This window comes from Budorcas taxicolor, chromosome 22, assembly GCF_023091745.1.
Source record: "Budorcas taxicolor isolate Tak-1 chromosome 22, Takin1.1, whole genome shotgun sequence".
NCBI lineage: Eukaryota > Metazoa > Chordata > Mammalia > Artiodactyla > Bovidae > Budorcas > Budorcas taxicolor.
In genome coordinates, this window is record NC_068931.1 from 1,014,037 (window position 1) to 1,083,977 (window position 69,941).

General features: G+C 56.2%; 1 protein-coding gene across 3 annotated transcripts; it reads right to left on the minus strand.

Moving 5' to 3' along the window:
• Nucleotides 1-11,235: 11,235 nt before the first annotated feature.
• CTDP1 (CTD phosphatase subunit 1) lies at nucleotides 11,236-36,582 on the minus strand. 3 transcript variants are annotated; one of them, XM_052660280.1, is made up of 13 exons: nucleotides 36,472-36,582; nucleotides 31,238-31,321; nucleotides 30,665-30,758; nucleotides 29,346-29,474; nucleotides 27,812-27,962; nucleotides 26,834-26,924; nucleotides 25,151-25,317; nucleotides 23,415-24,392; nucleotides 22,955-23,096; nucleotides 22,191-22,391; nucleotides 17,727-17,889; nucleotides 16,389-16,555; nucleotides 11,236-12,022 (listed from the first exon to the last, which is right to left on the minus strand). In XM_052660280.1, the coding sequence occupies exons 2-13, from the start codon at nucleotides 31,276-31,278 to the stop codon at nucleotides 11,881-11,883; spliced, it is 2,466 nt and encodes an 821-aa protein (XP_052516240.1). In that variant the 5' UTR covers nucleotides 31,279-31,321; nucleotides 36,472-36,582; the 3' UTR covers nucleotides 11,236-11,880. The 3 variants fall into 3 exon arrangements, with proteins under 3 accessions (XP_052516240.1, XP_052516239.1, XP_052516241.1); XM_052660279.1 differs by having other exon boundaries at nucleotides 36,230-36,549; XM_052660281.1 differs by lacking the exon at nucleotides 36,472-36,582 and adding an exon at nucleotides 31,784-31,812.
• Between the last annotated feature and the right edge of the window lie 33,359 nt (nucleotides 36,583-69,941).

Sequence of the window (69,941 nt, forward strand, 5' to 3'; positions counted from 1 at the left end):
ACCAAGAAAGAAAATTGCTTTCAGGGCCGGAATGGGCTGTGAGTTGCTTGGATTTCATCTCAGAGCTTGTCTGGTCCCGTTTCATTCACAGGAAAGGAAAGGTTACCGAAGTCTCATACAGCTTAGAGCAGGAGAAGCCGCAAAGTTTGGTTTGTTTTCCTAGTTTCAGGGCTGACTGAGAGGAACGAAGATGGACACGGGAGAAAACAGGGAAGGATGCGTCACCACGTCAGGGGCTGCCCTGGGAGCCTGCCCAGCTGCCCACGGCCCGCAGCGGTCCTCCAAAGCCCCGAACCTCAAGAACAGGAACTGCAGAAGCTAAAAATAGGTGTGCTCTGGGTGACAAAGGCAGCCGTCTTCTTCCTTCTCCAACTTGAATATTTCCAGCTCTGTTAAGATCTTTCCTAAGCTGTAGCTGCCAGCACTATACCCTTCTGTGTGTCTGCACATGAATCGCCCCGAGCCCCCGCTCTCACGCCCTGTGGGGTCCAGGGCTGAGACAGCATGTGAAGTAGGGACCGTCAGCTTGAGGCCTGGGACGCACAGGGAACCTACCACATCCAGGAGCTACAACTGGGCCTCTTGGGGGAAACTCGCCACCAGGCAGTGTCTTGGGGGACCTATAGATAGATGTGATGTGCAGGTTGAGAGGTGTGACATTGCAGGCAGACAGGGGTGGCTGTGTGAGTAGACAGGTGTGAGTGTGCAGGCAGACAGGTGTGTGACTGTGCAGGTAGACGGGGGTGACTGTGTGAGTAGACAGGTGTGGCTGTGTGAGCAGACAGGGGTGGCTGTGCAGGCAATCAGGTTACTGGCACACACTTCCTTGGTCACACATGTCTCCTCCAAGGTGGGGAAAGCCAGCCGCTGCCCCCGACCCCTGGTGAGCCGGCGCCTGGCCAGGCCACAAGCCACTGCAGGAAGGCAGGAGGGCTGCGGAAGCAGGGCCGGCTTCCCTTTCGCTGGGTGGGGGCAGGGGTGAGAGGCCGAGGCCCCCGCAAGCCTCCTCCACCTGCCCGCAGGCCACCCTCGCCCTGGCTTTGCTGAATCGCTCTGGCCTACTTTCCGCACGCACCTCGCTCTACACGTCCGCATCGCTCCAAGGCTCCCTGATGCCTCCTGATGGCCCTGTGCTCCTGCCAAGGTCCGCGGCCTCCCCTAGCCTCTGCCCCAGTTACAAGGCAACAGCTCCCTGAGGAGCAAGACCGGTGAGGGAGGCTTCTCTGTGTCCAGGGGGACGGGAAGTTCAGGGTCGCTGTCCTTCAAACACTCCTTGGACGCAGCTGGGCCTCGGGTGGGACTGGGTGGCCTGGCCTTGCCCCACTGCCCCTGTGTTTCCAGGGCTCTGACGAGGCTGGCAGTGGGCGTGAGGCCTCTGCCTTCCGGCCACTGAGCGCAGCCGTCCCACCGGTCCCCAGGCCGCCCGAGGGGCCACACTTCCTGCGGGTCCCCTGACCTAGGGTCCTTTTCCCTCAAGGGCCCAGGAGAAGCCCCGGTGACCTGTGACCCTGGTCTGCAACTGCAAGCTTGGTGAAGACAGCAGAAAGGCTGCACTGTGACACCCTCCTTAGCAGGCTGTGTCCAGTCTGCTCAGCGGTGGAGCAAATGCTCAGATTCCTGCAGGACTGGGGCCCGACCCGGCCTGCCGTCTCAGAGGAGCAATTGTGGTCCGGAAACACACAGCCCATGGAAAACCAAACCAAAGCACAGTGAGCATGTCCTCAGCTGGCCGTGGACACACTGGACCCGGGCCCACTGGTGCTGGGCTGCAGGGGGACACCACCGGGCGTGATGCTCACGGCCAGGGTGCTGGGGTGCAGTGGAGGCCCTGCCCCAGTCTGGGCTGGCCGCTCCGCTGGTGGGCAGTCAGTGCATCCACAGAAAAGAACCCAGCCTGAGAGGAGTGCCCAGTGCCCGAGCCACAAGTGAGTGTGGGCGCCGGCTCGGGGCACATCCCGGGACACGCCCTGTGTGGCTGCCCCTCCGAGGGCTTGGGACCACGGAGTCCCTGAGGTTGGGGCACCGGTTCTGCCACGGGCTCCCCTGGCCACCATCTGTGTCTTTTTTCTGGGACAAAGCACAGCCCTGAGAGGGACAGCTTCCTGTGTGTTCACGTCCAGCCTGAGGGGGGGTCCTTCTGTGGATGCACCCTTCTCCCTGAGCACCCAGCTGGGACCAGTCGGATGCAGAGAGAGTTCTCTGATGGGCTGGTGTGCCAGCCGCAGACCCCGGGACGTGTCATCGCCCCAGCCCCTCCTGCGGGGACATCTACAGGGCAGACCCAGGGGCAGGCTCCGCATTTGAACGAAAGGGGAGAAGAGTCATTTCTCAATGAAACAGGCCAGAGTGGTGGGCCCTGGGCACCTGGGGTGCCATGTCCAGGGGGAGGCCGTGACTGCAAGACAGAGAGGTGGGGTGACTCTGGGATCCTCTTGGGAACAGGACCTGGTGACTCAGACGCTGAGGCCACGTCTCCCCCTGAGGGAGGCTGGACTGGGGTCTCAGGAGCAGGTAATGGGCCCCGTCCTGTGGGACGCCCTTCAGTGATGTCGTCGCAAGTGTGACGCCATCACCCGCGTGACGTCACGGGGAAGCAGGCGCACAGTGAAAGGCAATGCTGACGGGGTGAGGGGATGCTCCTCAGGCTGGTTCAGGTGTTTCTGCTGTCCTTCAGATTGCTCCCGCCCCATGTGCCCCTTCCCCTGCCCACGGTGCAAACTTCCCCACTTAGTATCAGAAGTGGGAAACACAGTTACCAGGTGAGGAACTGTGAGTAAAAGTCTTTCTTGGAAACAGGCAAGGGTGCTGATTCCAAGTCTGCTCTGGGTATAAAGCTTTACTCTTTGACAGCAAGGTAACAAGTGTTGACAGGAAGTCACTTTTTGGAAAGACCTACGTGAAGAACGTTGGAAGGTCCTCTAAGCGCTCCCACCAAGTCTCAGCTGGATACCCCTGCCGCCCCCACCTCCCCAGCCAGCTACGAACCAAGCGGTGGGCCCTAACTTGATGGCAGGCGAGCGACCCTCTGGAGACGCCTCTCGTCCTGCACAGGTGTGTGCATCCCTGCAGGTGACCTGGGCGGGGGTCTGCTGGGACCCCAGCCCTGGGCTCAGCCTGCAGTTGCCGGTGCCTGGTTGGAGCCCTGAACCCCTGCCCACCCCCACCTCCCAAGCACCGTGGAGTGAGGCTCCCACAGCGACCTCAGGGCAGGAACTGGGGGCAGCGCCACAGGGGCAGAGGCCAGGGCTGAGAGGACGGGGGCCAGCCCCTCCCAGCCCACAGCCGCACCACCCACCAGTGGCGCTAAACCCAGCCGTCCAACATGTGCTGCCTTTGAAACTGCCCAGGACTTGTCACTTTGTTCAGGTTACCTGTGGACACTCATGTGTTCCTGCAAGTGGTTTTCAGGGGCCCATCCTGGCCAGGCCGGGCCCTCATGGGGACAGGCCTGGTGCTGAGACAGACGCCCTTGAGGGTCAGTGGCCCCGGGGCGTCCACGGCCAACCTGCCCTTGGTGGACACCAACATGTCTCGGGAACATTATGGCATCACCGAGGCTCCAAAGGCAGGACCCAGCATTTGAAGGGGTGCCCCGCTCGCTTATTTTCCTGTATTTGCTGTGGAGTGACTGGAAAATTCCCCATCCGTCAACACCTACGAACCAGAGATTACCAGAACCAAAAATAAAAGACGCCTCACAGCTTTCCAAGGAGGCGCCGTGCAGTGATTGAAGGCTCCCAGCCCTCCTCCAACGGCCCAGCAAGGCCTCCAAGACAGCCAAGCAATTAGAGAAACAGTTCAGCAGGGAGGAAAAATACCCAGCGCTGCTAGCGTTAGACTCCTCTCATTTGTCAGGTTGGACACTGGCCACGTTAGAAAGCTGAGCATGTAGATTTGAGAAGGAACTGCAGCGGCCCACTGGTTCAAGAGTAAGAGCAGGTCCTAGAAGGCAAATGCTATAAAGCACACAGAAAGAGCCCTCATGGTGTGCTGCGCCTTGCACGCCTTCCAAATATAGCCAAAGCGTAACTGAAAGCTCCCGAGCCTCCACCTTCAGCACAGGAGCAGACGGGCAGGTGGGCACACCCCAATGAGACAGGGGCTTTGCAGGGCGTCCTCAGGCCCAAAGGCCTCCATGGGCCTCCCTGGAGGTGGACCCTGCTCTCACCCCCAGCCGCTGTCCCGCCCCTGTTCCCAAGGAGATGGGGGGGAGGGCGTGGGGTCCCCGCTTGCCCAGCAGATGCCCCTGCTCTGCCCTGGACAGGGTGCGGCTGGAGGGCAGCGAGGGCAGTGGCTGCAGAGCCCAGGGGGAGCAGCCCCGTCCCTTATGGAGCGTCAGCGTGCACCCAGGGGGCTGCCCACGGGGAGATGCACAGGACAGTTCTTAGGACAGTTCTCAGGGGAGGCCCCGGGTGCCCAGCCCTGGGCCGGGATGGATCAGTAGGTGGGGGAGGCAGAGCCCAGAACATGGCTGCAAACCGAGCCCAGAGCATGCGTGTGGTGTGTTCAGCCAGGGCGCAGTGTGTGCCTGCGTGTGTGTATGTCTGTGTGTGTGTGTGTCTGTGTGTCTGTGTCTGTGTCTCTGAGTGTGTGTGTGCGTCTGTGTGTGTCTCTCTGTGTGTCTGTGTGTCTGTGTGTGTGTGTGTGTCTGTGTGTCTGTGTCTCTGAGTGTGTGTGTGCGTCCGTGTGTGTGCGTCTGTGTGTGTGCGTCTGTGTGTCTGTGTCTCTGAGTGTGTGTGTGTGTGTCTGTGTGGGTCTGTGTGTGTCTGTGTGTGTCTCTGAGTGTGCGTGTGTCTGTGTGTGTCTGTGTGTCTGTGTCCGTTGTGTCTCTGTATGCGTGTCTGTGTCTGTGTGTCTGTGTCTCTGAGTGTGTGTGTGTGTGTCTGTGTATGTGTGTGTCTGTGTGTCTGTCTGTGTCTGTGTGTCTATGTCTCTGAGTGTGTCTGTGTGTGTCTCTGAGTGTGCATGTGTCTGTGTGTGTGTCTGTGTGTCTGTGTCCGTTGTGTCTCTGTCTGTATGCGTGTCTGTGTCTGTGTGTCTGTGTCTCTGAGCGTGTGTCTGAGTGTGTGTCTGTGTGTCTGTGTGTGTGTGTGTCTGTGTGTCTGTGTCTGTGTCTCTGAGTGTGTGTGCGTCTGTGTGTCTGTGTCTGTGTGTCTGTGTCTGTGTCTCTGAGTGTGTGTGCGTCTGTGTGTCTGTGTCTGTGTGTCTGTGTCTGTGTCTCTGAGTGTGTGTGCGTCTGTGTGTCTGTGTCTGTGTGTCTGTGTCTGTGTCTCTGAGTGTGTGTGCGTCTGTGTGTCTGTGTCTGTGTGTCTGTGTCTGTGTCTCTGAGTGTGTGTGCGTCTGTGTGTCTGTGTCTGTGTGTGTCTCTCTGTGTGTCTGTGTGTGTGTCTGTGTCTGTGTGTCTGTGTCTCTGAGTGTGTGTGTGCGTCTGTGTGTGTGTCTCTGAGTGTGTGTGTGTCTTTGTGTCTGTGTCCGTGTGTGTCTGTGTGTGTCTGTGTCTGTGTGTCTGTGTCTCTGAGTGTGTGTGTGTGTCTTTGTGTCTGTGTCCGTGTGTGTCTGTGTGTATGTGTCTGTGTGTGTCTGTCTGTGTGTCTGTGTCTCTGAGTGTGTGTGTGTGTGTGTGTCTGTGTCCGTGTGTGTCTGTGTGTGTCTGTCTGTATGTCTGTGTCTCTGAGTGTGTGTGTGTGTGCGTCTGTGTGTGTGCGTCTGTGTGTGTCTGTGTGTCTGTGTCTGTGTCTCTGAGTGTGTGTGTGTCTGTGTGTCTGTGTGTGTGTCTGTGTGTCTGTGTCTGTGTCTCTGAGTGTGTGTCTGTGTCTGTGTGTGTCTCTCTGTGTGTCTGTGTGTCTGTGTGTGTGTCTGTGTCTGTGTGTCTGTGTCTCTGAGTGTGTGTGTGCGTCTGTGTGTGTGTCTCTGAGTGTGTGTGTGTCTTTGTGTCTGTGTCCGTGTGTGTCTGTGTGGATGTGTCTGTGTGTGTCTGTCTGTGTGTCTGTGTCTCTGAGTGTGTGTGTCTGTGTGTGTCTGTGTCTGTGTGTCTGTGTCTCTGAGTGTGTGTGTGTGTCTTTGTGTCTGTGTCCGTGTGTGTCTGTGTGTATGTGTCTGTGTGTGTCTGTCTGTGTGTCTGTGTCTCTGAGTGTGTGTGTGTGTGTGTGTCTGTGTCCGTGTGTGTCTGTGTGTGTCTGTCTGTATGTCTGTGTCTCTGAGTGTGTGTGTGTGTGCGTCTGTGTGTGTCTGTGTGTCTGTGTCTGTGTCTCTGAGTGTGTGTCTGTTTCTGTGTGTGTCTCTCTGTGTGTGTGTGTCTCTCTGTGTGTCTGTGTCTCTGAGTGTGTGTGTGTGTCTTTGTGTCTGTGTCCGTGTGTGTCTGTGTGTATGTGTCTGTGTGTGTCTGTCTGTGTGTCTGTGTCTCTGAGTGTGTGTGTGTGTGTGTCTGTGTCTGTGTGTGTCTCTGAGTGTGCGTGTGTCTGTGTGTGTGTCTGTGTGTCTGTGTCTGTGTGTCTATGTCTCTGAGCGTGTGTCTGAGTGTGTGTCTGTGTGTGTGGTGGGGGTTCACTTGGCTCCAGAGTCTGGACGTTTGCTGTCTGATGAACCGCAGGCCGGTTCTCGCGTAGAGACTGTGGGGAAGGTCTAGGGAGGCCAGCGTGATTCAAGCCTGACGGTGGTCATTCCCACGTGTCCTGGTGCTCAGCAGCACCTGTTTCCCCAGGTCACTGTCAGGAGCGAGACCCAGGAGAGTGAGAGTCTGCAGTCGGGGCCGGGGTCACCCCTCCGTGTGGGCTGCGGATCTCACCCTGTGACCACATTACAGAGGGGTTTCCCTTCATTCCTGAAGTCTGCTCAGTCTGTGTAGAAGTGTAAGTGAGCGCATTTAAAGCAACTGAAAATCAGAGCAAAGGCGGCGTTGGTTTGTCTGGCGTCAGGGTTGACCCGGGTGAGCGGGCTGCTGCTGGTCTGCAGGGGGCGGCTGTACCCGGAGCCTGCGGGACCGGTCTCTGGCGCCGCCCTGGCCTGGGCTCATCGTACCAGCTCCCAGACGACTCATCCGCGTGCAGCCAGGTTCCAGAGGCTGGGCCTCCCGTCTCTGCACCCAGGCAGCTCTGTGTTGATTTGATTCTATGAAACGAAGGAAGACGCTGAAGAGGTCATAAAGGGACCAGCAGCGCCGAGGTCTCTCCCCAAACAGGCCGCAGAGCGTCACTGATGACGGGCCTTGGCAGGTTAACGTCTGCACAGGGACGTGCAGGCGGCCTGCACGGCCGTGCTGTTATTAAAATGAATGTTCTGAACCAACCGTGAAGCAGTGTATCACAGGAGATGCTTCGGTTCCTAACTGCTGTCCTGGAGGTTGGTCATCCCGGCCGCCTGGGTCAGTGCCCCAGTCCAGCAGGGTCAGGCCCCTTGGCGGAAGGGGCTGCCCCGTACCGTCACCCCATCACTGGCTCAGCCTCGCCAGCTCACACACTTTCTAACACAGGTGTCGAAGGGTGTGCTGTTGGCGTGAGCTGCCGGCATCCAGGGATGCTCCTTGGGCTGGTATAGCCAACACATGGGAGGAATTTCAGGCACGAGCTCAACGCCAAGCTGTTTCCAGGGTCCACTCGTCTGCTTTTCCACTCGGCACCGGCGGAGTGACTCAGCAGCGGAGAGGAGCGCTTGTGGACCTGCACGGAGGGTCAGGGCCCCCACTGACCCGGCCCGTCCCCGCCCCGGCCCTGGCTCTGCGTGTGGCTGGGTCCAGGGACTGTTCTCCTCTTGACACACGTGTGTGTTTACAGTGCAGCAAATGCAAACAGTTAAGTTCATACGCGTGTGGGTTTCATGTGTATACTTTTTTTGATACAGAAATGAAACTACTGCTAAATACGTTAGATGTATATATATGTATAAATATATATATGTCCTGACTGCGAGTCCCAGGGGCTCCCCTCCCCGCAGCACACGCAGGAAACCAGGCTGTCCCTGACTTCAAATCTGGCCCTGCTTCTCTGGAACGTGGGCGTCTCAGGGGAGCCGCAAGGGCCAAGAGGCTGCTGCCCAGAAAGTGCTCTGGAGCTCGGTCTGGCCTCTCAGGTGGCGTGTCACCCGGTGACCTTGTCAGCCCGCGTTGTTGTGCGGAGCTCAGACTCCAAGGCCGGATCCTTAGGGGCCTTCGTCTGCACTCAGGCGGTCCTGTTGGTGCCAGGCCGTGGCGGGCGCTCAGCTGTTAGAGGTCGGAGCCTGAGGAAGCCATCTCCTGTGAATACGGTGCTAGCCCACATGGGCCGTGGCATGTGCGTGCATGTGTCTAGATGGGGTCCATAAGGTCTCAAGGACAAGGCGTGCACTGAGGTGTGTCCAGCATGGGCCACAGACACTGATGACCTCAGGCTCAGGGGCCCCACGGGAGGCAGACAGCAGGGAGATGGCTGCCTGCCAGTGGGTCTGCAGCTGAGGGTACAGGGACCCCAGAATCGTCCGTCTACCTCAAAGCAACTGGCCTTGTTCTGTGCACCTTTAAGACTCAGACTGAGCGACTTTGTTCACAGTGTTGTCACTTGTTATCACAGAACATTCCAAACACACGCCAAGTAGGCAGGACTTGAGGTTTTCCTGGAAATAGCGCTGACCTCGCATCCCTTCCAAGCCTCAGCTCTCCCGCTGTGCCCCGTGCTGTCCAACGCAGACCTCAGCATCATGCCATTTATCGTAAGCATTTCAGGACTTTCTCTTTAAGGGGGCTCTGGAAAGAGGCGCACTTCGCGTGAGTGAACAGTATTCATCTGTGTCGCACATCTGCTCACGTTTAAAGTTTCTGTTGTCGTGCTGTGTGTTTGTGCATGCTCAGTGTGTGTGAATTAGGATCCAAACAAGCCCACGCACCGGGATTGGCGGGCACGCTTGTCTTCAAACTGCGCCGAGCACGCTCTGTTCCATCTCTGGCTTTTCCTGAGAACTACCTTTCGAAGGAAACAGGGTGTCTCTCCAAGTCTCTGGCAGCCCGCCTTCGTTGGTTATTGGTGAAGAGACATGGAGGAGACATAGGTGCACGCCACTAAGTGAAAGAAGGCAACCTGAAAAGGCTGCCCTGTGTGTCCAACGTCCAACCACAGGACTTTCTGGAAAAAATATGGACACAGTGAGAAGGTCAGTGGTCTAGGGACCAGGGAGGGAGGGATGAACAGGGGGGCATAGAGGATTTTTAGGGCCGTGAAAGCCTCTGAATGAACCCATCGTGATGGATACACGTCATTACACATCTGTCCAAACCCACTGAGCACACGATGTCCAGAGGGAATTTTAACGTGAGCTGTGGACTTGGGTGATGATGTACCGATGTAGGTCCATCAGTTGTACAAATGTCCTGTCTGGTGGGGAAGTAGACAGCGGGGGAGGCTGTGTGCAGGGAAGATGCACAGGAAAGCTCTGAACCTTCCCCTCAGCTGTCCTCTAGGTTTAAAACTGCTCTAAAAATTGATTCTATAAAAACAGCATGTTTAAGAAACTAAAAAAAAAACCGCTTTGAAATGTTTATGTGGGTGGACTTGGTGGACTGAAGCCATTTTCCTTCTCCATCTTTGATGGTCGATGTTGTTGTCATTCAGGGGCCAAGGCATGTCTGACTCTTTGTGACCCCCTGGCGTCCCAGACCCTCACTATCTCCCAGTCTGTCCAAGTTCATGTCCACTGTACTGGTGACACCATCCAACCATCTCATCCTCGGTCGCCCTCTCCTCCTTCTGCCCTCAGTGTCTATGTTATAAGGTCACAATCAGATTTATCTTAAAAGGCCAGGCACATGACCACAGGAAAGCACCATAAGTGCTGGCTGTGACTGTTACCCTGGGTGCCTTTTTCCTTTTCTTACTTAAAAACTTTTCTCCCTGGGCAGCATTTTAGGACAGGATGTTTAGTATTTAGTTACTGTTGGCTGTGCTAGGTCTTCGTTGCTGTTAGCGGGCTTCTCGTTGTGACGGCTTCATTGTTGCGGAGCACAGGCTCCTGAACGCACCGGCTCAGGAGTTCTGGCGCATGGAATTAGTTGCCCCGAGGCACGCGGGATCATCCCAGACCAGGGACAGAAGTCGCTGTCCACTGCACTGGCGGGCGGACTCTCAACCACTGGACCACCAGGGAAGTCCTGGGCAGCAGTTTCAAAATGGAAAAGCTTTATTTAGAGTCAGGCTGTGCCTCTGAATGTGCCTGCACACACATGACCCTCGTGAGGACGGAAGGCGGGGAGGGAGTCAGGATCCAGGAGAGAGGACGAACTGCGGGGAGGGAGTCAGGATCCAGGAGAGAGGACGAACCATGGCGGGGCAGTCAGATCATCTGGTGGACTTTTGGACCAGCTGTACCTGAAGCTACACCTCACTTCTTAGACCAGTCAGTCAACAGAAGGAGACAAGCTCACTGGAGCTGCGACTGTTCCTTGCAACTGTTGCACGTGAGGATACAGCCACAGCCAACCCTCACCTTTGACCGGTGATCACCCCAGAAGAGAAAGGCTTGCTCTGCTGCTGACCTCGAGTTGAAGCAGGCCTGCTTTCTACGCCTGGTGGCTCAGCGGTGCTGTCTCTCATCCACGCCTCAGACTGGCGCCGCTGACGCCCCAGGCCCCAGCAGGTTTCTTATGCCTTCCTGGGCTCTGTGCCTCCACCTGCAGGCCAACCTGGGGTCACCAGGAAGGGCCAGAGGGCCGTCCTAGGGGAGGCATGACGGTGAAATCGCCCTGGTACTGCCTTGTGCGTGGAGGCCGGAGGCGAGTGGCTGGGGTCTCAGGTCAGCGGCGCCAGGCGGGCTCTCATTGGCGCCATCTGAGCACACAGGCCTGCACGTGAGACCCGAGACCCTGGGGACAGGACCACGCTGTCCATGCTGCTGGCAGACAAGCCGTACGTGACGAATTTTACAACCTTGTCAGCTCTGAGCTCCTAGGATCAGAACTGCTCTGCTTTCCTTCGGCATTAGATCTAATTTTCATAAATCTATTAGAAACGGCAGCGGTCCTCAGCTTTTCTAAAGCTTTGGTGCGTACAGAACGAGCAACAGCCACGGGCCAGCTTGGGAGGGCCCTGCTTCTCCATTCCAACATCCAAGGCCCTGCTCACTCACCCACGAACCTCCCCACGTCTCTGCCCATGACCTCCTTGATGGGCGCTGGGGCGGGGCGGCGAGTGGCTGGACCCTGTGAGGAGGGAATGGGGCCGGGAAGAAGGCTTACAAAAAAGACTTTTATTAAATGAAAGAAAAATCTGTTTGGGGGGTCACATATGAAACAGATATACAAAACTTTACATCTGATCTCACGAAGGAGCCGAAGGCGGTGGCCTTTGTCCCGATGCCCGTGGGAGTAGGGAGGTGGCCTGGGCACGAAGCCACAGGGCCTGGTGTCAGTGAGCCCCACGGGTCGCAGCGCACCGGGAGCCCTGGCCCATGTGCACTCTGCGCAGGTGTGTGCGTGCCACGCAGCCTCACTCAGACCCTGCGCGCCACCGCTCCCATCAGGGGAGCCAGGATGCCGGGCTCCTGCGCACCATCCCGAGTCTCGTCGACGCCCCAGGCCTCCCCCGAAGTGACGTGCTGCGGCAGTAACGGCACAAGTGCCCCCCGCCTCCGATGACAGAGCCCACGCTCCAGCCCACACCCCTCCTCTGATGACAGAGCCCATGCTCCAGCCCACACCTCTCCTCTGATGACAGACCCCATGCTCGGTCCTGCCGTGTGGCCTGGCCGAGCTCAACGACAGTCTCTGGCGTGGCCCGCGCTCCCCACGATGCTGTCCTTAACAAGTTGGCCTTCCTGTGGTAAAACTTCTAAAAACACCTATTTCTGCAAAATAATGTTTCTGCAGGTGGAGCTCTGCAAACAGACACGTCCTTCCATGGGTGAGCTGCGGGCCATCCCAGGTCACATGAGGTCACCCAGCTCAGCCTCCAGCGCAGCCGCCATCTCGTCTGCTTCCGAGCTGCCCCCCTCCTCGTCCTCGCAGCTGGACGCCCCACTGGACTCGCTGGCTGCGTCCTCTTCGTTCAGCTTCCTCTTGTGGCCCCTGCAATGGAAGCAGACGCGCTGTGAGCTGCACCCAGCCCTGATAGCCAGGGCCCATAGCAGGTGACACAGTGACTGTGCCTCATGAGGACAGGAGAGGGCAGGGTGGGACCAGCCGCCGGAAAGGGGCATTGGGTCAGTCGCCAGCAGACAGGTTCATGGTCTAGGCCTATAATCTATTTTGAGTTAATTTCTGGATAAATTTCTGACTGTGGCCAAGATAATCTTGCACTTGACATCTAACTGTTGCAGCACCATTTATCGAAAAAGAAACTTCAGTTTTATAAGAGTACGTACATCCCCTGACACACACCTCTGGTTTGGGAAAACGTCCCAGAAAGAGGAAACCCCCCAAAGTGCATCTCTTAGAGCCACAAAAGGCACTGTCAGCAGCCACACACATAGGACAATATTGCCTGTTACTCAAGCTCTATCACAAAGATGCTTCTGCAACAGACAACCAACGATCCGATCGTGAGAAACACTCCCCAAACAGAAAACAGCAACCGACCCCCTCAAAACAGAAAATTCAAAGAGGACAATAAACACTGAAAAAACAGCGCGACTTAATTAGAAAGTGAAACGGAGGTACAGTTAGGAAGTGCCTCACCTCTCAGGCTGGCAGGGTTAGGGGGAGGCCCTGGGCCTTGCGTGGGGGTAGGGCTGGCCCTGGGAAGCGAGTTCCCGAGCCGAGACGTGCAACAGGCACGTCTCCCCATGAGAAGACACGTCCCCGAACAGCCTCCCAGCTACGTCCAGCGAGGTGCTGCGGGGTGGGCGCTGGACGGGAGCTCGGTACCCTCAGCTCCTCGGCTAATGCGCCCACGGCCTGGCACCCGGAACCGCCCCCCACCCGAGGTCACACTCCCCCACACTGAGCTCAGAAGCTGAGGGTCCCCCACACCCTCCGCCTCCAGCCCCGCCCAGAGGGACACATCCCAGAAAAGGAGCGGCCAGCGGACACACGTGTCTAAGTCACGGCCTTTCATCTGCACCAGTTAAGCAAAGCGTCACTCTGGATGCTCCACTGTTGTCATGGTTACGAGAAGAGCTGCAGGCAGAGCAGCCTTGGGGTGAGGCGCATCTCCGTTTAAAAAACCACTCCGTTTTACGCTGTCACTTACAAAGAAACGTGAGGCGGTGGGATGAGTTGACAGGTGAACTGCGGGTCTCTGGAGCCTGAGCTCAGAGGCCTCGTGGAGCAGCCGGGTCTGGGAGGGCAGCGGGCCCCCAGAGCGTCCTGCCTCATCCTAGAAACAGCCCTGAGGCAGCCGCACCCACCTCAGACAGACGGACACAGGACAGGGCACAGCCACAGACCACAGCCGCCTTTCCAATCGTGCCCACAGTTGGAGCTGGGCGCTGGGCCCCGCAGGCGGCGTGAGGGAAGGGAAAGTCAACTGGAAAGAACCCGTTCTCTCAGGCCCCATTCGCACCTTGAGGAGGCTGGGCTGGGAAGAGGAAAGGGTGCCAGGGCCTGGACGCGAGGATGGGGCCGAGTGCGTCCCTGTGATGCTTCCAGGAAAGGTGCCAGCCAAGCTGGGGTCGGGCGCCGGGCGGGGGTAGGCGGGGATGCAGGGCTGGAGCTCTCAAACCAAATCAGAGCAGACACGGGGCCCCGGGCCGGCCCCCACTCTGCAGGCTGACTCTGGACGTGCAGAGATGCTCGAACAGAAGGTGTTACTAAGTGTGATTAATCTGAAGCACCCAGATTATTTCCCTTTGTTGAGTGGTGAACATGCAGATACATTTAGAAACGTCACGTAGAAACAGTTTTGAAAGACTGCTTACTTCTTTATCGTTCAAACCACTGCACACAACCCCAATAACCACATTCCTCACAGGGGTACCACCTCCCAGGGACAGAACTGGAGGTCGTGCGTGTGCACATGTGCACAGCAACAATACATGTGCGGTGAACACACGGCCCCAGGCGGGTCCTGTTCAACTGTGGATGCTGGCCCCAGGCAGGGGGTGACCCAGGCCCCATCCCCGGCTGCACGGCCTCGGCTGCAGCAAGACCCTGAGGTCATGGGCTGTCCCTCCAGCTCCTCCTCAGCCACCTTCCACTCCGCGTGCTGGGAGACCCACAGTGAGTCACCGGGGGTGGGGTGGGGTGGGGGCGGGCAACCTTCCTGGAGGTAAGAAACATGAAGTGCAGAGACCCTCATGCGCCCCAAGGTGTTTTGACGAGGAGCTGAGGCTGTCAGCGGTGAGCCCCCAGGGGTGGGGATGGGGCCAGGCAGGGCCCCAGGGCAGAGGCACAGGTCCCCACGAGGGGCACTCCGAGCCACTTGTCGATAAAAGCTTCTCAACCGCATCTGGAGACACTGCCACAGGGGCAACGGCCCCTCCACTCTCAGGGCAACGGCCCCTCCACTCTCAGGGCAACGGCCCCATGGGCCTCGGAGCCGGGAAGACGCGAGCCCCAGGGAGGCGCCCGCAGCCAGCCAGGAGGGGGGCCCACAGCCTACTACAGCCTCCACTCAGAGACGAATGCCAACGTGCTGAACCCTGGGGGTTCCACAGGAGAAAGGCTCTGGGATCTTGGGGTCCAACAGGCGGGCTTGCCAGGGACGAAAGTCAGAGGCCACAGAGGCAGTGCCCGCTGGTGGAACAGGCAAGCCCTCAGTCCCGGTTACACAATGTTTGGAATAATCTCACGTCCAACACAATTGAGTTTTAGTGCTTAAATTACCTCAAAGGCTGGAAACAGCTGCAAGCCATGGTTAATAAAGGCCTGTAATTGAGACCAGCTTCCTCTCCTCCCAGCAGAACAAGCAATATTTGTGTTTTGTTTCCACAACCAGCTGCACAGTTCCCTAGGGAAACGCTAACAGATTTAATTTGGAGAAAATTTAAGGCCCGAGAGTCATCTCAGATTTGATGTCGAATAAAGCAACAATGTGAACAGGAACACAAACACGCATGCAAATTTCCTCCCCCAGGGTCCACTGTCTGAGCACTTAGCTATAGAAAAGCATGTAGACCCACACCTGAAGTCTGCTGTTTAGTAAACACTAAATAAAATACTTATTTTGTATCAACACCTAACCCAGATCAGACAAAATCCACAAAGCACGTATGTTTGAACTGCTGGTTACAACCCGCTGGGTGTTTTTGGCAAAAAGAAAAGGGCAGCATTGCACCTGGTAAGGTCATTAGTTCACCCATCAAGGCCATGTCGGGTGCAGGTGCGTGCACACGAGTGTTTGCGTGGACAGGTCTGTATTCCGCCGCTGTCCCAGCTGCATTCACAGTGGAAGAGCTGGTCATTTCTGTGCACGTGGGCATTAAGTGGAGGTTACGACTGGCGTTGGGGGGGGGGGGGGGCGGCGGCAGGGCAATGTGCCAGGAACAGGGCATCAGGAAGGAACGGCAGCCTGGTGCTACCAGGACACAAAAGGACCTGAAAGGAATGTCTCTCTCATTTGGAAACATGGGCCATTCTTACAGAAATGAGGAAACACCTGACCTGATCCAGCAGTTTTGGCAAACCCTGAGCTGAGCACCCCAGGAGCGCCTGCCCTGCGGTGTGGAAGGCCACTGGGGCCCCGAGGCTCAGCGGATGCCGCCTCCCGGGTGGGCTCCCGCCCGGCCCGGCCACAAGGGAGGCTCTGCACGTCTTCAGAGACGCACATGTGGGGAGCGTACCACGGCATCAGGGCATGCGATCCGGGTCAGGACCACAGGGTGAGCGGGCATGCTCCAAGAAAAGCTTATCCAGACCTCATCTGCTCTAACGTTTCTGAAAAGCCTGAGCGCGTTTCATAACAAAAGCAGCTGTCTGAGCCCTTGTGGGATGGAGCACAGGGCTCCCCCAGCCCTCATGCCCGGCACAGATGTGGGATCCACGACGCCTGCGCCCCTCATACCCTCCAGCCTGACAGCAGGACTCCCCACGTGTGAGAACATGGAGTCAAACCATCGTGTGCGGCTGATCACCCAGAAGAGAGTTCACAGTTCTCTCCTCGACCCATGGAACAGCGTTCCTATGAAGCGGGGAAGCACAGTGCACCGAGGGGGCTCCAGCAGCGGAGGGCACGGTGCCACCCTCCACCTGCTGCGGGGCACTGGCCTGTGGCCGCCTGAAGGGGCCGCACTTTCTCCGCAGGTCAGTTCACCTACAGGACGGCCTGCAAGTCAGACCAGATGGCCAGAAAGACACAGATGCAGACACCCGCAGGCGCTCGTGCAGCGAAGCTGGACCCGGCCGCCTGCTCAGAAAGCAGGGAGGCCTCTGCCCTCTGGGGACCCCCTCAGGGTTCCCGCCCCTCCCACCAGGGTCCCTGATGCCAGGAAGATCTTTTTGCCAAAAACAGGAAGGTGCACGCTCACCACGTGGGAGGCGCCCGGCCCTCGCTCACCTGAGCCCCCGGCCGTCCGCCGCGCTCCTCTCCAGCCGGCGCCCCCTGGGCGCCCCCAGGGCTTCGGGCGGGCCGTGCCCCAGCCCCTCCTCCAGAGGCTCCTCCTCTCCCCGTGGTTTCTTCTCGCTGTCGCTGTCGTCGCTGCCTTCACCCAGGATGTCGTCCACCTGACAAGGGGCTGAGCGTCAGCACGGGCAGAGCACCATCCCGAGGAGCCCGCCCTGCGGCCCCTTCCCAGGACGGGCCTCAGTGCTGCCTGCTCCAGGAAGACACGCGGCGGCTCCTGCAGCTCCGATGTGGGGTCTGCCCGGGCGGGAAGGGGCGGCCCGGGCTGTGCCTCCTCCCCCACTGGGAACTCCAGTGCCCAGCAAATCACCATTTCTGCTGGAGCCCCGAGTCAGGGAGGCCCAGCGCCCAGGACAACGGCCGGTGCCCTTGGAGCCCTGTCCCGGGTATGTGCCCCACACACCTGTGCACACCACGGCTCTACGGGGCCCACTTCCCTGCAGAAGTCGTGGACGCACAGTGGACAGTGGGGACGCCTTGGAGGAAGGCCCTGGAACCTGGCATGGCCAGGATTAAAAACCCTCTGATGAAATTTAGGCGATGGGGGTGAGGGGGGACATCCCTGCCCCAAATAGAGCAGCTCTGAGCAGGAGGGCTCAGACCAGCGACATCTCCAGCTGAAACCTACACGTGCAGCTGAGAAGGGACAAGGCTCACGCATGCATGAATTAAAGCACACACACGCTGCGTCGACAGTCCAAGGGCCGGTGGTGGTGTTGGGCCCACAAGGTCTTCCAGGCGTCCCTGGTAGTGCAGATGGTAAAGAATCCGCCTCAACGCAGGAGACCTGGGTTTGATCCCTGGGTCAGGAAGATCCCCTGGAGAAGGGAATGGCTACCCACTCCAGTATGCTTGCCTGGAGGATTCCGGGGACAGAGAAGCCTAGTGGGCTAAAATCCACAGGTCACAAAGAGTCAGACGCGCCTGAGTGACTACCACTTTCACACGGCCTTCACACGGAGTGCACCCTCTTCAGTTGAGCTGAAGGCCTCCATTTCTCCCATGAAACGTGAGAATGCCCATGAAGGGAGGCAAGGCAGGACTCCTGTGCTGAGAGACGGCACTCACTGCTCCAAACAGAACCACACGTCCGCAGACACGAGGCACCGAACTGTAAGGGTCTACAGTCTCCTCCGAGAGGCTGCCCATGGTCCACGGGCGGGGCACAGGCTCCCTGGGTGGGGCCAGAAAGCTGCCTCCCACGCTGCCCAATGCTGACCAGTCGCGTCCCGCCGGGCAGCGCCGGGCGGACAGAGGGCAGTGCGGGCTCACCTCCTTGTCCATGCTCTCCAAGTCCTCCTTGCACAGCGTGTACAGCGGCATGGTTTCCGACATGCTGGGCTGGCGCTTCCTCCGGGAAGGGCCAGGCTGCTCCCCATCCTGACTGTCGGGCAGGTCGTCACCAAACACCTGCTGGAGGCGTGGCTGCACCGCCCTGGAAGGGAAGTCACAGCCCATGAGGACAGCCAGCCCAAGCCCAACTCTCAGGACAGGTACACACGTGCACACACACACACAGTATACATACACTGAGGGTGCACACACCCACCTGGGGTACACATACACACACACGGTATACGTGCACTCAGGGTGCACACACCTACCTGGGGTACACACACACACAGGGTATACGTACACCCAGCATGCACACATACCCACCTGGGGTACACATACACACACACGGTATACATACACCCAGGGTACACACACCCACCTGGGGTACACACACAGAGGGTATGCACACACACCCGGGGTACACACACACACACACAGGGTATACATACACGGAGGGTGCACACACACCCACCTGGGTATACACACACAGGGCCCACACACACACATATAGGGTATACATATACACACAAGTTATAAACACACCCAGGGTAAACCTACACACACCACCAGGGCGTGCACACACACACACAGACAGTATACATATTCCCAGAGTACACACACACAGGGCATACACACACCTGGGGTGCACATACACACAGAGAATATACATATACCCAGAGTATACACACACACCCCCTCAGGATACACACACACACAGTATATAAACATACCTGAGGTACACACACCCCCACCCACACAGCATATATACATGCCCAGAGTACACATACAGAGCACACATGGGAAACCTGAGCTGTGAAGACACACGCTGCCTCATGGGTGGTGCCTACTCAGGTTTCATCAGTCTTTATTTACAAAGCCAAAGCCCAGCAGGTCCAGCCAGAATGCGGCAGGTCAGGCTCTCCTGTCCTCAGGCTGAAGGGAGACACTGACCTCCTCTCTCACCAACAAGCCACACTGCTCAGCGCCGGTCTGGCGGGGTGGGCAGGCAGGGTGAACACTTGCCCGGAAGCCCGCGTAGGGGGATCTGCGCTCCATGTGAGGTCAAGCAGCCACAAGATCTCCATACAGTCCCACATCAGGTCACATCAATAGCCACAGCTCTTATGAGTGTGGAAAAACGGCGGCGGCATCTTTCTACTAGAAACAAACCTGTTACAGCCTCCCTCCAGATCCAGAAAGGGAAAGGAGGAACGTGAGCGCCCTCCACGGGAGGCGAGGGCCCGGGGTTCCGCTGGGGCGGCTCCCTCAAGGGCAGACTCCGCCCAGCGCACACGCGTGCCTGCCCCTTGCTGCCTCGGGCTGGGGCTCCAGGGACCCTGCAGGCACCGCCAAGATGCTCCCTCCTCCAGGGACAGGACGGGCTTGGCCACCACTCCCCCTCGTGGCCTCCCCTGCCAGATGGCAATCCACCAGGCAGGCGAGTGGCAGGCGGGCACCCGCCCTCCATCAGCCAGAGATTCCCCAAAACCCAAACAAGCCACGCTTCTCCATACGCTTCTTTTCTACTTGGAAAACAGTCGTGTGTGACCCCAAGGACTGTAACCCTCCCTCCAGGCTCCTCTGTCCATGGGAGTCTCCAGGCAAGAACACTGGAGTGGGTAGCCATTTCCTTCTCCAGGAGATCTCCTGACCCAGGGATAGAACCTGGGTCTCCAACACTGCAAGCAGATTCCTTACTATCTGAAGCACCAGGAAACTGGAAAATAGTTGCTCTTCATTAAAAAGGTATTAACATGCAAAGGTTTGCTGTGTTAAGAAGAACGAGAAGTAGGTATTTTAAAGACGTCTCCACAGTCTCCTAACATGGTGACCGCCAGTTGCCGAAGCCCCGCCGCTCCTGCCAGCTCTCAGCATCCCATGCTGCCTGCACGGCCCACCAGGCCGGAACACCCGCGCCACCTACAGAGACTGGGGGGGTCAGACGGCCACGAACCACTCCCCGTCCTGGTGCTAGCAAGCCCATAGCAGCCCCCATGGCCGACCTGGGAGAAACAGAGACACGCACACGTTTACAGTGGCCCTGTCTCTTAGAGTCCAGAGCTGGACACGCCCCCGATGCCCTCAGCGAGTGGACAGTCACAGAAACTGCCGCACCTCACACCACGACGCCCTCTGAGCAGTCGACACAGCGACGCTGGGGCAGAGTCTCCAGGGAGCCGAGCCGGGCGGAGCTGCCAGCCCACCAGCCCACGCTCTCGGACGACAGGACAGGGACGGGCACAGACCAGGGGGGCCGTGGGAGGTGGTGGGGGGAAGGGGGCCAGCGGGGCTGGGCAGGGCAGCTGGGGATGGCAGGGGGCCCAGAGGGGGTGGCCACTCCAGGTCTGGACCGTTGGGATGGGCGTCTCAGCTCGATGAGGGCAGCAGGTCTGGAGATGTGGGCACTGGGGGGAGATGGTTAAAGGGTCCCTGGGCTCTCTGCCATTTCTGTTAACTGCCTGTTCCCCCACAATCATCTCCAAAGAAAACCTATACTAAAAAAAACAAGACATTCACAACCTGCAGCATTCAGCTACAAAGGGGCATAGAAGAAGCTGTTTCAGCGGCTGACCCGCTGGGAGACACGTGTGAGGCATGCTGCCGTGGCCCCGACCTCGCACCCTGCTCTCCAGACACGGCCCTGGCCCAGCAATGCCGTGGAGCCGCGCCTGCCACGCAGGTAGCCTGGACCTGGGCCCCAGCCCGGCGGCTCTGAACGGCAGCTGCTCTCCCCTCCACGGTCCCAGCGGCGACCTGCACACGGAGATCCTGGTGAGAGGCGCTCCACCCATGTTCCCCAAGGACCTCTGACTCCAGGCCCCTCGCGGGCTGGCACCTTAGCCCAGAACCAGAACATCAAAGCAGGAGCTCCCGAGACTTACGACTCCCAAACAAGTATCAGACGGAAGCAACCACCCAACGGCTGTGGTGTCCGGTCACAACTGGGTCTGCCCTGGGGTTCCGGATCAGAACACGCCGGCATGCTGCCCCAGGGAATCCAGCCCACCCTGCCCTCCACACACGTGTGGGCAAGGCGCCATGTCCAGGAAACAAGACCGGAAAGGTTGGATGGCCCAGGGGGTGGCCTGCGCTGCACGCTCGGAGGCGAGCCCTGCACCCCGTCAGGCTCACCCTCACAAGGAGGAACCTCAGAGACGGAGCTCACTGCAACACTCTGGAGAATAGCTTAGTGGGACAATGAGTACACAGCGAGCACGTGCCACGCTGCGACAAGCAAGACGTGCCACACACGCGCGAGGAGCGACAAGACCAGCTCCACAGAACAAGAGCCCCGTGAAGCTTCTGGGATGACAGAATACAGAGCTGCACCCCAAAACCCAAACGCTATTTAGGATAACCTGCATGAGCTACTCTAGAAACACTGGGCCGCTTCTGTCCAGATGGCGTGCCTTCCACAGACACACGCTGAGGCCAGCGCAGCTCCAGGGCCCTCAACCCACCACCCGAACACCTGCTCTCCGTCAGGGAGGACCTAACAGAGAACACGACAATCACCGCAAAGAAAACCCCAGCAGGCCACGTGTCCACATGGCCAAGGAGCCAGCACCGCTCAGCCGGCAGCACGGGGCCAGCATCTTCTGACCCAGGCAGTGACACAGCCCTCTCACAGCGTCCACCACCCAGGAGGACCAGGGCAGAGCTCCCAGAAGCCAGCCGGGAAGAAGCATCGGCTCAGGATGCAAGGCGACGGCCAGTGAGGTGGAGGCGGGCCCACAGGGCTGCAGCGGCCAGAGACGTGTCACAGTGCAGCCGTGTGTCCGAGATGGGCCAGGGCCGGGAGGCTGCCGGGCAGGACCACGGGGCTCAGTGAGCCTTGGGCGAAACAACAACCAACTGCTCCATTTATGAGAGTCAAAGATGTCCACGACCTTTAACCCAGCCAGAAAGCAACTCCACGGGAACAAAAGCAGCACACGGGCTCACGACACATCTATTTAAACGATTAAGTATCACGTCGTCATGAAAAAAAAAAATCAAAGCTCTATCAGTGACCACGCTCTTAGTTTCAAATAACAAAACCACCAACCAACACCTAACTGAAACTGGCCTCAACAGCTGGAGCCCAGCAGCAGGACAGATACACAGCCTACAGTCTCCAGGGCCCATGTGCCTGCGCAGGGCGGGAGCTGCTCCTGACAGGCCCGCCCTGTGTCCCAGGGATGCAGCCGGCAGGGCAAGGCAGGAGGGCCAGGGCTGCCTCCCGCTCCCTCGCTGACCCTGGGCAGAGGAGGGCCACGTGCCCGTCCAGGCAGAACCACACCTCCTCAGGCCCAGCCCCGCACCAGACGGGAGACCGTGCGCAAGGCCTGCCCCACACACAGCCTGCTCCTCGCGGCCGGCCGTGGCTCAGGGATACCTCCCCGCGAGCGGGTGGAGTACCTGAAGGAGGAGAGCCCCGCGTGGGGCAGGGCGCCAGGTGGCCCAGGGCCCGAGGTGGCTGTGCGGATGAGCTTGCCCGTGCTGGCATCGTAGATCCGGACTTCAGGACCAGGCGGGGCCTTGGGGTGCACGGGTGTTGGGTGGAACAGGGCGGCGGGGAGCAGGCTCTGCCTGTCAGGGAAGGACGCAGGGCCGTCCTCCCTACGCAAGAGAAGGAGGGCTGTGAGAGGGGCTGGAACCCACTGGAGCCCGGCAGCCCCTCCCACTGGGACGCGACTCTGCAGGGGGCACACGGTTCCCGGTCAGCCTAAGGCTCTGCCGTGGCCTTGGACACAAGGCCGCACTCTCGCACTCTCTCAGGCTGTCTGCAGCCCTGCCTGCAAACCCAGCGCCTGCTCTCATGCAGAGGGGTGCCCGCCAGCCCGCTCTCCCCACACTGCGGCCCACGCGCCTCTGCACCCGCCCTCCCCGCCACCACCTCCCTCCACGCTGGACTCTGCAGAGACCCCCGGGCTTCACAGAAGCGTTCCCAGCCTCGAAGCACCTGGAAACCAGGAATCACGGCGGAATGCCGTCTGATGTCTTAGAAGCAGTTCTCCTTCTCCAGGTGGTACCGGGGAGAGGGGCTCTGGGAGACAACCCGCTCGGTGGCGACAGGGGAGAGACGGGTGGGCGTCTCCGCAGACGGGAAGCCGCGGGCTGCGAGGGCTGAGCAGGCCCGCCGCCTGCACCTGTCTGTCAGGGACCGGGCGCCCGGAACTCACCTCTGTGCCCTGCCCTGGTCGTCGCGCAGCGGGAACAGCTGCTCCTCCACCCTGTCCCAGCGCTCCAGGCAGCTCCACAGCCAGTCGGGGTTGACCACGTGCAGCTGCCCGCACTCCTGGGCCTGGCGCACCTTCTCCGTGCCTGAGAGCAAACTCGATCCACTCAGAGCCACGGTGGGGGGTGGGGGGCGGGGGCCCTCAGGGCGGCAGGGACAGAGGGGCGGGGCTGAGGGGGCAGCACGGAGGGCCGGGGCTGCTGGGGCTGGGGCGGGGTGAGGGGCGAGAGGAGCACGGAGGGGCGGGGCCGGGGCTCGGGGCGGGAGTCGGGGGCCGTCCTAGGAAGCTCCTCAAGGGCCCCGAGCCCCTGCTGCCTCTCTACTTGGCCCCCAACCAGAGCCTCTGGCCGGGAGCTTCAGGCCTCGGGCTCGGCAGGGCAGCGGGCAGGCTGGGAGTGACTCACCGGCCCTTGCGGCGATGAGGTGGGTGGGCCGGGCGGGGTCTTCGGGGTCGAGCACGAGCTGGGTGAGGATGCGCGCGCCCAGCGCCCGGGCGTGGTAGTGCTCCCGCGTGCGCTCCACAGGGAAGTTGGTGGGGTGCAGCCCGCTGAAGATGATGGCCACGTCCGCCAGCACCTTGCTGCGCAGCTCGGGGACGATCTTGCGGATGTCGGGGGCCTCGGGGCTCTCGCCGCTGAGGAAGCGGTCGTACTTGGCATAGTAGTCGGAGTGCACGCGGGCGAGGATCTCCTCCAGGTGCACCAGGTGGTCGTCGTCGTCCGCGTCCTCCTCCTCTTCCTCTTCCATGCTCTGGTCCAGGGACTCGCCCACAGTGATGCCCGACTGCTCGCTGTTCTGGGACTCGGTCTCGGCCTCCTTGCGGTCGGCGCAGCCGCCGCCAAGCACGCACAGCCCGTCCCTCTCCCCGTCCTCCTGCGCGTCTGCCGGCACGCCGGGGCCGGGCTCCCCGCAGTGGTTGGCGCCCGCGAGCCGCTCCCCGGCCAGGCCTGGGGGGCCTCCCTGCGGAGTGGCCTTCCCGGCTTCGCGGGCGGCCTGGGGCTTCCTCCGGGTCCACCTCTCCCCGCTCTCCCCGTCGGAGGGGGCGGGCGAGGGCTGGCCCTCGGACTCGCTGCTGCTTCCGCTGTCGCTGGGCACGTCCGGGTCCGGGTCGGGGCCGGCTGGACCCCGCACAGGCCTCTTCTCTGGCGGAGTCTTTCCGCGTGGCTGGGAGCCCGCCGAAGTTCCGCGGCCGTCAGCAGAGGGGGTGCGGGCAGTGGACCGGGCGCCCCTCTCCTCCTCCTGGCAAGGCCAGCATCCCCGAGGGCCCGGGCCCCCGTTGAGCTCCCGGGCGGGCCTCCCAAGGCCGTTACTCTCCACCGCGGATGCTGGCCTTCCTTCCTCGGGGTCCCTGATGGACAGAGGCTGCTCTGCGGCGTCGGCACCTTCAGGACGATCAACCAGGCGAGGACACAGGAGACAAGGCCACCATTACTCAATGAGCGACAGGAAGCCTCCTGTGGACTTGCTGCCCGCCTGCCCGCACCTGCGGTTCCAGCCACCTCTGGACGTTGGCACACACCAGGAGGTGGCCAGCGGGTGACTGCTCCAGGCTGGCCGCCTCGTCGGTCACTGTGTTAGGGGCTCCACAGGGTCCGAGACGTGTGGACCGCTCTTGGCTCCCAGGCTGTGGTCAGAACGCCCCTGCCTCAGCCATGCAGGGTGCCCTGGGGCCTCCCTCCCCCCGCCAGGCCTCAAAGTTCTGCTTCAGCCACTGCAGCAATAACTGTATTCTCAAAATAATTTAAGGGCTAAAGATTATCAGACACTTTAAACGCTCTACTGTCTGGAGGGACTCCATGCAGGTCTGGGCAGGGTGCAGCGGCCCCGCCTCTGCAGGAGCCCCCACATCGCACCCCTGGGCCCCGGCTGTTCTTTCCAGGGAGAACCAGGAGGAAAGGGAGAGTTCAGGTGCATTAAGTCAAGTAGCATTCTTCACTGGACTCAACAGGAAAAAACGCTCAGGCTAATACTGTTACACTGAAACCAAATAGTATCAGTGTAACAAACAAACCCACCCAACCTCTCTGATGCTGAAACACAAATAAACGGAACAAAACCAAACCGAACCCTGAAGGAGCAGTAGCCACAGCTGAGACGGGACCGAGGCTGGCGCACTGCCCGACGGCCGGGGACCACCCACCTCTCTTCCTCGCTGGGGGCTCCCGGGGCGCAGACGGGGCATGGATGTCCCCAATGCCCTGGAAGTAGACGTACTTCTTCACGGTTATCAGGTTGGGGGCGAACTTCCAGACGTCTTCTCGGTCGTCGATGATGCAAACCATGGAGTCTCCACAGGGAAAGAGATTTCTGGAAGTAAATATGCATCACTAGTTCCCTTTATGGAAGTCAGCCCCCACCAAACGTCTACATCGTCTCTCACGTGGAACCAACGGAGAGCAGACTAACCAGAACCAGGCATGAGCTGCACAGACGGGCTTGTTTAAAAAACAAGACTCTCAACATTTCCAGAGAAAGCGACACTAAGGCTGCCAACACTCCTCCCCTGTCTGGCGCTCCTCGGGGCAGGAGCAGGACAGAGTGAGGCGGCAGGGCTGCGGAGAGCCCTGCCTGGGGGAGCTGGCACGGACTGACGGGCCCGGCCAAGGCCCGCGCCCTGTGAGAGCTACCGGCTCTTGGCAGGAGGCAGAGCCCCACTTGCATCTCAGCCGGGCATGAACGTGACGTCAGGACAGAACAGTGACGCTGGGGTGCCAGGGGAGCAAGGGTCAAGCCAGCCCGAGGGACACGGGCCTGCTCTGGGGTCTCGTCACCTGGTTTCTGCCCCCAAGGCCAACATTCAGACAAGCAAGTGCAAAGACAGAGAGAGAATAGTGCTTCCTGCCCGTCTTCCAGGCCTGAGGAACAAACCCAGCAGAAGCACCTGCCACTGCTCAGGTTTTCTAGCTGCCACTAAAGGCAGGAAAAAACGTTCACGTTTCCGAAATGTTTTCTGTGAGTCTGTTTCCACAGGCACAAGGTACCTACAATGACTTACACTGGTGATGCTTTCAGCACCTCTAACTCCAGCGAGACCAGGGAAGAGCTCGTGGCCAGAAACCTGCCCCACCAAGCACCTCCGCCTGGAGCTGCCAGGAGCCCGGTCCCTGGATGCCCCGTCCTCGGGCAGCTTCTCCCTTGACAAGCATCACACCTTCCCTCGTGCCTGTATCTGCTCATCCAGATGCTCAACCTGTAGGCATGAGCGCTGTTTCCGGACAAGTGCTCCCAGGCTCTCTTATGTACTACAGATGTGAACGGGACATCCTGAACCTGAAACTCGAAATGTCAGCTAAGGGTGGCCAACACCAGCCAAAAGACCACACCCGAGCCAGGGGTATGTACCCCCTTACTGGGGAGAGACTGCCTCTCTCTAGGTAGAAAACGGGGAAATTCCTTATACAAGCTGAGCAAGAAATTCGCAATATGAAACAGGCCTTCAGTGAGGGGTTGGAGGCCAGGACGGGAGGGGCCTGTGGGGTGGAAGGAGGCAGGACACTGACGGCAGGGTCAGCACACGCGAGGCCCTGAAGGAACGAGGCCCCAGGGGCGGCTGGGGTCTGCAGGCGCTCCGCCCCAGGTGCTCGCCACGCTCCCTCGCCCTGCACTCACTCCCACACGTGTGATCCTGGGCTCTGGCCTGAGCCGCCCAGGAGCCACCACTGACTGGACATTCAGAGAAAGCAGGGAAGGGAGGGGTCTAGTTGGAAGACAGCGGCCATCCACATGCCAGAGTAGAGGCTGGGGACCGGGAGCGGATACGGAACCAGCAGCCAACGCTCCAGACGCAGACTTTACGACAGCAGGTACACAGCCAGGCACCTACCTGAGGTTCCCTGTTTTGGAAAACGGGTCAATACATTCATCCCTCGATAATATTCGATGAGAAAATAGCTTCTTCTCAGGATCTAAAAAGCCTTTGAAAAGAAAACAGGACACGGTCATGTGTCTGAGATGCACTGCCATCCCACTGTGAGATGGGGAGACACGGAGCCCGCCCCCCTTCGGGGAAGGGGATCGGTCCAGATGCTGACGGCGCCCCCCACCCGGATCCTGCTGGCTCAGCAGACGAGCTGAGCACGGCTCAGTGCTGCCCCAGGAGCCCAGGGTCTGCCAGTAGCCAGCACGGGGACCCCACACAAGCCACAGCTCCCGGGAGGGGCCTGTGGCCCGTGCGCGCCCCTGGGGCGTAGTGTTTGTACAGCAGAGGGGAGAGCAGGGCGTCCGGGCAGCGCTCTGAAACGCGCCCCGACAGCAGAACCGCGTGGACACGGACGAGCAAGCACCTACCCAGCCGCGCACGGCGCCAGTGCTCAGCCGTTCCCAGGGTCACTGAGCGCCCACCAGAGCCCTCGCCCTTTGACAGGACCCCGAGGTCACAGACTCGACACTCACACTGACTGCTGTCTACCGACTGTCCGTCAACTGAGACAGACACGTCCCTGGTGACCAGGCCGGCAGCCCCGAAGGTCTCTGCCTGTATAAGGAAGCCCTCACAGAGCGCTCCTACTTCCCCACGCGGCCGTGATCCTGACCAGCCTCTCCAGTGGCCTGCGGCATGCAGCTGACAGAGGGACAAGGGCTTGCACTCGGGACTGGAGCACGACTGCCGCCGAGCAGAGAGGAGGTTCTGGAGGACTGGCCTGCCCGCACCCCAGCCACCACCGCGGGGCCAAGGCTGAGGCAGGCAGAGCCTCTGACCTTCCCTCCATCTGCAGGACCCACAGTTGAGAAAGAGAGGAGCCAAACCCACATGCAGGCCGTTGAGTGTCCAGAGCGGGACAGAACCCCATGAGCCGCTCACCTGCGATGGTGTGCGCGTACAGCCGGCTGCCGAACGTGAACACGTGCAACTCATACAGCCGGGCCACCTTCTCCAGGAACTCCTTGCAGTGGGGACGCAGGCGTGTGTGCAGCATGGGCTCTCCCCGGCCCAGCTGGAAGTGGAAGATGCCCTGCAGAGAACAAGGCCGGTCAGAGGGCGGCACCGACACGTGGCAGGTGACAGCCACCAGGCTGGGGGTTACAGGGGGGCGTCACAGCAGCACAGCCTGCCGCGCCACACAAATGCCTTCCTCTCTTACGCTCTGTAAGGGGGTTCAGCCTTTTCCTGCAGTAACCGCCCGGGTGAGCACTCCGGCTAATCCCAGCGACTGCCCAGAACAGCCGGGTGGCCTGAGATAGCTTCCTGTGACAACTGTGGCGCCTTAGCTGTCTGAGGACCGGGCACCAAGGGCCTCACGAAGTCTCAGGACCCCGGTGGACACTCACGCCCCAACCATCTCACAAGCACCTGGGCAGGCAGCCAACCGCCGCAGATTCCAGGGTCTATCCACAGTGCCTCCCGGAGCCAGAGAGGAAGGTAAGCGAAGAGCCCCACACAACTCAGCCTAACTTCCTTATGGTTATAAAATGCAACTCCACTGACTGACAGCACAAAACCAGGTTCATCTTTAGGAGACAGATGAGATCAGTAACTCCAACCTGCTCACACGTGACCAACACGCACGTAAGTCTACTCTCCTTAGAAAGTTAAACTCTGGTCCTTTCAATTCTGTTTATCGTTCATTTTCCCGTAATAATAAGCTCGAAAAGGAAATGACCTGAGGCACTGTTAAGTTTTCATTGGCTATAAATCTGTCACACTGTTCACGATGGGGCTACTCTGGTAAAACACTTGGGAGTCGAGATGGTACAACCACCACCCAGCCCCACCCCAGCCCCACGCTCAGCGGTAAATTGTCTGGACGCTGCAGCAGGAAAATCCTCAAATCCCCAGTGAGGGCATCCAAGGTTAAGGGTTCAAGCCGCCTCTCTGAGTGCTGCCCGCAGGCCTGGGAGCTGCAGCGGTGGGGAATCGGGGGCACAGAGAAGCCCCTGGCAGTGGGCATGGTCCACGCGGCCCCAAGGACACCCTGCTACCACTCGTGCTCACACTGGGCGTGATGCAACCACTAAAACTCTTATGAAATGAATGGAAATATCCGGCTCCGCAGTGGACAAGCCCCAAGAGGCTGCAGCCACCACCGCGGCGCCCCACCCCTGCCCACCCAGCTCTGCCACCCGTGAACACGGTGGTCGTGATGCAGGAAACCCTGAGACACGTCCACAGGTGACGGCACAGACGGCATGGAGAGCTGTCCCGGGACAGAAGATCCCACGACACAGAAATACCAGCCACCTGGAAACCTGCACTGCTCTGCGGGAGAGAGGGTCCGCCCCAGCCCCCACCAGCTCTCCACTGCCCCCACCGCGGCCACGCGCTCAGGGGCAGAGCCCGCTCCCTTCCTAAGCCGAACACCCAGGCTCCTTCCGAGGACGGCCGCGCCCGCGCGCACCTTGTTGGACATCTGCTGGCAGTGCTGCTCCGTGGTGTGGATCAGCGTCTGGTCCAAGTCCACCATGAGCACCAGCTTCCTGTTGCGGTGCAGTCGCTGCTGGTCTTCCCTCCCCAACTTTTCCGCTTGCTACAGCCGGGGAAGCAAAGAGAAACGACTGAGGAAGGCCATGTGGAGACAAGGTGACGCTCCGTCTTCTCAGGAAACAGAACCGGAAGCTGGGGGTGCCCGCTGCACCCATGCGCCCAGCAGCGCAGAGTCAATGCCCTGGTGCCTAAAGCCCGTTCCGTTTGCTCGAATGTCCTCAAGCCAGTCTGATCGTGACCGCTTCTAGTTACGTGTGGACCAGTGATCGAGAGGCAAGAGGCTGCTACACAGACTCGCTCAGGGCGGGGCGCGGGAGGACTGAGATGCTGTGAGCCACAGGGCAGCTGCAGCCATCCGATGAGCGACAGGAATCCCACCCTGTGCTCCCAGAAGAGTTTTGCAGAAAGGCCAAGAGCTACTCTGTCACAACAGAAACAGCAGGAACACTTCCCTCTCTTTTCTACCTCAGACTTCCTTGTTTTGTCTTAAACATACTTAAGTACTTAGGCTTAGATTTCAGTAATTCAGAGACGTCAGAATCACTTCTCTGGCGTGGTCTTTTCCACAAAACACAAAATAGGCGTATGTCGTTTACAAACACAGTGCTTTGACTGACAGCGTACAGAGACGCAGAGCTCCAGGGCTCCCTCAACAAGACAAGAAGCCAGTCCTCACGGGGCCTGTGCTGGCGCCCTGTCCTGGCGAGGCTCGCACCTGTGTGGGCCCTGACCCAGCATCAGGAGGCCTCTGGCCAGCACAGCCATGTGACTCTCGCAATGTGTAAGAGCAAGCTTTCCGTCCCCAAGCCTCCCCGCAGCACGCGCACGTCTGCTAGTGAAAGCATGCACTGGGCCCCCACGCCCCCGTGGCCAGCACCACTCAGCCAACAGCGCTTACTTCCTGCACAGCCTTGCTCCCAGGCAGGGACCTTCGGTGCCACCAGCTCACGACCTTGCCTGGCTGGGGCTCCCCGCCCAAGGTTGTCTTCCCCTCTGAGCCCAGGCTCCGGAGGCAGCATCCCGAAGAGCTCCCACCCCAAACACAGGGAGATAACAGGAGAGGCACGGCTCCTGTCCCGCGGGCAGGCCGCTTGCTTCACACGGACCATCTGTACACTAAGGTCACTTGGGACAGTGACAAGAACAGGCCTGCCCTCTCCGCCCCCACCCCTGCCCTGACTGAGAAGTGCCCCCAGGACCACTTTCCCAGCCCCGGCCCTCCAGGACACCTACCTCGGAGCTCACCATGAGCTCGGGGACGCTGTGCACCATGGACACGGTGGCCGTGGACAGCGGCACCTGCTGCCGCCCGTTCTTGCTCTGCAGCCTGCGGAGAGAGGGGCGCTGAGGCTAGGGCTCTAGCTCGCTAACTCACGGGGACTTTAGCTTGGTCTAGTTCTAGTGGATGTGTGCTGAAGTGTCACACTCAGCAGCACTGAGGAAGAAACTAAATCACACTCACAAAGTTCCCTTTGAAAATAAAGACGGTCCCAGAGGCCCACCGCATGAGAAACAGAAGGGTCCACACCACTCCACACGTGCGAACCAGGGAAACCCTCGACCACAGGGGCAAACCCACCCAGGCCGAGGCACGCCCGGGCGGGAAGTCCAGGCCAGCTCCGGGACGGCTGTCCCCAAGGGACGAGGAGGAGGGCTCGTCACAGCTGCTCCCACCACACCAGGGTGCATGCCTCCCGAGAAGGCAGCCGGCCCATGGCGTATGGGGGACAGCGGCGCCGCCGCCTGCACCCCAGCGCTCGGCCCTCGCCCCCACAGGCCCCGCCGCTCCCGAGCGCCAGCACTTACTGGGTCAGGTCCTGGCCACACTCGGCGCACAGGCCCTTCATGACGACGGGGTGACTACATCCTTCTAAGCGCACCAGGACAGCCCTGGAAACGGGGGAGAACGAGCCCGTCAGCACGAGCTGCAGCCCCTGGGCTTATCGGATGCCCCAGGACTGCAGGGGGTCACGCCGCCCCCGGGCCACCTCTCTGGCGATGAAGTGAAGGGCTTTCCCTTCCGTGTGTCCTTCACGTGAAACACGGCAAAACTACCTACGGAACAATAGAAAGGACTCAGGATGTCCTGTCAGATAACAGAAAACTGTCTCAAAATGCATGAGAAGCTTACATGGGATTCTCCTACGGTTTCTGATATACAGCTTAGAAAAACTGAAACGTTAATATGACAAAGAACAACTCGTTAAAATACAGACAAATAAAAAATGATTCTTGTTTCCTGTAGTCATTCCCAGTCTGGAGAAAGGCTATGATTAATCTAAATTTTTCTGACAGGACTAATATTCCTAGTTTTCATAAACACAGAAATTGCTGTTTTCTTTGTACATTCACCTCAAATCCTGGTGGCCTAGCAGCGGTCTCTGAAGGGGGGCTTTCAGCTCTGCAACCTGATGGCTGTGGGTCAGCGTGCCGGGCGGGTCAGCGTGGTCCCACCTCCCAACCCGGCGGGTGAGGGCCTGGGCACCTGGCGTGGGGGCCCCTTGGTTGACTCCTCACAGACTCTCTGAGACCTCTCCCGCCTCCCGGGCAGTGACCCCATCCCTGCCGTTCACGACCCGGCTCCCCGTGCCCCCGGCCAGGCACCCCCCCAAGGCCTGTGCTGGGTGGGTGGCGCGACCCCTTCCCTGAGGGCCCACTGTCAGCGCCATCTCAACGCCTCCCAGAAACTGCCCCCTCACCCTGACCCTAGACAGGCTGGGGGAGCGGATGAGCCCCTGCCCTGAGCACATGCAGCTCCTCCAGGTGACCCTGCCCGTCAGCAGTGCCGGCGTGGGGTCTCACCCGCTTCTGTCCTCAGTTCTGGGGTGAGGCCTCCGCTGCCACGGCCCCCCACCTTCCCAGATCCCTTCCTGCCAGGGACCCTCCTGTGCGCGAGAGGGGGACGGGCCCAGGACGCGCCTGAGACCACGCAGTGGAGCTGGCAGGCGGACGGAGGCACTCCGCTCCAAGTCGAGGGTGCCCTCCAGCATCTGCTCATGGGTCGGGGCGCTGTGGGCCCTGTGGCGCCTGCGCACAGCCTGCCGCGGGTGGCGGGCCGGGGAGAAACAGTGACTGCTCATTCACCATCTCGCCGACGCCCCTCATGCTGCGGTCACAGGCCCCGCAGACCTGCTGCCCGTTAGGCCACAGGGACACAGCGGCCGGTGGGCTCCCGGGCCAGGGGCCCCACACGCCGCTCCTCTCGGCAGGCGCAGCTCAGGCTGACACTTGCCAGGTAAGTTGCGGGAACGCCCAGCCCACATTAGAGGGAAGCCGACCTGACAGTCACCTGTGTGTATCCGCAGGAAGCTGCTCCCAGGACCCACTGGTACCAGAGTGAGAGGACGCTCTAGTCCCTTACAGAAAACGGCCCGGTGTGTGCACACATCCTCCTGTGTACACTGGCCATCTCCCGGTCACCGGTGATACCCGCCACAAGGTCAGCACTATCACAGTTGCTGGTATGTGGCAAATTCAAGCTTTGCTTTTTGGAACTTTCTGAATCCCTACCCTCACTGCTCAGATGTTCTGACCCAAAGTCAGCTGAACACACAGGTGGGGAAACTCATGGACAGGGAGGGCCAACTGCATTTTCTGTAAATTACAGGACCACTCAGATCTGCCCCCCCAGGGTCAAAGCTGGGTGTGACACTGTCCAGCTGACTTCGGCATCTCTTCTTGGGCTTAAAAAATATCCACCCAAAGAGATGCAGTCCCCAGAGAGGGAAAGGGGGTTAGACAGGAGCAACAGTCACGGCCTTTCGGCACGAGATGCCCTCCCTCTTCAGCCCTGCAGACCTTGCCACGGGCAGGGTCATTTTACCCTCAACCCACTGCACAGTCAAGGGACTGACATGCTGTGAACTCTAGAAACACTTCAACCAAGGAGACGAGCCTCAGAATGGCAAGCGAGCCACCAACACAGGCCCACCTCCCCCGCCGGTGCCTGAAGAGAGGCCATGGGACAGGCATCAGTGCGGTCCCCACACAAGGTATTCCCCTCAACACACAAGGACCAAGCTCTTCGGAGGCTTCTGTGCTCAGGAGCGTCTGTGTCTGCTCTAACGGGGAGCTCAGAGCGCACCGGCTGTGTTAGAAGTAGCGCAGCGTCAAGGAGCGGGTCCCGGTGCGCTGCCAGGTACTGGATCTGGGCGGGTCGGACAGGTGAGGGGTGAAGGGACCTCTTTAGAGCAGTAAACATCTGACTACTGAAGAGCACTGGGGGGCGAGACGTCCAGACCACGGCTGCACTGAAAGGAAGCAGGACTTCTTTGAGAAAGGCTGATTCCAGGGCTGTGTCAGGAAACAGGACCTGGAACAGTGCCTGCTGCCTAGTCCAGGATAATCTGAGTGTTGAGAAAGTAACTGGAAATGGACTATAATCCACTGAATAAGAACCCATGAGTCCACGCCAATAAGTTAGTTTTTCTTACAGTAGAAAGTCAACCAAGAAAGGAAGAAGAGAAACGAAAGGAATTAAAAACATCACCACCGTACAATCCTGATACAAACAGCAGATTCAGACAGACAGGCTACCGGGCACAGACAGTGCTAGTTGGACGTCAAGAAAAGACGCAAGCACGCACCTACACAGCCTCCTCCTGTGCCGGTCCTTATCCATCACCAGGCTTGTTTTCTGATTATTTTATGTGTATATTTTCCTTTCCTTTGGAGACTTCAATGTATCCACATGAATTGAAAAAAAAAGTAGACAAGTGAAAAGAAAGGACAAATAATTAACAGAAATACTTTCTGCTAACAGTGCCTTGTCAGAATATTTCCAAATCAAAATAATTTCAATCCACATATGCAATACGAGGACAGAAACAGACTCTTCTTTCGTCTACATCCCCCACGGGGATGCTCTGGGTGAAATGCAGCTTAAGCAGACAGCAGTGTGGAGGAAACCCGGCGAAGCCCAACAGGGACCGGGCTGGTGTGTCAGAACCTGCTGGGACTCCGTCTCCTCCTCTGTCTGAAAGGTCAGAACAACCCTCACTCTCCCCGACAGTGTGAGCGCTACAAAAACACGCAATCCCATCACAGGTCACAAGAGCATCTGCCATTTCCACTACATCCAGAGACAAGGTCTCTAAGTTCCTGGAACTGTTCACTGCCGGAGAACAACCTCTGGTGTGGTCAGGATGAGACCAGCTGATGATGGCAATGGTGGACCCAAGGACAACTCCGGCCATAGAGCCTGGCTCTGGGCTGGTGCTTTACACACCCTCTCACACCTGCATTCCAGAAGAAATGCTACCGCTGCTCAGAGTCTCAAAAGGCCCCGGGACAAACCACTGCAGTAAGATACCCCAAGACCTGAAACACCCAAAACCAGAAAACGACCAGAAAATTACCCACAGCTGGGAACTCGTCACTAGGCCAGCTGCTGGGCTGACTGCTGGCATTACCTGACTGGGCTCCTCTGCTTTGCAGGATGGCTGCATGTGAAGGCTCACTAGCTGCTGTGACCAGTAACCAGCCTGCCTGGGCCTTGGGGTCGTTTCCGTGCAGTCAGAGTAACGGAACAACATGGAACAGATAGATGTCTTTCCCTCAGGGGTTTTCTACCCAGTGAAACAGCAGCATCAAGCAGCATGTCCATCGTCCAGGTGGTGGGTTTACAGGCTCCTTAGGGCCCAAGCAATGGTCAAGGAAAACCTGACTTCAAAGCAACGCTGAAAGCACACCAGGGTGTCACACACAGAGAGCCTCTCCCTCGTAAGGCCAGGCGGATGGCTTTGGCAGTGGCAGATGAGAGTGCAGGCCAGCCACCTCCCCTGCACTCTGTGGCAGGTACAGAAGGCTGAAGACCTGGCTCTGCCTCCAAAGATGAGAGAAGAGAACTGGATGCGAGATGAGGCACCCAGGACTGTGAGGCAGGCAGGCTCTAGCCATGTGGAACCAGGTGGAAAATGTTCAACAGCCAGAGGATGAACTTGCGCCACCAGGAGAGGAACAGGGGCTGGTGCCCACGTCTCCAGGGAAGGGCCAGGGTGGGGAGAAAGGAAACTGAGCGCCCAGGGCACTGGGGGCCCCACAGAGGGAAACTGCACCCCAGCCACTGAACAGGAGGCAGGGATGCTCACCTGCCCCAGGTTTCCGTCCCTGCAATGGAAACAACCACACCAGTCATGTGTACACAACTTTGCACACAACAGTGGTCAACTTATAAACAAACAAACAAAAAAATCCCTTCACAAGGTTAAAATGGGTAGGACAGCAAGAGCCGATGGTAGGAGGATACTACTGCTTGCCCTGACCTACCTATGCCAGAGCCACACCCCCTTCCTGAGCTATGAAGCAAAACTGCCAGGTTTTACAACCACGCTTCACAAGGTTTACTAGGACCTCAACAATTGCACGCCTCCCAACAATTAACGCTGTGACAACAAGCAAGGAGCAGCCTGCTTCTTCCTGTACGTGCTATGACCCCTAGTTTTCCTAACTTACAAACGTGACGTCTTGGGTGGAGACACCTGTCAGAGAGAGAAAAGAACGCAACTGTCTTTCAAGAACGCAACTGTCTTTCAAAGAGTGCAATTTCGGTGACACAGGGCTTTTTTTTTAAGTTTGTTGCCTCCGATCAGTAGATGACTAGCAGGGACTGTCACCCAGCCTCAGAGAAACAGGCAGAGGCGCAGCTGTGCGCCCTACCTTGCAAACTTCTCCCCGAGCGCAGCCCCTTCAGCAGCAGCCCGGGAGACCCGCTCCCACCCAGTGCCCAGCCCAGGACCCGCTCCCGGCCCAGGCCCAGAGCTTCCTCCAGACCTGGCTTCCTCCCCCGTTACCACTCACCCGGGGGCCACCACCTGGCCCGGCTGCGCGCACAGCTCTCGCACCACGCCCGCGCGCTCCGACCTCAGCCTGCGCTCCGCGCGCACGCAGCCTCCGGAGCCGGTGCGGACAGGGGCGGGCCCGGAGGGCTGCGTGGAGGCGGCGGCCTCGCACACAGCCAGCACGGAGCCGATGCGCACGGCAGCGCCAGCCGCTACCCTCCACTCGAGCAGGCGCAGCGGCCCGGGGCCGGGGCAGCGCACCTCCGCTACGGCCGGCGGCTGGGAACCCTCGGCGGGAAGGCGGCCGCCGGGCGGTGCCTCCATCGCAGCCAGGCGGAGACGCTGCGGAAGGGCGCCGGCAGAGGCTCAGGGCCCGGCGCCCCTCGCCGCGGGCGGGCGACCCCGGCCCAGGAGGGGACAACGGCGGTAACGCTGCGATCCTCAGCCCCGCACCGGCTTCCACCCGCCGCCCGTCCCGCGCCGACTTCCGGGACAGCGTGCGGAGTCACGTGTCGCCGCGCGCGCGCATGCGCCGAGGCCCGTGGCGGACGCACGCCACGCGGGGCTGGAGAGGCCAGGCCGGTCCCCGGAACCTGCCGCTGCCTCTACGGCGCGGGCGGGGCTGGGCCTGCTGGGGACGGGGCTCCTTCGTCGCGTCCACCTCGTGAGCACCAGCGTCCTGCACTGGCGACGGCAGGCAAAGCGGGGACCCCGGGCCGCAAACCGCGTCAGGCGCTGCGGCTGGACGTCCTGGGACTACGAGTCCCGGCGTCCAGCGCGCCCCGCGGTATCACGAGTCCCTGTCTGGCGCCGGGAGTCCCGGCATGCAACAGGGCAGTCTGTCCCGCAGCCCCCATCGCCGGCTCGGGGCCGGTGCCAGGAGAACTACAAGAACCAGTATGCAGCGCGCCCCGCCGCCCTTTCCGCGCTGAGGGCTGGCTGGCGTCTCAGGACGGCGGGGCCGGACACCCCGCACTCGGTACTCGCCCGGTCTGGCGCCGCGGGTGCCGGCACGCTGCAGCGGCCGTCGTCCCACGACCCCTCCCATCACCCTCGGAGGCCGGTCGTCCTGGACTCCGAGGCCCGGCGTGCCGCTGCCCCGGGAATCCCGGGCTGCGTTGTGAACCCCGGCGTGCGGAGCGGGCGTCGTGAACCGCTGGCCCAGCGTACCCCGTGCGGCGCAGGGTTGGGGCTTGGTCGCCAGGTCCCCTCGCCCCGGAGTGCGTGTTCTGGGGTCTTTTCCGGCTGGACCTTCACCGTCCTGTCCGCCTCGCCTTGACTCCGCCTTGGGAGACCTGGTGCACTGCCCGCAGACAGCGGGAACCGCCGCGGAAACGAGCTGATCCAGTCCGGGAGCAGTGGGCGAGGTCGTCTGCGGAGGCCTTCAAGGTCTTTCTTGATATGATTTCTGAAGAGCTGCTTTTTCTCTGCTGAGATTTGGACAGAAGCACCTGTCCCAACAACAAGAGCCACCCCCCCCCCCATCCCTACCCCAGGTGCATGAAGCAAAAACTGACACAATTAAGGAAGGCAGACAACTCAGTATTCACATACTTTTGCTTCGATTTATTATGCTTCCCAGATCGTGTTTTTTGTTTGTTTGTTTTACCACTTGGAGGTTTGTGGCAAGCCTGCATGGAGCAATTCTAACTACCAATTTTTACAACAGCATTTGCTTACTTTGTGTCTGAATGTCACGTTTTGGTAATTCTCACAGTATTTCAAACATTTGTTTTATTTGTTACAATTATCTGTGATTCATGGTCTTTGATGTTGCAATTGTAATTGTTTTGGGGTGCTGGCAGCTGCACCCAGGTAAGACAGGGAATTTAACTGATAAACGGTTGTGTGTGTTCTGACTGCTCTGCCAACCTGCGTACCCTGTCTCTGTTCCTCTGGCCTCCCTGTTCCCTAAGCCACAACAGTATTGATATTAGGCCAATTAATAACTTTACAATGGCCTCTAAGTGTTCAGGTGAAAGGAAGAGTCACACATCTCTCACTTTAAATCAAAAGCTAGAAATGATTAAGCTGAGTGAGGAAGGCATGTCGAAAGCTGAGATAGGCCGAAAGCTAGGCCTCTTGCGCCAGTTAGCCAAGTGGTGAACGCAAAGGAGAAATTCTTGCAGGAGGTTAAACGTGCTACTCCAGTGAACACACGAATGATAAGGAAGCGAAATAGCCTTATTGCTGATATGGAGAAAGTTTTGGTGGTCTGGATAGAAGATCAGACCAGCCACAACATGCCCTTAAGCCAAAGCCTGATCCGGAGCAAGGCACTGACTCTCTTCAACTCTATGAAGGCTGAGAGAGGGGCGGAAGCTGCAGAAGAAAAGTTTGAAGCTAGTAGAGGTTGGTTTATGAGGTTTAAGGAAAGAAGCCGTCTCCATAATGTGAAAGTGCCGGGTGAAGCAGTGAGTGCTGATGCAGAAGCTACAAGTTGCCCAGATCTAGCTAAGATGATTAAGGAAGGTGGCTACACTACACAACAGATTTTCAATGTTGTTGAAACAGCCTTATATTGGAAGAAAATGCCATCTAGGACTTTCACAGCTAGAGAGGAGAAGTCAATGCTTGGCTTCAAAGCTTCGAAGGACAGGCTGACTCTATTGTTAGGGGCTAATGCAGCTGGTGACTTGAAGTTGAAGCCAATGCTCATTTACCATTCCGAAAATCCTAGAGCCCTTAAGAATTATGCAAAATCTACTCTGCCTGTGCTGTATAAATGGAACCACAAAGCCTGGATGACAACACATCTTTCTACGACATGGTTTACTGAATATTTTAAGCCCACTGTTGAGAACTACTGCTTAGAAAAAAAGATTCCTTTCAAAATATTGCTGCTTATTGACAATCCACCTGGTCACCCAAGAGCTCTCATGGAGATGTACAATGAGATTAATGTTGTTTTCCTACCTTCTAACACAACGTCCATTCTGCAGCCCATGGATCAAGGAGTAATTTCAACTTTCAAGTCGTATTATTTAAGAAATACATTTCGAAAGGCTCTAGCTGCCATAGATAGTGATTCCTCAGATGGATCTGGGCACAGTAAACTAAAAACCTCCTGGAAAGGATTCACCGTTCTAGATGCCATTAAGAACATTCGTGACTCATGGGAAGAGGTCCAAGTGTCCACATTAATAGGAGTTTGGCAGAAGTTGATTCCAACCCTCATAGATGACTGTGAGGGGTTCAAGACTTCAGTGGAGGAGATAGCTGCAGATGTGGTAGAAATAGCAAGAGAACCAGAATTAGAAGTGGAGCCTGAAGATGTGGCTGAGTTGCTGCAGTCACATGATAGAACTTTAACAGATGAGGAGTTGCTTCTTATGGATGAGCAAAGAAAGTGAGACAGAATCTACTGGTGAGGAAGCTGTGAAGATTGTGGAAATGACCACAAAAGACTTAGAATATTACATAAACTTAGTTGATAAAGCAGCGGCAGGATTTGAGAGGATTGACTTCAATTTTGAAAGAAGTTCTGCTGTGGGTAAAATGCTATCAAACAGCATTGCATGCTACAGAGATATTGTTCATGAAAGGAAGAGTCAATTGATGTGGCAAACATCCTTGTTGTCTTATTTTAAGAAATTGCCACACCAGCTCCAGCCTTCAGCAACCACCACCCTCATCAGTCAACAGCCATCAACATCCAGGCAAGACCCTCCACCAGCAAAAAGATTACGACTCACTGAAGGTTCAGATGATGGTTAGCATTTTTTAACAATAAAGCATTTTTAAGTTAAGGAATTTACACATTTTTTTATAGGCACATGTAATGGACTACAGTATAATATAGAAATAATGTTTATATGTATTGGGAAGCCAAAAATTTTCGAGACTTGGCAATATTCACTTTTACTGCAGTGGTCTGGAACCAAACCCTTCATATCTCCAAGGCAGACCTGTCATGGTCTTTAGTTGGATTTCTCTCGCCCTTTATTCTTCCCTCCCCTCATTTAAAAACTGTAAATCATGCACATACCAAAGACGACGTAATCCTAAAATGAACCTATCTGTGGTCTGAAAATGTTGAACATGACCAATATTGTTATAGCTACGTTCGTGCTCCTTACAATCCCATCTCATCCCCTTGATTCCCCACTGGAGTTATCAGCCATCCTCAAGTTCACGTTTGTCTTTTTCCTGTTGTATGATGTTTTGCTGCTTTTGTATAAATGTATGCACAAAGATACTATTTAGTCATGCTTTTGATGTTTATTAAAATGTGTCATACGGTTTTAAATCTGTGAATGGTTTTTTCATTCATCACTATGTATCCGAATTTTATTTGTATTATTTTATATGGGTACAGTTTATTGTGACTTCTATATAATAGCTCATTGGGGGAATATGACAGGATTTATTCATCCATTATTTTATAGAAGGACATTTAGAATGTTTTCCCTTTTTGGTAATATGGAAATTGCTACAATGAACATATTTCTGCATGTTTCTTAGTATAATGAGTTGAAATCTGAGGATATGTACATAAATGTGGAATTGCTGAATCAGGATATGCAAGTGTTCAGATTTATGAGCTTTGTCAAAATTGTTGTCTCAGCTTATATTCTCACCACATTCTCAATGACTGGCTATTATCCTACTTAATCTTTGCCAATCTAAATGAAAATTGTTAAAATGAAGTTGTGATTTTAATTTGTATTCGTCTGCTAGCCATTTTGACTTAGTATCTTTTCCTATTTTTTTTTTTAATTTGCCTTTTGTGTTTTTTGAAAAATGTCTATTCAAGTTTGTTGCTCATTTTTCTGTTGGGTGGTTTGTCTTTTTCTTGTTGAGCAGCGGTAGTTCCTTGTGGTTCCTGAAACTGATCTTTGATTGTTTATATTACCTATACCATCCACCAGTGTTTGACTTGTATTTTTCATGGTCATTTGAGAACAGAAGTCTTTAATTTTAAGAATGTATCCCCTAACCTGAGAGTATAAAGATAGCTTCCTTTTTTACTCCTTAATTTTATAAGAGTTTGCCTTTCACAGCTCAGTCTTTAATAAGAAATGGATGTTCTGTCTATGGTGTAAGGCAGGGATATGACTTCTCTCCCATATGGGTTACCAGTTATCCTAGCTGGTTATTGCTGGTTATTACTACTAGCTTACTGCTGTTGAAAGGCTTATCTTGTTCCCACTGAGCTGCAGTGCCACTTCTGATACTCAGTAAGTCTCTATAAATACATGGGCTTATTTTGGACTTTCTATTTTGGGTTCTTGCCTTGTCTTCATTGCTATAGCATCATAAGAAGGCATATTATTTGTGAGGGCAATTGCCTGTAGTAGTTTACTTATTTAGGAAGAAGTTTTGTGGCTATTCTTGGCCATTGCTTCATAAATTTTTTAATTAATATGTCAAATTTATTGATTATACCTGTTAAGAGTTTTGTTCAGAACTACATGGAATCTATAATTCAGGTTGGGGAAGAGACATCTTTGTGATTTGAATCTCCCCATCTATAAACAGTATATCACTCTAGTTATTTAGGCCCCCTTTAAAATCTTCCAGTAAGAATTTATGATTTTCTGTATGTAGGATTTTTGTATTAGTTACATTTATTCCAGGGCTTCCCTGGTGGCTCAGAGGATAAAGTGTCTGCCTGCAATGCAGGAGACCCGGGTTCGATCCCTGGGTTGGGAAGATCCCTGGAGAAGGAAATGGCACCCCATTCCAGTATTCTTGCCTGGAGAATCCCATGGACAGAGGAGCCTGGCAGGCTACAGTCCATGGGGTCCCAAAGAGTTGGACACGACTGAGCACCTTCACTTTCTTTCTTTCACTTTACAGTTATTCCTAGTTACTTTATTTTTTGTTCTTGACACTTTTGTCCATTATTTTTCATTGTTAATACTTTTGTCATTGCATGATACTTTTAAAAATTGGTACTTTCTAACTGACTGCTGGTGGCATATGAAAATGCAGTGGATTTTTGTGCAATGATCCATTTACTTTAATAAATTATTTTAAGTGGTATATCAGTAGATTCTTTGGAGTTTTCATATCATTTACAAATAATTGTTTAACTACTTCCTTTCCGAGTTCTATATTAATACCTGCAGGGCGCATGCAAGCTTCACCCCCCCCCCCCCCCACTTTCCCCGCCATGCGTCACCCTGTGTCTCTCTTCCATCCGATGCCACATCCTTCGGAAATAAACTGGTAATCAAGTAAGAAAACAGGTTTTCCCAGGTGCTGTGAGCTGTTCTAGCAAATTAATCCGACCTGAGGAGGGGGCTGTGGGAACCTCTGATTCTAGCCAGCTGGTCAGAAGCGCATGCGACAACTGGACTTGCAATTGACATCCTGAGTTGGAGGGGTCCTTGGGATCTTGAGTCTGTAAGGAGGACAGAACCAGGGCTTTCGACTGGAGTCTGAAGTGGAGGGCCATCTTGTGGGACTAGCCCTTTAAGCTGTTGAGTCTGATTTTGTCTCTAGGGAGACAGTATCAGGACTGAGTTAGATTCCTGGATATCCTGCTGGCATCCAAGAATTGCCTGTTGATTAGGGAAGCCTGCACACACACACACATTGGAACTGGGTTCAGGAACCCAAAGAACCTACATTCCTTACTTAATAAATGTAAAGTTAATTTTCCACTTTCCTTCCAAACAACATATAGATCTCAGTACACTATACCTCTGTTCTTCAGACTTACACACTTAGAATTATCTAATATTTTAATTCTTCATTTTTTACAACTCCCAAATTAGTCACTGTTTTATAGACTGTTTTCCTTTAACCTATGTTTACCAATTGATGGTTCAATCGGTAGAGAATCTGCCTCCAATGCAGGAGATGCATGTTTAATCCCTGGGTCAAGAAGACCCTCTGGAGAAGGAAATGGCAACCCACCCCAGTATTCTTGCCTGGGAAATCCCATGGACAGAGGAGCCTGGTGGGCTACAGTCCATGGGGTTGCAAGAGTCGGATCCGACTTAGTGACTAAACTACCACCATATTAACCAATCTGTTTCTCACCATTTTTTTTTTACATTTCATAGCTTCCTTTTTGGGGTAATTATTATGAAAGAGCTACATTCCAATGAAAAGAAACTTGTCCACCCACATGGTGGATATCTGAAATATTTGCATAATATATAATCAGTAGTTGTGATATTGGCGAGTTCCCTGAGGGTCACTCTGCTTCTTGTATTTTCTTACTGGACTTCCCTCCCTGGGTCAAGCTCATTAGGATTTCCTTGGTTTGAGAGACTTCAGGATGTCCCTGGTAAAGAATCTGCCTGCAATGCTAGAGACCTGGGTTCGATCCCTGGGTTGGGAAGATCCCCTGGAGAAGGGAAAGGCTACCCACTCCAGTATTCTGGCCTGGAGTTCAGTGGACTGTATAGTCTGTGTGTTGCAGAGTCGGACATGACTGAGCAACTTTCACTTTCAGGATGTCCCTTGCTTCCTTCAAACCTGGTGCTGGCATGGAAATTCATGTCCTAGATAGAAATCTAAGTGTTCTTAGTGTGGGGCCCCTAGAGTCTCCAGACTGCTGTCCCACCCAAAGTGGAGACCTCTTAGATTTTCTTCTCTGTTTCTAACTGGATCACATGGCAGAAGTGATCCCTCCCCCATCCCCGCACTCCCCTCCCCCTCCCCATACTCTCCTTCCCCCCACTCTCCCCTCCTCTCCCTACCCTCTCCCCATTCCTCCCAGGAATCTCTCCCTCCGCCCACCCCCCCAACATGTCAACAGTGCTCTCCCACTAACAGGAGCTTTCTCCATCTCCAGCTTTCCCTCTGCCCTACTCACCAAAACAGAAAGGGCAGTGGGCACAGGGCTCCTCTAAGACCAGTGCCTTGAAGTACAGAAAAGCCAGAGGGGGAACGGAACAGCGACTTTCTCAGGAGCATGTCTCGGCCCTTCAGGGCAGCTGGGTGATCAGGAGAGTCTCCCTGCTCTCTCTATGGTCTTACTCCCCAGTAAAGGGGGATGTTGTGGCATCCCCTTGGGTCTCCTGGACCAGCCACAGTAACATGCTGTCTGGGCAGCCAAGCCCGTGGGAGCAGAGAGTCAGTGCTCCATTGGTTAAGCCAGAGTAGTGTAGCACTTGCCACCTACATGAAGGGGTGACTCTAGTGCCAGCGTCAGCAGCGCTGCTCTCCCGGCATCTTTCTGGCACACTGTCTGTTACGGTGGGGAGAGGCGGCCTGGAGGCGGTGTTACGGCGGGGAGAGGCGGCCTGGAGGTGCGCAGGCCTGCTCAGCTCCTCAGTCGTGTCTGACTCTTGGCAACCCCGCAGACTGTAGCCCTCCAGTCCTCTGTCTACGGAATTTTCCAGGCAAGAATACAGAGTGGGTTGCCATTTCCTACTCCAGGGGACCTTCTGGACCCAGGGATCAAACCCACATCTCCTGCATGGGCAGGTGGATTCTCTACCACTGAGCCACCTGGGAATCCCTTCCCACATGGCTTAGGTTGAATTTTTTAAATTATTATTTCAAGTCAGATGCTGAGAAAAGATAGAGTGACTCTGGTTCACATCTCTAAGCCAGAGGTTTTCACTTGAAACTTCTCTTTATCAGGTTTAGAGGCAGGGAGTCTGCCGTTGTTCTGGACTGAGGGTCTGCTTTCCTGGGTCTGTTCTGGACTCGGCGCACTCCATGGAAGGGGGTGCGTCTGCAGGCTCTGCTGTGCCCCCCGGACAGCAGGCTCCTGGCCACAGCATGCCGTGCTGTTGGCTGTGCTGCTCGGAAAAGTCTATTATTTTTGGAAAAATGAACATGAGACCCATTTGACTTTACATCATCAGATGGGTGTAAAAAGGCTGTTTAAAGAGGGCTAGACTTTATAGGCAGAGTCTGTGCAGCTTACAGAGGATGGCTTCCTTTTACTGTTTCAATTCCTGTAGGAGACTGTTGTTCAGTTGCTAAGTCGTGTCCAACTCATCTGCGATCCCATGGACTATAGCCCACCAGGCTCCTCTTCCATGGGATTCTCCAGCAACAATAGTTGAGTGGGTTGCCATTTCCTTCTCCACCTATAGGAGATTACTGGTGGTTTAAGAACAACCTTTATCGTTTAAAGATGTGTGATGAAATATTTACAGGTGAAATAATAGGATATCTGGGAATTATTTCTAAACAGTCAGGCCTACTGAATGGGAAGTGTGATTGAACAAGGTAGGTTCTGTCCTGATCAGAGGAATATCAGGAATGTTGGTATTTTTGCATATCTGAAAACTTTCCTAATAAAAAGTACGATGTGTGTGATAGGAAGTAATGTTCCTGCATGAATTCCACATGATTTTATGTACAGATTACCTCCTAATTTGCTTCTCATCTCATGACCAAATTTCCATTACAGCTGCTGGAGAGAGTTTCTAAAAAAGCAGGTCCCAAGACAATCACGTACATGTAATTCACAGCAGAGAATGTGTTGGAGTCCTCTCCCGCCGGTCCCTGCTCTGAATCCAGCACAAGACAGACATGAGAATAAGCTATGGAGTTGAGAGAGTCCTTAATAGGAAGAAATCTCTCTCCAATGATGCTTTAAAATGTTATTTTGCATTAAATTTTATGATACAGACCATGAACATCCTAGAATTTCAAGTTCTGTTCCATTGATCTTTATGTCTGTCCTTATGTTAACACCAGCTGATCTTGATTTCTGTAGCATAATAGTGAGTTTGAGATCCAATAATGTAAGTTCTCCAACTTTGTTCTTTGTCCAAATTGTTTTGGCTAGTCTAGGTCCTCTTCATGTCCACATATTTACTAGGATCAGTTTGCCAATTTCTACAAAAATATAGTGGGATTTTGATAATGACTGCACTGTTTCTCTATAATTTGTAGGGAATTGACATATAAATAATACTGAATTTTTCAGTCTGTGAGCATGGGATGCCTCTCCGTTTAAATTTTCTATCATTTCTCTCAGTGATATTTTATAGTTTTCAGTGAATAAATCTTGAACTTTTTTTTTACATTCAATGTTAGGTGCTTTATTCCTTTTTGATGATATTGTACATGGAATTATTTTCTTAATTTCATTTCAGGTTATTTGATGATAGTACACGTGACTTTTTAAGAACAGGATGCTGACCCTTCTGTGCAGTCAAAAGTCTGTGTATAACTATTGACTCCCCAAACTTAACTACTGAAAGCCTAATGTTGATTGGAAGCTTTACTGATAACACGACTGGTCAATTAATGCATATTTTGTATGTTGTAAGTATTATATACTGTATTCTTATAAAATAGAAGCTAGTCCATGCTATTACTATCTCAGCACCCATTTTGTTTGGCCAACTGGCTTGTGGGGTCCTTAAACTGACGCTAGCCCTCATGCAAGAGCACACTCTACAAAACAGCCGAAGAGTCATAATCAAGTATAAATTCTTAATATGATTTCCCCAACAGTTGTTGTTCAGTCACTAAGTAGTGTCCGACTCTTTGCAACCCCATGGACTGCAGCACACCAGGCTTCCCCGTCCTTCACTCTCTCCCAGAGTTTCCTCAAGTTCGTGTCCACTGAGCCAGTAATGCCATCCAACCATCTCATCCTCTGTCGTTTCCTTCTCCTCCTGCCCTCAATCTTTCCCAGCATCAGGATCTTTTCCAATGAGCCGGCTCTTCTCATCAGGTGGCCAAAATATTGGAGCTTTCTCTTCAGCATCAGTCCTTCCAATGAATATTCAGGGTTGATTTCCTTTGGGATGGACTTGTTTGATCTCCTTGCTGTCCAAGGGTTCTCAAGAGTCTTCTCCAGCTTCACAGTTCGAAAGCATCAATTCTTCGGTGCTCAGCCATCTTTATGGTCCAACTCTCACATCCATACATGACTACTGGAAAGACCATAGCTTTGACTCTAATGACCTTTGTCAGCAAAGTGATGTCTCTGCTTTTTAATAACCTATGTCTAGGTTTGTCATAGCTTTTCTTCTGAGGAGCAAGCATCTTTTAATTTCATGGCTTTTCTCTAAATATTAATGTATGATGGGATGCACCACTGAAACCACATAGGACTGAGTTTTTCTTTGTTGAAAGACTTAAAATCACCAATTGAATTTCTTTGCTTGTTGTAGGTTCGTCCCAGTTGTCCGTTTCTTCTTGAGTCAGTTGCGGTCATTTGTGTCTTTCTAGGGATTTGTCCATTTCATCTTAATGTTTCTTTACTTCTGGCATGGTTTCTTGTGAAAGCCCCTCTTTCATTACCAGTTTTGCTCACTGTCTCCTCTTTTTTTCCTTGGCCAGTCTAGCTAAGGATCTCTCAACTTGAGAACTAACGACATTTGGGGCTAAATAACTCATCCTGCACATTATAGACTGTGCACATGGGCCTCGGGGTATGAGATGTGAGAGGAGAGGAGGGGAAGCAGGACTGGGCTGGGGGGAGTGGAGTTGGGGCTGTCAGAGCTGTCGCCAGACGCTGCCCCGGCTTCTTCCCCTGTCCCGACAGCTCTGGCTGAGGCATTGAGGTTGGAGGGGCTGCTTCGCTCCTGCAGCAGTGGGGCAAGCAGTGGGGCAAGCAAAGCCCTCTGAGGGTGAGGGCTGGGGGCAAAACCCTCTGGGGGGGGGTGGGCTGGGGACAAAGCCCTCTGAGGGTGGGGGCTGGGGACAAAGCCCTCTGAGGGGGTGGGCTGGGAAAGGCACTTTTTCTTAAGCCTCCCGGTGAGGGAGACCCGCTTAGGGCATTAGGACGTGAGCTGTGGCCGGAGCGGAACTGAGCTCACGCTGGCTTGTCTGGAGGTCTTGGGACCACCTTCCTACGCACTGTAGTGGGAGCACGTGCCCGGCAGGGTGAGAGGCCCTCCCAGAAAACGTGCTGCACACAGAAGGGTTTGCTATCTGCTTTATCCACACCTGTAGCCGCGCGAAGCTGAGGCTCCATCTCAGCTGGAAAATCAACACTTGAATCCTAAATAATAATAATTACTGTTTCTGGTTATTTTGAATCCACTGACAAAGACCTTTACAAAATAATTGCACTGATCAATCCCCCGCGAGTTACAGGGGAAGATTCTTGAGTTGGTGTGTGAGGAGAACGTGAGTGGGAATTCTGTAATGGGTTCTGTTTAGCACTTGTAATTGTAAGGGATACATCGTGTTAAGCTGCCTGACGTAGTGTCTTGCAACAACACATGGTTTCCATCAAGGAGCAGATGTTTCTCAGCCTCCCCTTAGAATAAAACATCATAATTTAACCACACCCACCAGCTCCACCGTGGAGCGAATGTGAAGGCGCAGGCTGCACATTTCAGATCTGCGTAATTGCAGCTTGAAAGCACTTTTTAGGGTGAAAAAAAGAGACAACTTTTTAGAATATTAGCTAAAGGAATCATGGGAAAATTGTGTTTAATAGGAGCTACAGCCGTGGTTTACAAACAAATGAAAAAATCGATTTATGGTAAGACTTGTGGCCCCTGGATGTAAACTTCACATCCCCAAGACAGAGCGAAGAAAAAGACGCCCTCACTGCCACGCTTCAGATAATATAATTTCACCAGAAGAAGGCACAGTGTTTTCCTTTTCTGTTCATATTGAATCCTCCCATAATCGTTCTTTTTTTGAAAACTGAGATGTAATTTTTACCAGGCAATTCATCCCTCTAAAGTGTACAATTCAGAGGGTTTTAGTATATTCAGTGAGGTGAGCAGCCATCGGCACACTCATTCCAGAACTTTTTCGTCACCCTGAAAGCAACCCCATGGCGCCTTTTAGCCAGAGCTGCCTTCCGGCTGTAATGAGAGGTCTCTGCCACTAGATGGAGACGTTCCTTCAGCGAATTGCTCTGCGAAGTCTGGTCCTTCGCTGTGCCGGGATGGGGGTGGGGATGGAGGCTCTCCCGCGCTGGGTGTCAAGGGCCCTGCCGCAACCTCTCGCCCTTACCCAAAGGCAAACCGGGTGCTTTCAAGCGGTTTTCCCAGACTGAAACGCTGAGACTTTTTAGGTAGCCTAGGGACAGTCAGTCTTAAAGGGAGTCAGTCCTGAATATTCGTTGGAAGAACTGATGCTGAAGCTGAAACTCCAGTACTTCGGGCACCTGATGCGAAGAACTGACTCACTGGAAAAGACCCTGATGCTGGGAAAGATTGGAGGCAGGAGGGGAAGGGGACAACAGAGGATGAGATGGTTGGATGTATCACGGACTCAGTGGACATGAGTTTGAGTAAACTCCGGGAGTTGGTGACGGACAGGGAGGTCTGGCGTGCTGCAGTCCATGGGGTGGGCAAGAGTCGAATACAACTGAACTGAACCGAACTGAGGGACAGACGTATTTTAATTTACTCATTACATAGTTATTACGTATTTGTCTGAATGTGTAATAGAAAAAATACAACAAATATATTAAGCCTATGATGTTATTCATTTTACTTAGGATAAGGACAAGTTTTTCTTTTAAAAAAAAGGATTACATTTAAAATTAATTCAAAGAAAATTATTAAGTAACTGAACAGCACAAGCGTTGTGTAAATATGGCAAAGCTGTGTGAGCACTCAGCATGCTGAGGTTTGGGAGGATTCAGTAAGAACCCTTACCCACCGTGAGAAGGGGAAATTTCATTTCCAGAAACGAAAGATCCTCTCATGTCTGGAGGGGCGTCCTCCCCGTGCTGGTCAGGGGGAGTAATCCCAGGTTATTTGCCTGGTCCTCCCAGTCCTGGCCAGCAAGAGGCCTTGGGTTTCCTCTGTGCTCTGGGATGGCCCTTAGATGGGGAGAGCTGCCCTCCGTCATTTGGACGGCCAGTTGGAAGTCGACCCTCGTAGAACGAGAGGCCACTTGTGTGTGCTCGGGGTCCTGACTGTGGCCAGCACACGCTAGAACCAGGCAGGACAGCAGTTATCCAGGCTCAGCTGCAAACCAGGATTTGGAAATACCCTGAGCAGTGATACGGAGTGGGTGAGTGGCTCGGTGCCCAGCAGCAGCTCTCCGCCCAGGTTTCACCTCCCTGCAGTGAGCTGCCTGCCCCCAAGTTGTCCTCAAGGTGTGCTCGCCCCCTTTCTGCTTTCATTTCCAGGACATCCGTGAGAGGTAGGAGGCTGCATCATCCTTGTCTCCTAGATGAGGAAACTGACTTCCAGAGAAGCTAGCAACTTAACTGGTCCCTGGAGAAACAGCATTTGAGCTTCGGTCTTCTGACTCCAGGTTTTCTTTTACTGTATTATTCTTTCTTAGGTTTGTTTCCACCCCAGCACAACAATGCACTTATATAATTACCTACATCACTCGTCTGTTGTGGCAACTGCCAGCTTTTTTGGAAAACACTTGGAATGAAGCATTTCTTTTCATTATAAAGTGTTGCAAGTTTGAAGACGGGGATTCATGCAGTAATTGCCTTTGTGAGAACGAAATGTTGAACTGGGTGATCATATTCCATAAAGGGGTTATTCTCGTGCTAGTAAAGTGTCTGCCTACCACGCTGGAGAGGGTGTTATGCACGCATAAAGAGCAAATGAATGAATTAATAAGTTCGATAATAAACACAGTACCTGGTCTGAAGGAATTAACAAGCTAACGAGATCTATCATTGTTGCAAAATGCAGGGTTCTGCAGAGAAGCCAGGCGGCTGCCCATCCCCGGTGGGTTCCCCTCCTGCAGCTGCCCTCAGACCTCGAGCCAGTCGGCACAGGCACGTGGCAGTGAGGCTCCCTGGTTTGCATTCTTTCCTGCCACCACAGTGGGGCACAATTTGCCTTTAGAAGTACGTGTGCAAGAGGGAATCTGTACTTCTGTAGTCAGTATCCTCCAGGTGAAAATGGCAAAGCCCCGTCTGCTCGACAAGGGGAGGAAAGGCCGGGGCTGAGGAGAGCCGTGCTCTTGTCTGGATGGAGAGTGAGTGAGAGGGCTTTGAGGAGGACCAGGAAGGCCCGGAGTGCTGGGCATGTGAAGGGCCCAGTGCGGGCGGAAAGCGGAGCCTGTGCCAGATGCACGGACCTCAGGCGTTGACTCCTGTGCTTGGCCCTGGCCGGTGCCCCCTGCGCAGGGCGACTGTCTCCAGGTTACAGAGAACTCAGGAGTGCCCTGCTTGTGACACAGCAGGACGGTGAGGCAGGGGGTCTTCAGGTAGAGTGTCTTGGTGGCCTTGTGAGGGCTGCCGCATCAAACCGTCAGAACCTGAGGGTGGTAGTTGGTGCCAAGGGGCAGCAGGGCTGGAAGCTTGGGGTGAGGATGTTAGTAGGTGCCTGGGGGTTGTGGCTACCTGGGGCCTTTGAAGGCTCTCTGCGTTACCCTCCACTGAATCTCGACGGGGTTCTGATAGTCTTCACCAGTCATTGAGATGAAAAACATGGAACCCAGGTCAGGCAGTACCCGAGACTCAACAGCAGGGTCTGTGTGAGTTGGGGGGGGGCTTCAGGATGTGGGGGCTGCAGAGGAGGAGGGGCCCATGCCCGCAGGAGCAGGTGAGAGGCGCTTACCCACTGGGACAGCCAGGAACGCGGCCTGGGCTGGGAGCTAACAAGGGCTCCAAGCCCCGTTCTCCCCCTCCAGGTCTCTCTCTCATCACAGAGTTTTATTAGCAGAAAACTTCTTTGAAGATGACATTGGTCATCAATGTCAAAAACAGTCATTACCGGTGTATCTGGTGGCACTAATAGTAAAGAACCCACCTGCAAATATAGGAGACACAGAGATGTCGATCCGATCCCTGGGTCGGGAAGATCCCTGGGTTGGGAAGATCCCTGGAGGAGGGCACAGCAACCCACTCCAGTGTTCTTGGCTGGAGAATCCTGTGGACAAAGGAGCCTGACAGGCTATAGTCCATGGGGTTGAAAGAGTCAGACACGACTGAGGGGAGCACACTGTACTGAATGAGTTGTTTTACAAACCTGTCGCAAGTAGCTTAGAGAGAGATGGAGTCACATATTAAAATACCGCTGGGTGCCATTGTATTGTGATAGGGCTTCTCGGAAGGCTTGATCTTCAGGCAGCAAAGATGCATCTTTCCAGCTTCACAGCGAGGTTCCCGGACCAGCACTCGCAGCGGGTGTTTGAGGACCTGCCAGGACGCGGACTGCAGGGCCCCGGGGAGAAGCTGTGCCAGCACAGCCGCCTCCCCTGGACGTGCCTGGAGGCCGTGTCCTCGCCCCCGCCCTTTCACCCTGAGAGTGTGGCTGGCCACAATCCGTCCATCTCATGAAAGGAACTTGTGACATATTTTAAGTGATTGTCATTCTTTTTTTCCAAGTCCCATAAAACCTGCCCTCTCCTCCCACTCAGACTCCCAGAGGGAGCGTCTCCGCTGGCAGGAGCTCCCACCGGCCGAGGCCCCTGTCCTGGCCCGACTCGGGCTGGGGCCTGCCCCCGCCAACAGAGGGCTGCCCAGTCTTGCGGACACGTGGTGCTGCGGCAGACGGAAGCGTCCTGAGAGCCTTCCCGCTTCTCAGAACGGCTCTCAGCCCAAGTTGCTGGGCAGAGGCTGGAAAGCCCAGTTAGAACAAAGAGCTGAGGGTGGGGGGGTGGCGCGGGGGTTGGGGAGGGTGCAGAGCCAGGCAACCTGCCAGTAGACACGGAACCAAAATAAATGCTCTTTTCTTACAGAAACTTCTCAAGAAATGTTTTCCCCAAAACTTTTAAGCCTATAAAAATATTTCAGGTCGGAGTTTCTTATGTACAGAGTCCAAACGCTGGCAGAGTTTGCCTCAGTCCAGATGGCTGCCAGGGGAGATTAGAGCCAGACAGAACCGCCTCACTTCAGAACAGAGACACTCAAAGCCGATAGCCTTGTGCACAAGGTTGGTGACAACCTCAGGTGGACGCACACTCCACCTTCTCTCTGATTCTGGCTTGTGGGGAAGCAAAGCGGCCAGGCTGCCAGCAGGAGGCTTGGAGAGGCGGCTGCAGAGACTTGAAAGAAAGGCCGTGAGTCTGCCCAGAGTCAGAGACGGAGAGGCAACGGTGGCTCAGGCGCTGAGCTTTCCATGGAGCTCCTCTGCAGACTCCACTGTGATACTGGTGCGGACGGGAGCTTGGGGGCCCTGCTGTCTTCTTGGGGGGTGAGGAGCACTCTCCAAGGCCCTCCCTAGCCTCTGCCCACGTCACAGCGATTGGAGGGCACTTTCCCGCCAGAGGCCATGGGCAGCCCAGGCCCGCCCCGTGTAGGCTCTGTCTCTTCTGTGCACACGGCTGTCATCCAGGAGGAGTTCCTCTGAGTGGCACGAGCCTGCAGACGCAGCTTCACAGCTCAGGGGGCCAGAAGCCGGCCTCTCCCAAGAACAGGGTCTGAGGCTGTGCCTTCAGCTGCTGCTCTTTTACCCCACGGGCTGCGACTGGAAGGTGGGCCCAGCCTGGCACTGGGTGACCCCAGGCCAGGTGTGCAGTCATATAAACCAGGGAATGCCTGGTGGGAGTGCTGTGCCTTCTGGGGGCTCCACCCGGGGGGCCAGGGCCACAAAGGAGGGGCTGCATCCCACCTCAGAGCGCGGCGGCTCCTATCCCAGCACTGGCACCCTGACCCCTGGTCCCGGCACCAGCACCCTGACCCCTGGTCCGGCACCCTGACCGCTGTCCCAGCCCCGGCACCCTGACCCCTGGTCCCGGCACCGGCACCCTGATCCCTGGTCCCGGCATCGGCACCCTGACCCCTGTCCCAGCCCTGGCACCCTGACCCCTGGTCCGGCACCCTGACAGCTGTCCCAGCCCCGGCACCCTGACCCCTGGTCCCGGCACCGGCACCCTGATCCCTGGTCCCAGCATTGGCACCCTGACCCCTGTCCCAGCCCTGGCCTGCAACAGCTTACACACCTCCAGGAACGCCTCCTGCCCGCTCTCCTGAGCCCCGCGTGGACGTGCTCCTCTGGGAGGCAGCCCTGGCTGGGGCAGGAACAGGGGCCCATGGCGTACCAGGGCCCCTCGGGCCTCTGGCTTCTCAGAAATGCAAGCAAGGGGTAGAGTTAAGCGGCCGTTCACCATGTGGCTCTTTGGGGGGAGGAGGCAGAATCTTTAAGAGGCTGAGTGAAGCTGGGAGATTGGGATCAACACATATACACTAGTATGTATTGAAGAGGTGACTTGTGAGCACTGGGAAGCCGACTCAGCGCTTGTGGTGACCGAGCGGGAAGGGAGCCCACGGCAGGGGAGACGTGCAGGGAGAGGCGGGCCGCGGCACCCCGCAGCGGAAGCAACACGGCATTCTAAAGCGACTGGACGCCAATAGAAACTTTGAAAACCAGTGTGACATTGTGCTCTTGAAGATTGTTTCACGTGTATTAGATACTGGAACAGCATGGAAGTTACTTTTCCTGAAGGTGGAATTTCGCTGCAATTGGCCTGAGCCTTGTACCTCAGAGTTTTGCCCTAAATACAAGTCGCTTTGCGCCCCCTGCCGCTGTGGTGTCCTGAGGAGGCTCCCCTGCCCAGCCCCCACTGGTGCAGACCCACCACAGAGGCAGGATGTGGCCTGGCCTCGCGTTCATGTTTGTCCCATATTCGCATCTTTAGGTTTTGGAATTTTTTCAGTGTCAGAATTCTCACGTAGTTTATTTGACATACTTTTGTTCTTTTGCTTCGGATCGTTCATTGATCTGATGTCCCCTAGACATTTACAATCCCTAGAGTGTCCTACAAGCTCTTAGGACCCCATGGTGCTGATAAAAGTGTTTACAAATACCTGTATAAATGAGCATTGAGTGGACTTGGCCTTTCCCCCACCCTGTGGAAACCTGCTCTCGAGCTTTAGCACAAGGAGAATGCCGTGAGGCCTGGCGGACGAGTGTGGCACACACTGCTCTTCAGGCCCCGGCTGTGCCACCCTCGGGAATAAAGGGTGTGAGGGGCTGCGGGCTGGGGTCCGGGGAGGTGACTCACCCCTGGTGGGGGCAAGTGCCTGGGCCTCGGGGCCCCCGAAGGTCAGTCCCAGCCCAAGACATTCTCCTCATCCTCTGTTCCGTTCCGTCTCGTTTCAACCCCAAAGGGATTAAAAGCTCTAACACCAAATACACACATAAAAAGACAAACACGATTAAAATTCAACATTAACAAAAATTAATTCAAGGCGCGATTCTACATCCTTGATCTCGGACACTGGTTTCAGGTCGGAGCGTGGGTGCCGGGACCGCGATTCTACATCCTTGATCTTGGACACTGGTTTCAGGTCTGAGCGTGGGTGCCGGGGCCCGAAGCAGAGCTGTCCCCTGGCAGCTCAGGAGGGTCCCAGGGTCCCAGATCGGAGCTCTCCCCTGAGGGTCCGTGCAGGGGCCTGCTGCAGAGGGGGCACTGAGAGAGGGCTGTGCCCTGCCCAGCTTCCAGTTTTCCCTGCCTTCTTCCTCTTCACCCCGGGGCCCCTGTCAGAGCAGGGGGGCCCCTGATCTGTTTGGCTTCAGGTTCGAGGAGGAGCTGGGTTTGCTGCCTGGTTCATGTAGGACTAAACGTGAGTGGAGGTCCGTGATGACCCTGGGGCCCTGGGGGAGCATCCCACCCCCCTCCTGAAGGCTTAGAGACAGCAGAGTTTCTGTCCCAGCCACCGAGGCCTCTGCCACTGTCCCCTGCCAGCCAGTGTCACCTAGGGGCCAGAGAGGGGTAGTGTCCAGGAGGGGAGACTGGCCCAGTGTGAGACCACCGAGGTCAGGACCCCCATTCTGGGGCCTTGAAGGCTCTGCCCCCAGCAGGGCACAGCCCCGGGGGCCCATGGCGTCTGGGTGAGCAATCCAGGCCCATGTGTGCGAGGCTCTGTCTGCGGCAGCGGCCACACCAGAGGACACCATGGAGACCGTGGGTCCAGGAGACGGGCCTGGAGCAAAGAAGATGTTTGTCAGGTGGGAAGAGAGCCACAGAGGAAAGAAACCAGGAGAGTGAAGTGCTGGGGTCAGGAATGCAGGCCTAAGCAGGACAGCAGGGCAAAGGTCACCTGGGAGGTGGGGAGAGCATGTGAGCAAGAGGGCCTTCCCGGATGTCTGGTGCCCTTGGAGCAGCTGGGGGAGCGGTGGGTGCAGGGGGGCCATGGGGAGCGGCCGGTGCAGGGGAGCCATGGGGAGGGGTGGGTGCAGGGGGTCATGGAGAGTGCAGGGGTTCTTAGGGAGGGGCGGGCGCAGGAGGTCATGGGGAGGGGCGGGTCAGGAGGGGGCCATGCGGAAGGGTGGGTGCAGAGCCCATGGGGAGGTGTGGGTACAGGATGGGAGCCCCATGAGGGTGATCCACGGGTGGATAGGGGGCGATGCTGCAAGCGGGCCCAGGAGGCACTCAGAGTCCTTGGAAACCAGGAAAGGCCCGAGGCTGACCCTCCTCCTCTGGCAGAGGCGCGCCCTCCCTGCAGTCCAGGCCCCAGGAAGGCCTGGATCAAGGGTCAGTGTGCTGGCCGTCCTAGGGTCGCTTCCTGTGTCCTGGCACCTTGGGCAGGGTCAAAAGCCAACTCACTGGTCGGGGGGCTGTTTAGGCCCCTCGGGGGCCAGGGTGCCTGAGATGCTCAGGGGCCCCTCGAGATGAGAGGGCGCAGCCCTACAGTCGGATCCTAAAGGGGGTCGCTCTGCTGGCCCCGTGTGCCAAAAGCCCTGAAACATCTTTGCCCTCTGGTCAATAATTCTGCATCCAGGACTGACTCCCGGGAAAGGTCAGCCACCCTCACGTCGACCCCATGAGGTGTTCTCTGCAGTGGCGTCCATAACCTCATAAGAACCACAGTTTAAGAGGACGGGCCTGCTGTGGGAAAGAGTGCCTCTGCAAGAGGGTCTGGGAGCCAGCACTCCAGACCCGCGACAGACGCCCCCTTGTTTGGGGCTGGATTTCGGCCCAGGCTGCACTGAGCTGTTGTCCTGCCTCCACACACATACACACACACGCCTGCCTGCATGCACACACATGCACACACACACAGTCATGCATATAGACGTACACATGTACACACATACATGCACACATGCGTGTACACGTGCGTGCACACACACACACACACATACACACACACAATTGAGAAGAATCATGCAGGGGCATTAAGCCCGGTCCTCTCCGAAGTGAGGCTCTTGGTGATCCCTAGCTCCTTCCATGCTTCTATACTTTCCCATGTTTCTATAATGAGTTTGCCTTTTTTTCCTCTGAGAAAAAACCCTAGTATTTTAACAAAGACTTCACTGAACACTTGCGTTGGACACAGAGGTCTCTTGACCTCATGTCTGGGCACTCGGCCCCGGGGACGTCTCGCCAGCGGCTTCTGGTTCAGCTAAGCTTTTGGGGTCAGCGCTCGGGCTGGAGTGATCAGTGGGTCACCACGAAGGTTTCCCAAGGCACAGGGGCCTGGCCCACCCCTAGCACCCCACCGCCTCTCCGTCACCCACGTCCCCAGCTAGCACCGGGGGCCCCTCAGGCCCGGGAAACCACTGGGCCACCGTATGGGAAGGCCCCGGAGGCTGTGGTTTGTCACTAACGTGACCTTGTTCTCAAGCTGGGATGGTCTGTAGTCCTCAGCTTTTGTTTCTTAATTTTGTGTTCAGTGATTGAGGACATGGACATTCAAAAAAGCTAATTCTTTTTCTCCCTAAATGACTGTAGCTCAGTATTCTCTTGCATGAAAAGTCAACAACCAAGGGTTCCACCAAGGCAGCTGGGATAGCTGAGCCCGGACGAGGGGGGCGGCAGCGGGAGGAGTGCCCTTGGTCCTGGGCCAGCTGGTCTCGCAGTCACGTGGCCCCACAGCCCTCTGTTGGTCTGGAGGTGCCAGCTGTGCTGGTGGATGTGTGTGCGGTTCTCGTCTCTTACAGCAAGGATGGCCCTGGGACAAGGCCCGAGGGCCCTCCACTGCACTGGCCAGGTGGGTCGCGACCTCGGGCCTCGTCTGGTCAAGTCTCCTGCCCCCCGGCTTGCGTCCTTCCAGGCGAGGCCAGGCAGGGACCTCGTCACCGTCAGGTCACCAGGGGTCCCTGTGTTTCCAATCTTCCTTTCCGAACGGCTTCCAGGCTGAGATCACAGGCCCCCCGCAGGGTAGCAACGGGCCACCAAGGCTCCAGCAGACGCCTTGTGAAGTCCCAAAGATGAGGATGTCCAGCTCGACGTGACCGTCCCCTGCTGCTCGCAGGCTGAGGAAGCTGCCCGGGGAGGACATGAGCTGGGCGTGGAGGCCGCGGCCTCGCCTCCCTGGCCCAGCCCGCGGCTACCGCTGGTGGACTCTGAGTCCTTCTCCTCCCTCGGCTCTCCTCTGATGAGTCAGGTGTTTCCAGGAAGAGAGCACCTGCAGGGCCGCATCCCTCACAGAGAGCCGATGTGCTGAGCGAGGTGAGCAGGAGGAGCTAGCCTTCCACCTGAGGCCCCTCCGGGTCCCACCCTACTTGGCAGTTCTGCCTGGTCCAGCCCCAAAGTGGCAGCTGTGCAGGGGAGACCCCCGAGCACCTCTGCTGTCCGCAGTGGTCCGGGCCCAGCCTCAGACTATGGCCTGAACTAGTCAGCTTTCACTCTAGCTGTCTGTGTGTCACCAAGACGCGACACACATGTGCACAAGCACACACACATGTAGCAGCTGTGTGACTCCCAGCCGTGTGTCGAGAGCCCGTGTAGTCACAGCACTGAGCTCTCGGGGCAGGCTCACAGGCCACACTCCCCTCTTCCCGGGCACTTTTTATTCCATCAGCTTAGCTGCCTGGCCTCATGAGGACGAGGGATCAGGGGTCCTGCGGCTCACTGAGGGGCTGCCGTGGGACCGGGACCTGGGCCGGCCTGGACAGGTCCCGGCGCGGCGCACGCGGGGCCTGCTGGCTGTGCACAGGTGTCAACACCCCTCTGCTGTGCATCTCCTGTGGGACCCGAGCTGCTCTGCCCACAGATCCAGCCGACGGTGGGCAGCCTGCATGCCCTGGACGTCTGCACACCCTACTGTCCCCGGGTTCCCGAGAGACAGAGCTCAGAGACGCAGCAGATGGATGGTGTTTTCCTGGACCGAGACCTGGGAGGCGATTAGACTTGCAGTGACAGATGAACTTTCCACATCCTCACCAGCATCTTCTCGTCCCTGGGAGATGCACAGAAAGACAATTTGATATTAATTATTAATATACTAATTTGTGGCGAAGGCTCCCTGATGATAACAGTAATGATAACAAAGGGCGTCTTAATTGAGTTACTTGGCGGCACCACTGTTCCAGCTCCGTGAAGTTCAAGGGAAGACTCTGTCCGAGGCAACGCCCCCAGGTCAGTGTTTGTCTAGTTTTATTAAGTGTATTCTGGAGCAGCAGCCCCTGAACGCACCCCCTACCCTCCTCCTCTCTGGGGCACCTGCTCCCTGATCTCTGAGCTGACCTTCAGTGGTTCCCCGGCCTCTTAGCCACTGGCTACTATCACTGTCTTTTAGGTACTAATTGTTGGCCCCTCTGTTCAGCCCTGGGCCTTCACCTCGTGGCATGCTCCCTACTGGTCACATGAACAGCATCACGACAACTCAGCCTGAGCAAACTGACCGCTTGCCCTCAGTGTCCACCCCCTGAGAACTGACGCTTATTGCTGGACCCCCCGAGCCCCAGTCCTGGGGTGCTGCATTAACTTCCAGCGCCTGTGGTTGCTCTGGGGCCCCCCCTGCGTCCTCCTGGCCCCCAGGTCCATTCCTCCTGGCTGAGTGCAGAGTTCATGGGGGATCGGCAGGGACGGTCTAAGCAGGACCCTCAAGGTCTCCGCCTGGAAACTCGTGCCCTCAGGTCTGGGAAGCTTTCTCCACTACAGGCTGATTTCTTTCCATCTGAACTGCTCCTCGATCCGGGTTCCGGGTGGCCAGTGTCGGCCCTCCGGACATGCGCTGTGGCTTTCTGACCCTCCCTTTCCCAGTCTTGATCTTGTCTTCTTTCAGCTGTAATTTCTAGTAGACTTGACATTCGTCACCATATTTCTTTTTTTTTTTTAATTTTAATTTTTTTTAACGTTTTATTTTTACTTTATTTTACTTTATAATACTGTATTGGTTTTGCCATACATTGTCGTCACCATATTTCTCATTTCCAGGGCTCCTTGTGTTTGCTGTGTGTTCTCTGTTGTAAATACTATTTTGGTTACATTTCCCACCTTTTGAGGAAATGATGTTAAGCTTTCCTTTCTGCACGGTGTCTATGTATCCGCACAAGCTGTTACTGGAAGTTTGTTTCTCACATGACAGCGTTTGCTCTGCTGTTTGGCTGATTCTGTTTGAAGAGGAGGAATCCGGAGGCGTGATGGGGGGTGTGCTTGCTGTGAGCCTCCCTGTTGGTGACAGTCGGGGTGGCCGGACCTGGAGACACGGGTCCCTCACGGGTCTCGGTCCTGTGTCCTGCTTGCTAAGCCGAGATTTCCAGACTGACTGCCAAGTGCTCCTGGGTACAGATGCCAGGATAAAGTGGGGAATCAGGGTCAGAGAGGACCAAGTGGCTCCACCTCTCTGACCTTGGTCCAGAGCGCAGGCCAGAGCCCCGGTGGGCAGACACAAGACCCGCAGGACCGCACCGTCCAGTGGGAAGTGACGGGGCCGTTCCCAGGGCCTACACCACACTCAGGGGCCCCGGCAGGAAGGAATGCGCCCTTACCTCGCTTTGTCTGAAGCCCAGTGGTGCAGCCAGGATGAGGCCAGGACTGTGCAGACAGGCTCTGCTGGAAGCCCAAGGTCCGCAGCGGTAGCCACTGTCTGTCTGCCCAGGGAGCCGTCCTCAAGGCCCAGGCCCACTGGAGAGTCCCCTGTGAGCACCATCCCAGCACAGAGGCCCCGGCCGCCCACCTGCTTTCTCCCGCCTGGGCTCCTCCTGCTGGGCGGGACTCGCCAGTTTCCCTGGAGGGTGTTCTGCGGGCTCGGCCTCTCCCCTCACTGCGAGGCTTTCATCCTCTGAGGTCCGAGCCACCTGACCTCCCCTGAACCCCAGCCTGGCTGCATCCCTGGGAGCTGATTTCATGCAGAAGCTGTTGTTGTTCAGTTGCTCAGTTGTGTGACTCTTTGCGACCCCATGGACTGCAGCACAGCAGGCTTCCCTGTCCTTCACCGTCTTCTGGAGTTTACTCAAACTCATGTCCGTTGAGTTGGTGATGCCATCCAATCTTCTCATCCTCTGTCACCCCCTTCTCCTCCTGCCTTCAATCTTTCCCAGTATCAGGGTCTTTTCCAGTGAGTTGGCTCTTCTCATCAGGTGGCCAAAGTATTGGAGCTTCAGCTTTAGCATCAGTGCTTCCAGTGAGTGTTCAGGGTTGATTTCCTTTAGAATTGACTGGTTTGATTTCCTTGCTGTCCAAGGGACTCTCAATCTCGAGCCTTCTCCAGCACCACAGTTTGAAAGCATCAATTCTTCATCATTCAGCCTTCTTTATAAGAGAGGAGGTTAAATCTCCGGTTTAGAATTCGAGTGGATGCCTGACACCTGCTTATTTGGGTGTTAGAAACAGCAGCTTCACTGACTGGTCACTGCCCTGGCTCCTCACAAATCGGCCGTCACCCTGAGTGGTAGATCCGCTCTACACAGCCAGATGGCCAGTGCCGGACCCAACGAGCCTGTCAAGCTGGCTTCACATTAGGCCTGCCCGGGGACGTCCACGCTGCCAGCTGTCTGTTAGGGGCCTTTAAACACAGACTTCTCTCAAATGCAGATCCCAAAAGTGGGTGGAAAACCACAGTGATTCTCTGATGCCTGTGGCCCCAGGCCGCGGGGCAGTTATACTTAGCTGAAGGCTGACAGCTCCCTCCCCGGGGGTCTTGTGAGTGCTAATGGGGACCAGCTGCCACAGCGGAGCCCCTGGGGGACTGGTGTGCTTCAGAGGTTGTGTCATGAGATGAAAGAGCTCCGAGAACTCTCTGGAGTCTGTCCCCAGGCCTCTGTGGCCAGGAGCTCTGTCCACCTGAAGAGGCCTTTCAGAAGGTGAAAGGGACCAGATTTTAAAGAGGCAGCCTTGTTGACTGATTTAAATCCTGCCTAATCTCAGAGAGGGCCGAAGGTAGGTCATCTGTCCAGGCCTGGGCTGGGCCCTTACTCCTTCATGGGCTGCGTGCAGGCTCAATCGGATCTGACTCTGTGTGACCCCATGGACTGTAGCCCCCCCAGGCTCCTCTGTCCACAGGATTCTCCAGGCAAGAATACTGGAGTGGGCTGCCACGCCCTGCTCCAGGGGATCTTCCTGACCCAGGGTTCGAACCAACGTCTCTTGTGTCTCCTGCATTGGCAGGTGGGCTCTTTACCACTAGCTCCACCTGGGAAGCCCCCTTCATGTGCTGCCTCTGTGTAAATCTCCGAATGTGTTGGCAGAACCAAGCAGGCCTATAAACACAGGTTTTTTCTTAATCTTGCTTTGCCTTTCTTGTACTTTTCCAAGAAGAAAAATGAACATTCTCAAGTTCCAGCACAGAGGGGTGGGCTGAGTCAGGGTTTAATCACTGTCTCCCCAGGGTGCACGTGCAGGTCCTCGAGGGGGCTGGGCAGTGAGTCAAGGGCAGCAGGGCCTCCTCGGGGGTGTCAGCTCCCCAGACCCCGGCCCCGTGCCCCCCACCTGCCAGGGTTTCCACGGGAATGCGGAAGGGGGACTTCCGGTTTTTCTCTGAAAGGGGAAGCTTTGATCAATCATGACTATTTTTGGTTGGTTTATTGTTTGCTCTTTCCCCAGAAGCAGCTCTCCGCTGATGAGACATGTTAGCAGAGTGGATACTCACCCTGGAAAGTCCCCTGGGACCCCAGGCCTCCTGGAGTTCCACATTTTAATTAAAAGCTCCTTCACAAGTGTGCGGATTCAACATTTACCAAACATGCTGCTGGTCTCTGGCAGCTGTTTGCTCCCCAAAGCACAATGTTGTTGCTTTTAATATCCTAAATATTCTCTGTAATACTAAGACTGAGGCTGTGGACAGGAATCTCATAAAAACGGGGTTTCCCATGGTGGATCTGTTGTCCTGAAGTCTGTAATCTCTACCCTGGAGAAAGAAGGTGGCACTCCCACGGCCTCCCTGTAAAAGCCGTCCTCCCGTGACTGCGGAGCAGCACATCTTTACGGGGCTCTGGGGGAGGGCTTCCCTGACTCGACTGCACCTAGGCATCACTTGGCTGGGCAGGCTCTTCAACGCTCTGTGAACCTGAGCTCTACCTTCCGATGTATACCCACCGTGTCAGTCAGATTGCTATCAATTCAAGCTCATTTTTATAATAATATCATTAAGGAGTTTGATCAGCCCCTCCAGCTGACAGGTCCAGGGGATCAGGCTTCAGGGATGGCTTGATCCAGCAGCTCAATGATAAAATGTGCTTTTTTCAGGCCTCTGGATTCTGCTTCATTCTGAGGCTGGTTCCACTTGCCATCATGAGGGGGCTTCCGACAGCACCTGGCCTTGAGGGTCTCCCAGTAGTGGAGAGATCTGGTAGGCATTCTCCTGGAAGAGGCACCATGTGGAGCCTCACGGATGGAAGGGGAGCTTGTGCACTGGGCTGCCTCCCTGCCCAGGGGCTGGGCCAGGCCAGGCCAACCTATCCAGAGGGCGCAGAGTCTGGGCCGGTTCTTCATTTCCTACTGTGGAAGGTGGTGGTGCTGGGCTCACTGCTCCCTCAGGGCCCTTCACAGCCGTTATCAGAACTTCCGCAGGATGCATGCCGGCAGGAGCCCCGCTGCTGGTCTTAAACACTCTCGTGCCTGGAAGGACTGCTTTCAGAACCAGAAGACAGACGCCCCAGGCAGGGGTCTGCCCTCAGAGCCAACAGGCTGACCGGGACACAGGCCGGGAACAGGACACCTTTCTCCTCTGCACACAGGTGATTCTGGATAATTCCAGAAGCCAGTGTCTGCCCACCGCCAGGGCTAGGTTCATCTGCACGTGGACGTGGTGGGGGCACTTGGTGCTGCTGAAGGTCACTGAGAAGCCCCACGAGGAGAGATGGGGCTCCTGGACCAGCACCCCCGTCAGCCCCGCCTCCCCTCCCCTCCCGCTGCCAAAAGACAAAATCATAAAATCAAGCATATCAGTCATTGCAATGACGATCGTGGTTATCAACCTTTGCTTAAAATAGATAAAAGTGTTCCTGAATTGACACTGCGGCAGCGTCTTTTAAAAGCTGTTCAGAAGCAGAAGTTTGCTGGATTGTCTCGTTTAGCTACAGTCTAACTACACCAGAGACTCTGAGAGGAAGGATGGATGTGTTAGGAAAACAATGAAATTCTCTAATTTCTATGTTCCGTTCACCGAGATTTTTGACTATGAGACTTCCTTAAAATGAAGTCTTAACAGGCAACGAAAACCAAATTTAACTGATGTTAAATTTAACTGGTGTCACCAGGTGGGCGTCTGTCTTCTGGTTCTGAAAGCAGTCCTTCCAGTTACGAGAGTGTTTAAGACCAGCAGTGGGGCTCCTGTCGGCATCCATCCTGCGGAAGTTCTGATAACGGCGCAGGTTTCGGATTCTCGTTGGCATTGCATTCCGCCGCAAGATGGGGTCCCATCTACTCGTCAACTGAAAATTTTTTTCCAGGTTATGGAAAGCACTCTGCCGCACAGCCAGAGGATTCATGTTCCAGACGAGTCCCGTCATCAGAAAGTCGCTGGCAGCTGGAGTGGAGAGGGCCGCACTCGTATTGATCCACATAAGATTTTCCACATTACGCGGGTCCTCCTCCAACGCCAGTGACGCCATGGCCAAGTCCCGTCGTGGAGGTAATGGGGGACAAGGCTCTCACGGGCTTGCCCCCTGCGCCCCCCTCGCTGACTGCAGGCCCCCTTCTAAAGGGCACACTTGACCCTATGTGGTGACAGAGCGGCTGGAGGCTGGATGCCGGGCTGCTCGGGCTCCGGGTCCCCCAGACGGGCCTGCTCCATGGCCTCGAGCCCTGATCCTCGCATCCTGGTCCCCGAGGTGCCAGCATGTAACATCCCTGCTGACACTTGGCCCCAAAGGGAGGGCCTCGGTGGTGAGCAGGCTCACCTTTGTTGACAGAGGGAACCAACAATAGATTATTTACTTAGACCCACTTGGGAAATATGAATAACTCCTCTCTCAGGAAGACCAGCCACACCCCGCAGCCTCTCCTCCATCAGAGCTGAGTGCAAACGCCCCGGCCGGCCTTTCCCCTCGCATCTGAGACCCTGGTTGGGACCCTGGCCCCGCTGTGCAGGTGTGGCTTCCCCGCCTGCTCAGGAAGGACGGTGACCCCCAGAGCTCTGTGCGGACGGCCCTGCCGCCAGACCCCTGACCGTGGCCGGCCCCTGCCACTCTGCTGTCGGTAGTCTAAAAAACTCAGAGCGGAACAGAGGACAGGCCAGGGCCCTGGGGTCAGGGGTCAGGGGTCACAGGGCTTGCCCCTGGTAGCGACCCCTACGGCCGTTTGGGCGAGTGGCTTCACATTCCTGGACCCTCGTTCCTTATTCATGAAATACGACACCGCAGGTCAGTGCAGGGGGAGCCCCCAAACCCCATGATGTGTAGAAACCCTTGGCTCTCTCAGGGCTGACCCCCTTTCTGTCGCTGGCCCAGGCCCCGCGCCCCCACTTTCCTGGGACAGCAGGCACTGAGAACCAGGAGCATTGTCAGAGCTGGGTGTGAAGCACTGCAAACGCCCTTTGCTCTCAAGAGGTTGAGACTCTCAGGAGAGGGTCCCGTCTGCTCCCCGGGCCGCTGTGTTTATCCACATCAGTCCAGGGCCGCTCCCTGCTCGGGGGCTGTTCTCCCGTCGTCTGCCTCCCGGCTCCGGTCAGCTCACTGTCTGCCTGCTCTTCCTGGCCCTGCTGCGGCCCCCGCACCCACTCCTCCCCGGCCGGCCCACCTCCTGGCTGATCTTGCATCTTCCTTCCCTCAGCATCCTCTCTTTCCTTTCATTCCCGCGGCCACGTCCATCTCCTGTGCCTGAGGAGGGGCCCATCTGCTGGGCCTGGAGGCTGCAGGACACACAGCCCGTCCTGGGGCCACTGCCCGCTCAGGAGCCGAGCGTGGGAGCTGAGGCCCAGGGTACAAACACCCAGATCCCACGGTGTCCAGACGCAGGGTTGAGGCTGGTCTTCTCGCTTTCTCGGTCCGTCTGTCCAGTCGCCCTGGTGGTCGGCACCAGCGGCCTGCAAGCCTGGTCCTTCGTGCTCCTGCCCGGCGGCTGGCACTCCTCCAGAGGGCCGCCTGGCTTCCCCCCATCTGGGCATGACTGAGGACCTAAGACAGCCCTGGCCTCCAGGAGGTAGTGGGAGGGGGTGTCTATGTGTTTCCTCCGCTGGCGGATTGTAAGCAGAATCTAGAGTTTTCTCTCAAGACTGAGACCAGTGTCATGGTTACTCGACGTCACCGGGGAGACGGGAGGTGACTTCTGACTGTGCTCGGCTCGTGGCCTCTTCCTCTTCCAAGTTTCCCACTTTGATTCTAGTCTAGCTTAGATTCTCAGAATGAGGTGGCTGACCTGCTCAGCTCTGTGGGCAGAAAGAGGAGGAGCTGGGTGGTGGCGCTCACTGCAGGGGCGGGGTGGGGAGAGGGCACTCCAAACACCCCTGCGCCCGGTGGTCTGGGACACAACCTGCGACCTGTTGCAGGAAACCTGCCGGTCCCAGGCCTGCCCCTGGCACAGGCAAGACACAGGCTTTGGGTCTCAGGTCTGAGGCGGGAGCCAGGAGTGGCCCTTGAAAGGTCCAGAGTCAGTTTCCATACCTTGAAAATCCCACTCTTTGGACAAGATTCTCTCTTGACTTTTTCAATTAAAGGCACTTATTCTAGACAGAGTCTGCATGTGACTTTAGCACAAGTTGGGAGAAAAACCTTCACGTCATTTGGAATATACTGGAGGCTATTTAGGGCAGACTCAGGCCAAAAGCCGACTCTTTGGAAAAGACCCCGATGCTGGGAAAGACTGAAGACAGGAAAAGAAGGGGACGACAGAGGATGAGATTGTTGGATGACATCACTGACTCGACAGACAGGAGTTTGAACAAACTCTGGGAGATGGTGAAGGACAGGGAAGCCTGGTGTGCTGCAGTCCACGGGCTCACAAAGAGTTGGACGTGACTGAGCAACTGAACACCGACAGGCATCCTAGACCCCAGGCCGCCATAGCCTGCGGCCAGCTCTCTAAGCCTCCGTCTGAGCTGCAGAGTCAGTGAGGACGTGGGAGGCGTGCCCCGAGGCCCCGGAGCTCCTCTCGGTGTAATGGATGCTGGTTTCCTTTGAAGCAAATAAACCCCCTGCAGATGGGCCCTCGGAGCTCGTCTAAGTTCATTAACACACTCTTGCTGTCTTATTATTCGTAGATACAAGGCTAATTTGGAAAGATGCAGTCTTCTTTTAAAGTTGCGTGGTTAAAAGGATTTGGGAGCTGAGCTTAATTAAGAGAGAGCGGCTCTTAGCGTGCGATGGCTGCAGCCAGAAGGGAAATATTAGATTACCGTGTCCGCGCGCTCCCGCCCACAGCTGCTCCTGGACCCCGCGAGGCCTAGCATCAACCCCGAGTGACCCCTCTCTGGGCTTCGTGGGCCAGAGGTCCCGAGGCCAGTGTCCACCAGGCAGCACTGGGTAGGCTCCCTCCCTCTGCCTGAGACCACCTCACTCGTGACTCTTAGAGGGTCCCTGGGAGCTAGGCCTCCCAGCTGGGAAGCCTGGGTGGGGGCGGGGGCGGGGATGGGGGAGGCTCGCTTGCCTTCCCTGGGTCAGCCCTGAGGCCTGCTTATCTGAGTGGGAACTCCCTGTAGGTGGGCATGCGGGGTGTCCCTGGGCTGAGGCCCTGGGGTGAGCAGGCCCCCACCCTCCACTCTGGACCTGCCAGAGCCTCGAGCGGTTCTCCTATCAGGGCTTCTGGGGAGATGCCCCGAGGGAGCGGGCAGAGCCCGGGGAGGCCCCACCCTCCGACATCTGGATCCTGGTGGGGCCCCCTTCCCTCAGGGTGTGCTCAGCGGGTGGCCACATCACAAGTTGCAGCTCCTGTCCCCGTGGGGAGTGAAGGCACGTCTCCCCGGGGTCACCCATGTCCCTTGTAGGACAGGCTCCTCACTCCGCGGGCTCTAAGTCCTGGGGATCCTGGTAAGGGTGCCTAGGGCGGAGCGCGCGGTGACCGGTGACCTCACTTCAGCGAGTAGCACACCTACGGAGAACTCGTTTTTCTGCATTTTCTGGTAGAAAAAAATTAGTTAGCTTTATGTTTCTAGTGAAGACTACACAATGACTTTCTTAAAACCTTATTATTAAGCCAAAAAGTAAATTTAGGGAGAGAACAGACACATCTCCTGTGCAGAAGAGTTCCAAAGAATTTCCATGGATTCTCCCCACCCCCTCTCAGGAGGGAGAGTGTTACTCCCACCTGGTCACTGCTCCGGGAGATGCCTGACAAAGGCCGCAGTCAGGTGACCCAGGGAGCCTCACCTTTGATACAGACTGACTAGAACTTGTCCCCAAACTCTTCAGCCCAGCGTCATCGCAAGGAAAGCAACAGCCAGGTCCCGAGAGAGACATTGTACCAGGCAGCTGGCCAACCCTCCCTGAGGCCAATGGGTCATCGAAAACGGGATGTCTCAGAAATCGTCTCGGCCCAGATGAGCCGAGGACATGTGAGGACTCAGCGTCCTGCAGTGAGCTGGTCAGGACCCTGAGACTGAGCGAGGACATGAGGGGTCACTCTGTGACCTGAGTTAGGGGAAGGGGCAGGGGGTTCTCACTGTTCATGGGCCACCTTGGCTTCCTTGAAGCACCCGGAGTAGCCAGGACCGTTTAGGGCTAGGCTACCCGCGCACTTGGGGTCCTGGCTTCCGTATAGACCCAGGGCCAGGCTGGGATGTGGACAGCATAGCCTGCTGCAGGCCAAGGACCAGAGGCCTCAGACCTCACAGAGGAGATCTAATTTGCTGTCATCCGATGGGGCAGCTCCTGGCCCGAAAGCCCGCCTGCCACAGAGGCCCAGGGACCTTGCCCAGAAGTCAGCGGCCATGACTGGTCCAGGTGGGACAGGCGTCCAGAGATGAGTGTGGCCTGTCGAGTCTTTATTCACGTCCTGCTGGCAACGAAACTGCTTCATTGCAGAGATGTTGACGGGTTTGACCACAGGACTTCCCACCCTCGAGGATGTTGGACAATGAACCCCTCTGTGTCTTCCGGAGCTCTGTGGGCATCCAGCTGGGGATTCACTTGCAGTTGGGGGTCATCTAGGTGCTGAGGAGACAAGCTCCTGTCTGCTGGGACTCAGGGCTAAGGCTTCTCAGGGAAGACAGGCCTGGATGGGTGGACGTCCCTGGGAGCGTGGGCCTTCCTGACACAGGGACGGATCTGGGCAGGCAGCGTTGGCCATGGACAGGTGCTGCAGGGCCCGCCTTGAGGCAAGCTGTTTGATGATATGACAGTTTGCTCCTGGGGGTTAGTTATGGCTTTATTCACACAAAGGTGTTCAATTCACGCCATAAATCACCCACTGACATGCCACCTCCTGCATCCCATTTTGTTTACCTAAAGCCATTTCACGGAACCGACTTGGAGGTGAGGAATGTGTACATGTTGCTGGGTGTTTAGAGGGAGATTAATAGATTATTAGCAACTCCTGTAATGAAAACATTACGCAGGCCTTGCAGTTGGCTGTGTCCTGCTCGTTTGCTGCCTGCTAATTGCTGCGGTACACAGGGTCTGTTGTGAGGTGAGGTGCCATCCATAACCCTGGCCACACTGATTAACGTGTAATTGCTTTAATGAAATTCTTATGGAATAAGGCACAGTTCAAACAAAACATTGGCTTTATAGGGGTTGATTTTCCTGGCCAATTATAGACATGACTATGGAATCTCTAGGTGTTCCTCCTGGTGAATTCACGGAGGGGACATTCCAGGAACTGTGCTGGGCTCACTCTGCTGGTTTGAACCCTTCAGTCTGACCATAGAATCTGCCCAACGGTTTAAAAAAAAAAAAACAACACAAAAATCCACAAAACTATGC

Coding starts and splice junctions, on each gene's coding strand:
- CTDP1 (XM_052660279.1), bottom strand. CDS start 36,534: ATGGAGGCACCGCCCGGCGGCCGCCTTCCCGCCGAGGGTTCCCAGCCG. Junction 30,759..31,237: donor TGTGGCCAGGACCTGACCCA/GTAAGTGCTGGC, acceptor CTCTCTCCGCAG/GCTGCAGAGCAAGAACGGGC. Junction 22,392..22,954: donor GACCAGGGCAGGGCACAGAG/GTGAGTTCCGGG, acceptor TCTCTTGCGTAG/GGAGGACGGCCCTGCGTCCT.